The following is a 72,089-nucleotide window of genomic DNA, read 5'->3' as shown; positions in this document are numbered from 1 at the left end:
TTTATAGCTCCTGCATCACTAAGGCTTATTGGCTCGCAGGGTGCGGGAGCTTTGAAACTCCGCCATAGCATGAACCCTGCTAGCCGAACGGAGCAGCTACCTGCACCCCCTACGGAGGCAAGTAATCTCTGGAGGTAGGAGGTCCCCTGAGCTCAAATGAATGTGGTTCAGCTCCACCTGCTTCAATACAATGTAAAATAAATGAAGGAAAACTAACTACTTGTATTGCCGCTTTAAGGATGTAATAAATAAATGATTCAAATAAGGTTAACTGATTGCAGATAATAATATTGCAATGAAAAAAAAATGCATTAGTTCAGGGTTTAATTTTTTCTTTAGACGGAAATCATTCTTGGTAACTACAAATGTAATCAAGTTTTTGAAAATATATTGAATATATTGAATAATTCCTCTAAAAGGGGTTAGCTGTGCAAGAAATCACATCTGTAAACCAGTTATTCACAGAATCACAATGCGCCTCTCCAGTTGCTGGAGGACAAAATGTGACAGGACAAGGTCATATATTATGCCTGTTCTTTTCAATATCCCAGAAGAACAGACAAATACTGTAGAAACAGAAGCGCACAACAGATTAGGTTGCACAATGCAAAAACTTGCCCCGATCACTCACAGATTCTGCTGCATACCCCTGGCAAGAGAAAAATCAATATTTAAAGGTTACTTACCAGAGGTGCACTTATTCCCTAAGATATTTTTTCATTCCCCGGATCAGATGTGTTTAAGCTTAAAAGCAGCAGTTTCAACTTTTATTTTTTTTCCAGTTACCCACATGCATTCATTGGAATGATCTCAACGCTCACCTGCACGTGCATAATTCCTACGTTCACTGTAATGATCCCAGAGCTCACCCACACACGTGTTATTCTTGCGTTCATTGGAATGATCCCAGAGCTCACCCAGCACGCATAATTCCTACATTCATTGAAACTATCCTACAGCTCACCCACACGTTCATTAGAACGATCCCAAAGCTCAGCCGTCCACGAATAATTCCTAGGTTAATTGGAACGATCCAAGAGCGGCTCCACCAACCTGCTCTTTGCTCAATTCCTCCGCCTGTGTGACGTTCGGCGATTGCCCATTCTTTACCAGCTTGCTAAAAAGTTGTGCGACGCCACTAGCACCTTTACACGTGGGTTACCTTACCTGCAATGCCGCCCATACCTGGTGTATGTGAATGAGATGCAGGCACATACATACGGTGAGCGTCCCAATCAGGATCCTGCCATTGTGGGCTGCCCAATCATAGTTCTGGATTCAGACATTTCCACGAGCTTCGCCATTGCTGCCAATATCAGGGTAAGATGCAGGAGCCCAAGGTGTATCAGAAAGAAGAGGGGTAGTAGTTTGACCCAGGCAGGGGAGAAAAGGCTTTTGGGGGGTGGAGGTGGGAGTGATGACAAAAGGAAGAGCAGGGGTGTTAAAGTGTCCCTATGGGTGGTGGTTCCTCCCATGACTCCCAACAGATGCAGCCACCAGTATCAATCACTTGCCTAGGTAAAAACTAAGGCATCTCACAGTAAATGCTTAACATTTCTGTGAGATTTCAAATGGCCCATCGGAATAACACAGCGGGGGGTCCCTGCAGTCCCATTCAAACTGACGGACCATTAGGAATCTCACAGAAATGTTGAGGGATTTACTGTGAGGTTGCCCCAGATTTTCCAAGGCAAATGATCTAATACTGGTGGCTGCATCTGTAAGTGCCCCACACTCCAGTTCCCCCCAAATACTTGCCTGGCAATATGTGGGGTAATGAGACAGCCTGATATCCTGCAGACACGCAGATCCCCTTTACATGCAGCGCGGATGCTCTCCCAGCAGTCACATGTCTGTCTCGCCTCAGCCCGGAGCACCTGTCAGCAGGCGCTCCTGGTCTCAGCCACTCCAGTAGTCTCAACTGGAGCCGGACATGTCGCAACCCAGGTGTCACGCTTGTGCGAGCCCACAGACAAGACCTGACCCCGGCACTGAGGTGGGAAGGACAATGAAACACACCCACAGTAGCAAAGGCGGGCCCAGTAGGTGGTTTGTAGCGTTGCTGGGTCTGGGTATGAAGGAAAAGGGTTAATCCAATACTCGCCAGGTTCCAAGGGTAGGAGAGGTACACGTAGTCGTTATCCGTAAGCCAGGGGTAAAGAGCCAGAGAGAATCCAAATGCAGCCAGGTCGGTACACAAGAGGTTAATCCATAAGCCAGGGGTAAAGAGCCAGAGAGAATCCAAATGCAAAGCCAGGTCGGTACACGAGAGGTAACTGTAGAAAACAAGCAAGACAGGGCTGGACAAGCCAGGCACACACAAGGCTACACAAAGTCTATGTTCAGCAAGGTATGCCAGGAAGAGGCAGTCTTATATAGGAGACAGGAACCAGTAGGGGAGGGAGCAGAGGCAGGGCCTCCACAGATGCCAAGGATAGGCTGCAGGAGACAAGGGCTCATAGAAAAACTTGACACGTAGCTGGGGCTCGTTGCGCGCCGTCATGCGGGTGCACCGCGCACAGCGGAGGTGCGGCACGTCCCGAGGGGGTGGAGCTATGCTCAGTGACCGTGCATAGAAGGAGCAGGTGCGCGCACGCTCTGTAACAGGAACTGTGATGCGCACATCAGCGGGGGGCGAATCTTCGGCAGCTGCCGCTGCAGTACTATAGGTAGGCGAGGAGGGAACGCGCCGCAAGGGACGCACTCCCCGATTCCTCACACCAGGGTCTTATTGCGGGACTTCTCCAGGGCATGTATCTCTTAGGCTGCGCTTATAGTGCTTGGTGACGGCGATGGTGACGTCGCTCCAAAACAAATCCATTGAATCCGTCGCATATGCTTATAGTAAGTGAGACGGTGACGTCATAACACCCTATGGATGAACACATTCTCTCGCATCTTCCAGGTGCTTTGTCCCTGTCTAAGCCCGCCAAAGGCTTGAGGCTCCCTGGCTATTCATCACCCCTTCACACCCTGAAGGGGTGAGGTAGAACCACCTCGTTACTATGGAGCAGGCTACATCCTGGAATCTCTCTATAATTTGGGAAGGAAACATCTTATATACCTGAGGGGAGTGGTTAGTACCTCTGTGCAGTAATGTGCATAGTTTGTGTTACTCTTTGCCTACAAATCATACATCAAAATAAAAACAATGCTCGTCAAAAGCATTCCATTACTGTGTAAATAGGGAAGTCTCTTATCTGCTTCTTCTAATTGACAAGAAGATTATGATGTCAGCATCCAGTCCAACACACTATTTCCCATAATACTAAAAGATTTCACTTAACTGTATCTTGAAGTCACAGAATAAGAGTGGAACACAATGGTAATCGAGAGATTGTGTACCAAAATGGTATTCAGCTACGTGGGTGTGTATGTACGTATGTAATTACGTACACACCCACATACTGTAGCTTTATATATTGATGTATGCACCTATGTAGCTGAATATATTTATATTCATACGTACATACACACCCACGTAGCTGAATATATTGATATTCGTACGTACATACACACCCACGTAGCTGAATATATTGATATTCGTACGTACATACACAACCACGTACGTACATACATACATACATACACATATATACATAGCAAAGGAAAGTCTGCAGCACTTACAAAGGTGATGTATCAAAAGGTATAATGAATGTACTGTACTTTTATTTCATCTAGCAAATACAAAAACTAACATATGGGCTCATATTTTAGTTTTTGTAGTTGCTAGATTAAATAAATGTATACCTTTTGATACATCACCTTTGTGAGTGCTGCAGACTTTCCTTTGCTGTACATTATCTGGGGCTGGATGGTGACCCTAGCCTTACGGCATGCACCCAGCAGGAAGCAAAGTATTTGTTTTTACATTTTCCTACTTTGAGTGCCCTAGACATCTGTGTTCGTGTTCATGTCCCCTCTCTCTGTGTCTCTCTCTGTCTCGTTTAAAAGGGAATACAAATTTCCATTTGCTATTGTAGTTACATTTCCTCTGTTGTGTAATGTATGAAGAATTAATAGCCTGTTCTAAAAGCAATATGTATAGTATTGTTTGATGTGGTTTCGGAGTCGGCTTTTTCAGACCACCGGAAACCTATTACACATTGTCCCTTACCTTGTTTAAAATCATGGCTAATAGAGGCCTTGCGCGCTCCCCCGGCATTTAATTTAAATGTTGTGGGGGAAAGCATGGGCCCCTGTAAGTGCAGCGTAACCCCCCAGTTTCACGCCCCCCAGTTTGAGCACCCCTGCAGTAGATACCTAGGAGATATGCTAAGGAGAAATGCAAAGTATATTTAAATGACTCACACCCCATACCTCCTAATTTGACGTAAACTGGCAAGCTTGGCTCCTTGTGCTGAAGGGGGTACTAGTGTCAGTCCAACAGGATCAGAACACATAACTTTTGGTATTCGGGGCAGCAGCTCTAGCACTGAACTATGTCAGATGCTATATATATCTCCCCTGTTGCTGTATACTCTAGAACAGGGGTGCGGAAACTAGGGGGCGCAAGATTTTCTGGGGGAGGTGCGGCAGTTAGAAGTACCGCGCTCTTCCCCAAGGCATTTAAATTAAATGCTGGGGGACCGCGCGAGACCTCTGTAACTAAATTACCTTGGCTTCCAGCGACACATTGTCCTGGTAACCCAGCATCAAATGACTCTGTGGGGTCACGTGACATCGCGCTGCCATGACACCGGAGCTGAGAAGGAGGGGTGGGGGGCACGAGCAGGGGAGGAGAGCAGGCAGGGGGGCACAGGAGGAGAAGATTGCGCACTCCTTCTCTAAAGCAATGGTACACAAAGTTTTTTCTTTAGGCCCACCTGCCTGCTCTCCCCCCCTGTTCGTGCCCCCCCTCTTACCTTCTCTTTGGCATCGGCGGTGTAATTTGATATCAAGTGATTTCGTGTTGCCATTTGATGCCCTAGAGACAAAGTAAGAGTGAGTTATAGAGGCCACACGCGCTCCCTAAGCATTTAATTAAAATGTTGTGGGGAAGAGTGCAGGGCCTCTGTAAAGAACCATCCCTCCCAGAAAACCTCACGCCCCCCAGTTTGCACACCCCTGCTTTAGCGCTCTCCCGCTCATACCTGGAAGTAGTCTGCTTTTAAAGGAATCCAGGAGAGAGCGTCCACGAGTATGATTAGCTACAGGATACAAATTGTCAATTATCACTGAAGATTGTGACTAATAATCTTCAACCCACAGCTTTTAGTCATCTAAGACATACAGTACAATCACGTAAAAACACAGAAATTCTGCATCATAATTTGTGTATTGGAATCTCATTAAAATCGTAATGAATTACATAATGTTGCCGATACGTGTAGTATCATTCATTATTTCATTAAATTCATATGAGATCTTGTAGTAAACACAAACAATTAATTAAAAACAAAATTATAAACTATAGAAATATTCTCTACTGCAGGTAAAATATTTAGGTGCCTAGTCAATAAGCATTAAGTCGATGGCATTTTTGCACCTACAGCCATTCTTCACTAGGCTCCTTACTGATTAAGGACCTTAGGCTCAGATGTACTAAATGATTCTAAGCCTTAAGGCTCCTTCAGAGTTAAGGCTTAACAATATATTAAATATGGTCATTGGCCTCTCTAACATTTATACTTTCTGTCAACTGAATCATGACCGAAATTTGTTTCCTTTTTCATTTATTGATTTCTATGGGAAAAAGACGTAGACAAATTGGAAGGAGGTTAATAAAGGAGAAATAATCCCCAAATTTGTAGAAATAGTATTACTAAAAACGAGGAAAATTATAATGGGGCAGTGGGTAAAAGAGGAACCCCCTACTGTAGAAATTATGCTTAATTCTCTAATGCATTTAATGACCCTGGATACAATGGAGGCAGAAAGCAATAAAGAACAAAATGCAGAAAAGGTTTTTGCAAAAGTGAGATCCGTTTATTGAAATGCTGCCACAAAGAGACAAAGAGACTGTGGGGAAGGCGTTCGAACACACAACCTGGTGTTCCGAAAGACTGTTAAAAGGGGAATAGGTGAAACGCATACAGTAGCTGAGAACAGAAACAGTTACTAAGTAATGTACGAAAAAGTGACATAGGTCAGGAATATGAGAAAACCCCATCTGTATTATAATGTAATAATTTTGTAATTTATAGTGTAGTCTTTAAATTGATGTATCGTTATGCGAGTGTCTTTCCATAATTTATGTATAAGATATGATTTTGAATTGGTGTTGAAGTTCTGTAATGTGCATATGGTTTTTGTATATGACATAACAATACAACAAGGATAATACAAAAAGAATTCACTCAAAATGGTGTGTTTTATTGCTTTGCCTCTGTTCCGGTGACTTGTTGTCTGTCTGGCCTCTCCTCGTAGGGCAAAGTCGTGGGTGGATCTCGGTGTGGTCGATAGGTACTGTACCATTACTTGGGGTTTACTTGGGAGGTAGCTGAGTCCTCTGCCGGTGTAGCTCTCTGTCTCACATCAGCACCAGCTCGGTGTACTGCGAATGGGTGCGCTTCTGTGTACTACAATTGGATTTTGAGGTTAGTGGTAATGACTAATTCACAAAATAAACAAGTCAGGAAGTGTGGTGCTCTGCCCGGGAGCCGTGTGGGCCATGAGCGCAAACGGTGGTCTGCGTCTGTATATGAGCAATTGTCTCTCAAATACAGACTACTGTATTTGTGTAATGGCCATTCATTAAATAGTCCTCATGCCCCTTAGTTGCTGCCCCCATCGCCCAAAGACGAAATATGTGTATACATAGTCACTCCTGCCCATTTAAAGACTGCCGCTCAGATATTCCGGCGATTATTACTCATTACTACCTTGTACTCTGGAGCGCCGGTTACGCGGGTTAACCCCTTCATGAACCTTAAAACACCAAGTCAACTGAGGATCTTTAAATATATGATGATGTCGCAAATAATGCACATTGCAGTCTTATTCTATTGCAGCTCAGAGTTTTCCCCACAGAGAATAACAAACACAACCCCTCTCAAAACCTTATCAATCCAATTAAAGCCAGATAAATGATGGGCACTGTAGTTATTTGTATGTGTTTTCATTGTGTACAGCTCAAAGTGCATTATTGAACATGTTTTGGTTACAAGTAAATGTCAAGACACCCCATATCTCTTAAAACACCTACTGAGAGAAAATGAAAGCTGAGTTCATTTTTCCAAACATCAGTCGATTTCCCCCCAAAGCATGTCAAGTCTTACAAAGAATGAGAGGCAGCAGGAGGCCTGACATTTTCACCATGCATTTCTTCATGCAGATTTCCACGGACGTGAAAGAATCCGCTTATGTGTCTTGGAAATCAGACTGCAGTGAGGACAGTTACAATGCCAGAAATAGCATATAGCTCCGGGGTAGGGAACGCCAGCCAGTCCTCAAGGACCACCAACAGGTCAAGTTTTTAAGGATTTCCCAGCTTCAGCACAGGTGGCTCAATCAGTGGCTCAGTCTTTGACTAAGCCATTAATTGAGCCGTCTGTGCTAAGCAGGGATATCCTGAAAACCTGACCTGTTGGTGGCCCTTAAGGACTGGAGTTGGCCACCCCAGGTATAGTTGATCAACTTGATTATGCATATAATTAGAAGGAACTTGATATTTCTTCTATTTAAGATTAGTAAATATTACAGGTTGGCAAAAGTGTGTGTGTGTGTGTGTCTGTGTGTCTGTGTGTCTGTGTGTCTGTGTGTGTGTCTGTGTGTGTGTCTGTGTGTCTGTGTGTGTGTCTGTGTGTGTGTGTGTGTGTGTGTGTGTGTGTGTGTGTGTGTGTGTGTGTGTGTGTGTGTGCGTCTGTGTGCCTGTGTGCCTGTGTGTCTGTGTGTGTGTGTCTGTGTGTGTGTCTGTGTGTCTGTGTGTGTGTCTGTGTGTGTGTCTGTGTGTCTGTGCGTGTGTGCGTGGGTGCGTGTGTGTGTGTGCATATGTGTGTGTGCATATGTGTGTGTGTCTGTGTGTGTGTCCCTTAAGTTTTTTTAAAACTAAAACTCAAAAATGATTTACAACCAAGAGCGGAGGACAAGGCCACGTACTGATCTCAAGGTATTATTTGCCATATATCTTTTCAATTACTTGAAGTTTTTCACTTATATTACTTGAGTTTCCTAATCGGTTTCATTATTTTTTTTTAACTGTAACTGTACTCGCGGAGCGAGTGTACGGACACGGGTATGGTGCTATTGAGAATATGTACGTACTCGCGAGTGTCCTTAACGCGAGTGTCCTTAACGCGAGTGTCCTTAACGCGAGTGTCCTTAACGCGAGTGTCCTTAACGCGAGTGTCCTTAAACCGGGATATGCCTGAACTGTAATTCTGATACGATGCCTCCGTCCCTTCTGACTTTAAGAATCGAAACGCCTGCCTCTTCCTTTCCCTTCCCTCCCCGACCTGTTTATTTAGCCACATTAGTTTAGACTTGTTTCTTGTATACTGTATTTATTACCCCAGGCTGTTTAACAGGCTGTTAATGTTACACGTTCACTAAAAAGATTACATACTGAATGTTTTCAGGTAAACGTGAATTATAATTATGTGCTCAAAACACATTGAACTGGATTTGAACTATGCTGCGGTTTTAACCCTTTGATATCATACTGTAGGATAATACAGCACACATCTTTTGGCTCCTATAGCGGCACGGCTAAGTAATCACTGCTACAAGCGCTCCTCTTGTTTCTATATTGCATAAGAAAGTAAAATTGCCCGCATCCCTCCCTGATGTGCAGAGCGATCTGATGGTTAAAAGCATCAATCCAAGGGGACTTTTTTTTTTTTTACATGGCATTGAAGGAGGGGGTCTACAGAGCTGAACCCCATTGGTTTAAGCTGTGGGGACCCCCTGCTCCCCCAGACACATACCTCCGTATGGGGTGTCTGTATCCTGTTTAAAGGTCGTGGTCATGCGAGGCAATAGGAAGGAAACATTATTATATTTAAAACATTTTACAAACATTTATAACATCTGTACCATATACATTTACATAAACTAACATTACAAGTGAGTTTCAATGTGAACAAACTGCACTTTGATGCTTTAAGCAGAAAAACATGAAAAATCCTACTTTTTAAAAAAAAAAATCAGTTACCCTGTATGTAGTATTAGACAATACTGTCTGCATTTTTTTTAAACTCCTATTGCCATTTTAACGATTTTTTAAAAATGTACTTTCATGATCATCCTTTAGAAAGTTATTTCCACTACTTCTTTTGAAACAGAATCTCACACACCTATTTTTTAGCGCTGCCCTTTGGCAACAAAGTATCACAAACAGATCTGTTGCTGTGTTCCAAACAGCAGACTGTCTATAACACTGAAAGCTGTAACAATAATGTGTTACACTTAGTAATATAATGTTACTTATGAGCTGCAGCATTTCACAGACTGCAGTACAAAGTTAGAAGGCGGCCATTTCGTTAGGCACACGATCAGGATTTTTATAGATTTATAACAGGAGCACCAAAGAATTGCCAGTAAGTATGTAGAATGATACATTGTCACATACTTTACATATATAAAAAATAAGAAAACAAAATATAAAAAAGGAAGGGAATGTAGAATTGTTGCTTTCAAGCAACAGGCCACGCTGCCATATTTTGTTGACATTTTTTTCCCCTTTAATCTGTGCATCAATACAATCCACACAATGATAAGTAATTAGCTAAATTACAGATCGATCTGTTCTCCTCCGATCGATCGGCGAAGATTCGGCACGGAGGTTCACTAAATGGCTGCAGAGGAGTATTGACTCAGTATCTGAAAATGGTTGCTATAGAAACAAAAAAGGCGTGGTACATTATACTACATTAAAAATGTCATTCAGAGTGGTTTAAAAAAAAATGCTACAAGTATTTTCTCATAGTACAGAACTGATTTATTTATAATTTTAAAAAAAACACACACACATGTAGGATATTGCTTGGTCTGCAGCTTTAAGGAACTGGTATGAAATTACCAGGGACAGAAAGTTCTTTGTGGTCCGAATTTGGCCCATGGCCCGCCAGTTGGAGAACCATGCATAACATTCCCTGTTGATCCAAGGTGCAAAACAGTTGTGACAGATGAGATTTCATTTGTTACAGAAACACCTCCAGTTGGTACGCTATTTCTAGTTAATATCAATATGCCGTGTTGTCTTTCTTCTAGCACATATGTTGTTTGGGTTTTTCGTGCCATTTTCTCTTAATTCATTAAAACATGCTGAAAGTATGCTGCAGATGTATACAATGTTAATTAGCTGCGTACACTTAATTTCACTGCTGTGGATAAAAGGACGGTGAAAACCTAGCATTTTCATGTATGTGTGTAATTTTATGTGGGGGGTTTTATTTTATTTGATTACTCATCCAAAGAGCCGATTTTTGTACTGTGAAATATTTGTATTTCTCTTCTCTGAAGGTTACGAAGACAACAATTATAATGGCTCTTTTGTGCCAGTAACATTCCTTTGTGTCACAAACCCACACTATTTCTACCTAACCCGACATCTGCTTGTACTGTACTTGCACATTAAATCCTTGGTGATGTTCATTACATTGTCTGATTATTTTATTTCGCTCAGCATGGAGAGAAAGCCACATACTGTCGTTTGTACAGTGCAACAGGGTCACAATAAAAACCCGAATAACACTATATGAGTTATACCATCAAACTCAAACTTTCTTTTTCTTTGGATTCTAAAAAGCAAATAAACTACTTATACATGGTAAATTTCATTCTAAAGTCCTTGATATTAACAATCACACGTAAACTAGTGTCCCATAGACCAGTGGTGCTCAACTCCACTCCTCCAGACCCCCAAACAGGTCAAAGGTTGAGCCACCTGTGCTGAAGCAAGGATATCCTGAAAGCCTGACCGGGGCTGAGGGGGGGGGGAGGGTGAGGGAGGGGTTTTGAGGACTGGAGTTGAGTACCCCTGCCATAGACAATAAAATATTCATTGTTATTTCTATAGATATAGAAATAGATTAAGAATCCCCCTGTGCCCCTCAGGAGCATTACGGTGCGGGGTTGAGGCCCGAGGAGATATAGTGGCTATGGTATATGAGGTGCGTTACCTTCGGCTCACAGGAGGCCTGAAACGCCGCTACTGGGAGCCTGGGGTGTACCTGATCTGGTTGACGACAGCGCCTCCATCTGCGCGGGATCCTAACAATGTGGGATAACCCCGTGCAGGACAATATAATAAAACACACACCAGTAGAATATAACAGGTTTTACTGAACACGATATAATACTACTACCCCACAATATATATATATAGACACTCCCAACCCCCTTACACCAAGTGAGGGTCCCAACAGTACAAACAGCTTGGCACCAATACCCTGATGTCTTTTACCCAATGTCAAGGCCACCCAAAAGTGTGTACGGTAGCGCTACCCATGAACCGGTGGTGCACTTTAGTTGAGGTACCTATAGGGTACTCCAATACCCGGAGCGGCCGATTAACAACAGGGATCCTGGAGATCCAGCGACGTCGCCATCATTGAAGCCGCCATCTCTGCGTGGGGTGGGTTTCAGCAGGATAGTCCCACCAATAAAATAGTCTTTAATGATGTGTGCCTGGATCGGGTCCCAGACTGCAGGCTATGCTTCACAATGTGGCGTCTTCACTGGCACTATAAACTAACTATATAACGCTAATGTGGAAATGTCCCTAGATATGGGTTTCCCTGAAGCAGCCACAATCTAATTAGGTGATTGGGAACTATCTTGGACCTAAGGGGGTTATATGATCTAGTCTGGGTGCCAATGACACCCAGATCTTATCTTCCCTGTCTCAGTCCTGGCTCCAACTGAACTAACTGTCAGCTTGAACTTCAAGCGCTCCCAAAGTTCCAATCTCTCCTCAGGAGATTCTAGCAGACCTACTGGCTATGCTGTGTCACATGACCTCAGCTCCTGGGGCATTCTGGGGGTGTTGTCACCCTATTAATAAAATATTTTTTTTTTAACATTGAGCTGCTTAGCCCCAGATTCTTTGAATGCTATGCTCCACTTTTTGTGGAGAGAGTGAGGGGTGCTCCATGGGACTCAGGGGGGACCGGAGCTGTGATCGGGTGGGGGGGGGGAGGAGCTGTGCACGGGAGTGGGAAACGGAGCTGTGAAGGGGGGGATGGAGATGAGAAAGGGGGGGGGAAATCGGAGCTGTGATGGGGGGGAGATCGGAGCTGTGAAGGGGGGGGTCGGAGCTGTGAAAGGGGGGGGCGCATTCATATGAAGGGGGGACCAGATTGATGTGAACAGGGGAGAAAGAGAGGGGGGGAGAGAGGGGAAGGGGGAGAGAGACAGGGGAATGGGGAGAGAGAGGGGGGGAGCGGAGAGAGAGAGAGGGGAATGGAGAGAGGGGTGTAGCGGAGAGACAGGGGGGAGCGGAGACAGGGGGAGTGGGATAATTAAATCCCAGGCAACGCCAGGTATATCAGCTAGAATGTATATATATATATATATATATATATACAGCTCAACCCCCTTATAATGCAGTGCTTGGGGTCCAAAGAATCACATCGCGTTATAAGCGGAACGCATTAGAAATAATGTACAATTGTGTGTATTGTACAATAAAGTATTTAAGATACCAATAATCATGTTGTAAAATACAGTATTCATAAATACGAAAATTGGAAGCCATGCTTGCATCGCGTTATAAGCTATACATTTTAGGGGTAACCAGATCGGCTTAAAGTTTTATTGGGTAGCCTGTTTACCCCCTCCCATCACACACCTTTCTGCAAACATTAGGATGCACATATCAAGGCGAAAGTGGCGCAATTCTAGGACAAAAGAAGTGCTACATGTGTAGCAAAGGAAAAAGCCCATTGAAATGAATAGGAATTTGTCTGTAATGCATCTAGTGCAGTTTATTGCTCTAAGATTGTACCACTTTGCCTTGATACACAATGGTAAATTTCCTATTAGGCCCGGGCATAGGGATGCAAAATGTTGGGGTGGCCCCACTCTCTTACCCACTGATTGTCAGGGGAGAACATGGGGCCTCTGTAAAGGTCTCTTACCTTCATCACGGCACCCTCCTCCTCCTCCTACAGCAGGGGTGGGGAATGTCAGGCCCGAGGGCCGTATAAGGCCCTCAAAATCATTTGGTCTGGCCCTGCTAAGGCAACTGCTATAACCGGGGTCGCGCTAATTTTTAAAAAAATGGCCGCCGCGAGCCCGATCGGGAGGAGGGAGGAGGTGGTGTGAGGCGCCGGCAGCCCTACACAATCCCCAGCAGCCACCGTACTAGCCCCAGCAATCCCCCAGCAGCCACCATACTTCCCCCGCAGCATTCCCTGCACTTCCCCCATGCTTGTCCAGCAGTTCCCCCCGCACTTACCCCAGCATCCGCCCTACACGATCCCCCCAGCAGCAACTACCAGAGGTAGGGGGGCGGGGTTCTGTGTGCCTTCTGTGTGCCTGCCTGTCTGTGTCTGTATGGCCCGCGAACGATGTTATAAATATCCAAATGGCCCTTGGCAGAAAAAAGGTTCCCCACCCCTGTCCTACAGTATCGTAGCATCAAGTGATGCCATCACATGTTTCCATGACAACGCGACATCATTTAACGTTGCGACTCTGCAGGAGGGGGAGGAGGGCGGTGTGAAAGAGAAGGCGGCAAGGGTTAAGTACCTACGGGCGGCAACATTTTAAATCCTCCACTGGTTACACATATCCAACAACGAAATATCAGTACTATGGGGACAAGGTATTATCTTGCAGTAAAATGCGCCGCCTGATCTTTGTACTTTCATACCCATTATTCATCATCAGAACATGGCTGCACTTGGTTAGTCACTTTAAATGATGAATGCTTGAAAATCAGACATTATACAATTACAATGAAAAGCTTGGTAGCCCTTGCAGTCTAGCACACTAATCAAATCTGCTGGAGCCACATGTTTGTCTGATCCAATTTGATGAAGAGTCCTGGCTTTTTGGCCTAGTGTCCAGAATGATTATATTATTAAAATTCGCTTTAATAAATGCTTGAAATAATTTAATCCCTATCAACTGCTGTCAATGGGTCCTGTAAAAAAAACAAACAATAAAAAAAGGCAAATGCATTTTATCTGAAACTAGGCCCGTCGTCAGCTTTCTCGGGCCCAGGAAGGAAGTTATTACCTGGTCCCCGTGTTGTTGGGATGAGAGAACCGACTACTAGTCACGCCTGGTGAAAGGGGGGCAATGACTAGAGGGTAGAGGTGGCTGCGGCCAATCAGTTGAGCAGGAAGGGGGGATATGTTGAGCGTGGAGGGTATTTAGGTGGGGCGTGCAAGGATAAGGCTGGCAAAGGTAGGGGCCCAGAATGAAAACGAGCTGCACTTCCGGGATTGGTCAGTCATTCTCCCTCTTACACTCGGCCCGAGCGGGTTGTCCCAAGCTCTCTTTTACACCGCACCCCCCCCCCCCCCCCACCCTGTCCAAAACGGAGGTGTGATTTTCTACTATGAAAAGGTGAAGATCCTTTCTTTTAAAAGGAAATGAGAGATTTACCCCAAATAGCACTACTTGATGCATAGTAACTAAAATACCTGTTCTGCATTCCCTAAAAAGGAATAGGCCTTCAGGCATTCTTAAACAGGAGTTATTCACTAAACTGCTGACGTTTTTTAATCAGTTTTAAAGCAGTTTATACCCATCGAGAATAAAGCAATAATTTAATCTACTTAAGGGTACATTTTTATATACTCTGAAGCAGCCGTTCTTCCAAATTCCCATTGAAGCCAATTTGTGTATGAAGTTGTGCAGAAAGATGTAAGGAGCTGAGCAAAGTAACTTGTATACAGAAAGAACAAAATGGAGCAGTTGCATCAAATGCACTATTGTTTGCCTTGATACATCCTCCGGGATTGTTTAGACAGTAACTAACCTCACACTGATGAGACCCAAAAGGTCGACGTAGCAGTCTGTGAGTAGGTTTACTTGCTCTGAACTTCTCTAACCGAGGCTGTGCTAAAAAGGCAATGTACTGTAATACAGCGGGAGTGAGCTTATAGGAGGGTCCATGTTAAAATGGACAGGAAACAAAAGTTGATGCTGTGTGCTAATTTGCATGTCATTACCCAGAATCCCTGGCTGCTGTGGAAGTGTTGTATGCTAAGAGATAATGGGGAAAGGCAGGGTTACAAACCTGTCTGAGACATGTGAATGTGCTCACAAGTGATATTTGTAGTTGCTGTACTCTGTATATTATATTGTATTGTATTGTATGTCTTTATTTATATCGCGCCATAAATGTACATACAGCGCTTCACAGTAGTAATACATGTCATATAAATAACAAATAATATAAATAACAGGTCATGGGAATAAGTGCTTCAGACATACTGTAAAAGTAACATTAAGGAAGGAGTCCCTGCTCCGAGGAGCTTACAATCTAATTGGTAGGTAGGGAGAACGTACAGAGGGAGAGAGGGAGAGAGGGAGAGAGAAAGAGAGAGAGAGATCACTTGTGAGCACATTCACATGTCTTAGACAGGTCTGCAACCCTACTTTTTTGCCATTATCAGCTAGCATACAGTGCTTCCACTGCAGCAAGTGATTCTGGGAAATGACATGCAAATGAGCACACAGTGTGTGTGTGTGTGTGTATGTGTATATATATATATATATATTTATTTTTATAAAGGCTCCGCCCTTTTCTGTTTCTGTATTTGTTAAGGCAATGCGACCACTGCATATTTGCAACTAAAAGGATAGATTTTTTTTCTTTTACTTCAAGCTAATAGGTACAATAAAATAAATCTAAAAATCCGAAGAGAAGAATAACTTTTTGTTTTTTTAACCACCTTTGCAATGCGTTGCCGGCCTCTCAGGGAGTGAAAACTGTCATGTGCAATGAACGCTCTATGAACATGGAACTCACATGTTCATCTTGGGCGCATTAAAAGACGTGGATGCTTACCAGCGATAAACTGGAAAGGCTTTATTACAAGCGGGACTTTTACTTTAATTCACCTAAAATGCGAGTGAAATAACCTAATTGTCTGGCTTTCACCAAGCTCAGACTAAAAATCCCCCTGAACAACAACTTCCCCCTCCCGTTCTCATTCGAATGTTGACACTATGCGTGCTTATTTGCATGTTATTACCCAGAATCCATGGCTGCAGTGAAAGCATTGTATGCTGTGTGATTCTGGGGAAGGTCAGGTTTCTGCACCTTTCTGAGACATGTTGTGAATGTGCTCATACGCAGTATTTTTATTTGCTGACTTAAAAATGTAGATCTAAAGTAATTTAATGTCGCTGAAACAACCGTCTGTGACACGTCTAAGGGCGCGCTTATAATGCATTGTCGCCACCGTATGCGCTTATAGTAAGGGCGACAGGGCGACGCCATTTTCGGAACCCGGGAATATTTGATTTTTCAGGGACTGTCGCCTCATGTGACAGCCCCTGAACCAATCAATGCCCGGGTCGCTGAGACGCCACCGCAAAGCAAAATACAACTTTCGCTAGCGGCGACGGGTGACGTCACGCGTCGCGTCGCCGTTGCGGGCACTATAGGCGCGGCCTAAGGCTGGTAAGCCGAAAGTAATTCTATCACCGAAAGTAATTCTATCACGTTCAAATCCTGACACAAATGTTTCCGTCTGCAATTAAGGGGTTAGGTTAGAAAAGCAAGCTATATCCGTAGCCTATGATTAACGAAAATTGTATTACTCTGATGATATCTGGAAGTGCTCTTGCTGAATAGGGATGAGAGAGAGAGTACAGAAGGTGGAGTCTTTACTGGTAAAAACAAAGACCAAGCAGTCTTGATTGCAGACAATTTTCAGACCGTTACATGGAATAAAGCATAAGTTTATAGGGGTCCATATTAAAATGGATAAGAAACAAAAGGTGACACAGTGTGCTCATTTGCATGTCATTTCCCAGAATCCCTGGCTGCAGTGGAAGCATTGCATGATAAGAGATAATGGTGAAAAGCAGGGTTGTTGAACGGTCTGAGACGTGAATGTGCTCACAAGTGGTATTTTTATTTGATGGGAAAAAAGGGAAATCTGGAATTTAATAAAAAATGGGAGGGTACCCAAAACATTTTGCTGTTCTAGTTCCTGTAAGAGATGTGCAGAGGTACACACAGGGAGACATGTTTGGGGAATAATAAACCATGGCTTTTATTCATCCATAGCTTTAAGCAATACAGTTTAAGGAAGAACATAATAAACAAACATCCTATGCCTTTGTAAGGGCTAACTCACTTTCTCCATCCCTATCTGCATGGCTTGGAGGATAGGCTTCTTTTTGTCACGCCTGTATGCCCACAGACCTGGCAAGACCCCAATACTGAGGTGGGAACGGTATTACCACACACCCACAGCAGTGAGGGCGAGCCCGAAGTGTGGTATGGCGTTGCTGGGCCTGTTGGAAGATAGTTAGTAATACTTGCAACGCCTTGGTGGTATAGCGTAAGAGTAGTGGTGTCCGTGCGCCAGAGTCCCGGGATCCAGAAATCAGAGTAGTCAAGTTCGTAAGCCAAATCCAGGGATTACAGAGGTCAGCAAGGTAGAGTTCAGGCTGCGTCAGGAGGCGCGCAGAGCGCCGCGCCGCGGGGATCCCTGCAGAGGGGAATGGAGGAACGGAGGGAACAGCCACCGGAGGTAAGGACATGGGGGCAGATACCGAGGGGGCCTGAGAGTGGGGGACGCTGCAGCGGGGGCTCGGGTGACCACACGGGTGCGCGAGTCTTGCAGGGCGCGCGCCGCGGTATAGGAACGGCGTCAGAGGCTGCCGGAGAGGGACAGGTGTGGGCAAAAGAAGGGAGGCTGGCAGTGGAAGGGACAGAGAGGGTAGGTGAGCGTGTGACATCAGGGACACATGAAGGGGAAGGAATCCCCTGAACCGTCACACTTTTCAACCTATGACTCCATAGTCCAAAGAGATTCATGTAAGCAAGGGGCTCTTTATGTCAGTCTCTCTGTGTGTCCATTAGGGCCATCCTCTGGCGGATTCCAGGGTCTGCTGTGCTCTGGATGTAAAGGTTCTGGTTTCAGGGTGTCTTACAGGCAGCACAGTCCTGTGCTCAAGACAACTGTTCCTGTGAGTCTCATGCTGGCAACACAGTCCTTCTTTGCTTAAGAGCTCTCCTGCAATTCAAGCAGGAGGCTTAACTACCTTTCTGGTGAGCCATGTGAAGACTGGTTAATTGTCTGTTGTTGCAATTAACCAGCTCCCTGCTGGATTCCTCAGACCAATACAGGCTTTCTATGAAGCCCTTTTAGACAGGGGTTCTGCCCTGTCACAGTTTCCTTTAGTATTCTAAGTAGAGCTGGGTAGTAAATAGAACAACATAGATCAAAGTTGCGCAATATTTTTCCCTGTGCCCCCCTGCCGGCTTTCCCCCCCTCCCCCTTCTTACCTTGGCTCCGGCGTTCTGATGTCACGTTGCCATGACAATGCAGCGTTATTTGACTCTGCGTTGCTATGGTGACGCGTCGCCAGAAGCCGTCTGATCCAAAGTAAGTGAAGTTAGAGTCCTTCGCCCCTCCCCCGGCATTTAATTTACTAATTTACTAATTTAATAACGCTCCTCTTCAGCGTCATCCCTTTCCATTTACATTAGTATTAACAACATGTGTTCTTAGTTTGGAATGGGTGGCTACTCTCTGCAAGCCCCTTTTATTTCTGCCAACAGCATCTAGCTATCTCTCTACAATCTTATCCAACATGGTCGTAGGAAGTTTGTCCTCGTGATCTGATTAGGAAGATGATGGTGTTGACAAAACTTTCCTTTCTGTTAACTGTATTGTCATACTAGGTGGTTAAGTACAACTGCTGCTCTTTCCATAAGAGCAACTGGAAAAAAATAACTATTTTCTTTAGGGTACCGCTCATTAGTCTTTTCAAACCACCATCACCGCAGCCATGGGCACGATGACCCCCTCCATGCCAGTGCCATTGTTTGCCAATTTGACTAGACATAACTGTTTTATTAAAATTCATGGAGTGCGATTCATCACCTGATCACTGTCTACTATGTTTGTGTTACACGCCCTCTCCCACCTGAGTGCCTTTCCAAATACACAAGCACATGATGTGTACAACTTATTTTTAATCTCCGCATTAAGAAAACCTAGCCATTTTAGAGAATTTCCCAAAATATCAGAATTGCAATAAACATTACCTTTGTCTATAGCTTAATACCGGTGATTCGCTTGAGAACTCGGATGCAGCCACATTTTTTGTTGTTGTTGCTGAAAAAGGGCAAATTGTGTTTGTCTTGCCAAGAACTTTTCCTGTGAGTTCAAACAAATACTGATCTGCATCACAGTAATAATTGATTTCTGCATCATTGTTTTTGAGCCATTAACCAGGTGGCAAATAAGAAAACTTCTCCATAACCTGCCCACTAGATACTCACAGAGATACTTTTATGCCAAATAACATCCTGTCAAATAGGAATGTGTCATCTTACAGTATCTCTAATGACAAAGATAAGAGGGACAATTGTAGGTCCTTAGTTATGGTTTGACGAAGCACTGATTCCTACCTCTACATTTCTTACGAATGAAATATAATTTCCTGCTCCATTAGTATACGACAAATCATGTTATAATTGGCCTCTTCTGAAGAAGTAAGATGGGGTAAAATAAACACACGATGATGAGTCATATTGACTAATCAGTCCACTGCCATAATGCACCTTCAGGCACTGAAAGACACCTAACAACCTGTTCAAGTCAATTGTGTCTTCCAGCATAAGAAGATGGCTTATTGCAGAAAATTGCTTAGTAAATATGGGATAATATGTATCATTTCCTCACTTTCTGCCCTACTATTGTAAACTGTTAAATAATTATATTGTAATACTTGTTGTAAATTACATTTGAAATAAAGTGTAACTCAGAAAAGAATTATAGTATTGTTTTGTTCAACCAAATATTTATTTAGTTTTTAACATATGAGAGCATCATCAATGTTTATGACTTGATAAAGGAATTTCAAAGCCCAGCTAAAGTCATTCAGAACCTCTTCAGTCTACATCTGCGTCGCCCCACAGGTCGACATCTGCAAGGGTTCCCCATGAATTGCTCCCCTCTGCACAGAACCAGTGTGCTAAGGGTTAACATCTGTGATTTCTTGCTGCTATGTGTTTCACCAACCCCACCCCCTGCAGTGTTTATGACTGGACAAAGGAATTGCAAAGCCCAGCTGAATTCATTCAGAACCTTTCAATCTGTGCTGCCCAGAAGACAGACACCCGAAGAATGTACGCTGTTTGCTGCCATTTGCTGCTATTTGGTAATGTTACAGCTCACTTCGATTGTAAGCGGTTTGGGGCAGGGACTCCTTTTCCTAATCTTACTTTTATGTCTAAATGGTGCTATATAAATAAAGATGCACATGCAAACAGCTGCTCTATTGCTTCTAAAACTCACCAGTCCTCATCCCCTGTACTGCACCCAATGTCTACTTACTGTACCCCTCCTACAGATTGCAAACTGCTTGAGGCAGGGTCTCTTCCAACACCTTGAAGGTCTATCTACCTCTTGTAACACAATTGTAATACTGTCTGTAAATGTTACGTATGCCAACGTTTCAGAGTTCAGAGTTTCAGAATTAAATAGAGCAGCTGTAATATTGCCAAACGGCTACCAACGGCGACACCCTTTGGCTGACAACTTGGGGGCAACTCAGGTGTTATATCCCAGAGATTCTTTGATAGAAATGAAAAAGGCAGCACACAGTACCTCAATCAGACATGCAGGGGGGACGGGCTGATGGACTCCAGGTGGTCTTTGTAGTGGCTCTTGTCCTTATGCTGTTAACTCCTTCCATACTGGCTTGGTGGACAGGGGCAGTGAATGCATATTGGGGAGCCTCTCTTAAGGAGATGCCTTTGGGGCGACTCCTCAGGTGTTATGTCCGAGAGATTCTTTGGTGTAAATGATTGCTTTCATCACATTTTCAGAGAGAAAGGCCCAAGCCTTATTTTTCTTGGAGCGTCCAAAAGCACCGAAAAGGACGATAGATAGACAGATATTTTGGCAGGTAATTTTTTTTTGCTGATTTTCCGAAAACACGTGAGCTTTAGTAAAATAAAACATTTCTTATGCTTATCATATTTAGCTGGGAATTGACCTTATTAGTTTTAGGCAGACAAGTCTCCCATATTCCTCAGTCCGAACCTGTGAGGAGAAAGCCAATTCCAATTTGCCGGCCAATGCTTTGCAATGTGTGACATGCCCTTCTGGCAGCCAGACGGTTACAAATGACACTTTATGACACTTTATGAACAGAGAAATTCACAGTTCCCCATATGTAAACTGTATAATTTGTTAGTGAGGTTATCAAAAGGGAGGGTATGTGTAAAAGTAACCATTCTAAAAATTGTTTTCTGCATGGGTCACTACATGTGACTTGTGTATAATCAACACACACTAATCTCTGAAACATTGTATACAACTGAAAATGCAATGTGATGCTTTACTGAGCTGTATTTTGATTGAGGGTTAATCGCAGCTTGTTGGAATACGTAGGTGGTGACTGATGCCCCATGGTTAATGCAGAAGGGTGGCTGATTGACTATGTTATGTATTTCAGACATGTTATGTTTACCTATCTTTATTAGTGTAAATCCATTATTTGATCATCAAAAGTGTCTGTATGAGTATGTCAAATTTAAACGGTAACAGTATTATAATGTTATTTTAACCTGCTACGTATCTGGGACGTCTGGGGGTGGGCTGGTGGCTCATGCTACATGGTTTAAACAGCATAGTGGCTAACCAATCCTGTTATATATTCTAGGCTATATTGCTTCTGTGCAATAAAACTGTTTAACTCGGTTACACAAGTGCCACGTGAGAGAAGCCCATTACAGCATCACAGAGTTATTAGCCAAAATCACAAGCCAAATGCTTTGTTTCAATTTAAGAATATATATATATATATATATATATATATATATATATATATATATATATATATATATATATATACAGCTCAACCCACTTATAACGCTGTGCTTGGGGTCCAAAGAATCACATTGCGTTATAAGCGGAGCGCGTTAGAAATAACGTACAATTGTATGCATTGAACAATAAAGTATTTAAGATACCAATAATCGTGTTGTAAAGTATTCCTAAATACGAAAATTGGGAGACATGCTTGCATCGCGATATAAGCGGATTCGCGTTGTAACGGATCGCGTTATAACGGGGTTGAGCTTTGGATGTGGGTTTACTAGCTTTGCATCTCACCCCAGCCTATGCTTAAAAGCTGTGTTTAAAGCAGCATGCTCAAGGGTTGCTCGTGTAATATGAGCTTGAGACAAAAGGTGGCACTCTGTGCTCATTTGCATGTCATTTCCCAGAATCCCTTGCTGCAGTGGAAGTGCTGTGTGATAATGGTGAAAGACAGGGTTGCAGACCTGTCTAAGACATGCAAATGAACATACAGGAATATTTACAGTGTGTGTATATATATATATATATTACAAGAGTGATAGCATTAAAATGTTGCCACCTGGTGTTATATATACTGACGTCTTGCAGCCAAATTGTATGCAGTTAATAATGCACTGCATATTAAATAACAAAAATAAACAGAAAATGAACCATATTTACAAAGTAGTGCAATGCTATAAGACACCTCTCGGCACTGAAAGATACCTTATGGCCCATAAGGCTGTGTGGTGGCTCATGGAATAGCACCAATTAGCAAATATCTGTAAATATCGCCCTGTGAATTTATTCACAGCCTGTTACAATTTTCAGAAATCCCATTTGTGTAACAAAAACAAGTTTTCGCAAGTATTGATTAGCCATGATAGGTGAGGCATGTTGATGCAGTATGATGCTAATAGTCTCTGTGTGGATTTGCATTACAAAATCCTGACAATATAATTACAGAGATGCTGTATCGTGCATCCCCCCCCCCCCGACCCCCTTCCTCCCTTCACTATACCCAGGAGAAAAATGCACAACTGATTTAACACTGAAAACCGAACAGACTGAGACCTTGGCATAACTGCTAAATATTATGCTCCTGTATCCAATATTGTAATCTCTTAACACACGATGCAAGTACATGTAGAAATACATCTGTATATTTTAGGTGTGATTTTATTATATTTACTATGGTATAACCCTTCTTTGAGGACTAATTTTGCTTTAATGAGCTTGGTTGGGCAGGGATATTACCTACATAAGACTTCAAACGCATGGCCGGCCTCACAAACGTACCTGCGGCGAATGTCCCTACAAGAAGTTTTAGTAGAAAATGAGGGCAGGAAATTGGACCAAATCATTTGTTCTGTAATATTCGATAACACCTACTGCAATGGCCCCCCTCCCCCCACCCCCAACTCTTACTGTCATGTTTAGGTAGTTTTAATGTACTGAGCATTATTCTGGATCCAGGGTCATGTCTGGGGTATGAATGAACCCAGCTAGCTTCAACTCAGCCCTCTTTCCAAAGCACAACAAGTCCTGTATATTTTCTTCACTTTCTTTAGGAAGCAGCAATAAAAACAGGTTCTTGTGGATGAGATGTTTGTGTTGGAAAAGTGTATCTCTGTGGGTGCTTTGAAAGTAAGGGCAGGTGAAAAGGATAAGGCCTTGCAAGTAGAGAGGTAACAGAATGTACTCACTCAGCCAATGTTGAAGGTAAAAGGAAGTGTGAGGGAATTCTGGGTAGCAGGAATAGTCTTGGGACAGACTATCTGGAAACAAACAAGAGGGGAGGGCAGGATAGCCCATTCTGAGAAGAATCTCAGAGGTTGCTGTAGCAACTCACTGGATACCTGCTCACAGGCAGAAAGGGCAACATATTGATACATCACACAGGCACGGTGTGTGTATGTGGAACAAATGCCCGCAGCTGAACTTAAGGAGCTGACAAGCAGAAGGGGGGTCAGGCAGAAATGTGGTTCTTGTTCCATGATAAGCATCCTCTGGTTGCTATAGCACGCTGGGGCAAGCATCTTTTTAGCCCTGCCCTCTCCCAAGCAGTACAACAGCTTTGGCTACAAATTATCACAAAAAGATCTCTTGCCGTGTTCCCAGACTGTGACTGAACTGATCGTTGTAACAATAGACAATATAACCCTTGGTAATATAAGGTTATATTGCAGTTGTTGCATTCCACTGAGTCATTTTGCACTGGAGAAAATGTGTTATAAATTCTACAGTCATTGATGGATTTAACCATTTTGCCGCCCACAGGCTCACACTGGCAGCGGAGGCAGCTCTCCTCCTGCAGCGTCATGACGTCATGTGACACTGCTTTGTCATGGCAACGTGTCGTCATGTGATGTCAGGTCGCATTGACAATGCGACGCTAAAGGAGGGGAGCCGCTCCGGATTAAGTAAGACGACCCTCTCACCACACACAAAAATTGCCGGCCTCAAAAAAAAAAATTGCCACTCTTGGTTATAGCCTAGTCAGCCTTGCGCAAAATCTGCCCCTGTGTACAGTGCATCTGTCATGCTCATCACAAACTAGACACTCTCTACAACTTCATATGCCGCTTTATCCCTACAACATCCACCTCTGCAAAAGGCTCCAAGAACTAGATCAGCTATCCCTTGAGTTCAGATTTAAAGTACATTTTTCCTGTCTTGCCATCAAATACTCTCTGGACAAATCGCCTATCTGAGAGAACTCCTCACCCCTACCACATGCAACACTTATCACCTGAGATCCATCTCCAAATCCGGTCTTTCTTCTCTTACCGTGCACCCCACATCTGGAGTAACCTATTAGAGACCCTCAAAACAGCTTCCAGGGTTAAGTAATTTTAAGAATTCAGCTTTCGCATTTTAATCTGCTCTGTAACTGTTACATACGCCCATAATCATATATTATCTCTAACTGTCCATGCAAGCTTTGTACATTGAATATATAACCTCTGGTCATTTAATGCATTTACCTTTTCTCCAGTGTTCTGTGAGGTCGTGTTGCCATGGCGACACATCGCCAGAAGTGACATACAGAGGCCTTGGACGCTCCCTCTGCATTTACTGTAAATGCTTTTGGGAAGAGCGCGGGGCCTCAGTAAGCACGCCCCCCCCCCCCCCCCCATGAAATATTGCACCACCCAGTTTTGGCACCACTGATTTAATGTAACCATGTATTGTCACCATAACTCTATGCCCAGGACATAAGGACATACTTGAAAAAGAGAGGCAACTCTCAATGTATTACTTCCAGATAAAACATTTTATAAATAAATAATAAATGTCTGTTTATGATCAAAATGTGCTATATGCCACACATATATTCCACACAATTGAGGAAGACCAAATGTCATGGTCTCATTTTCCAGAGAAAACAGGTAAACACCCACGACTGAACCCATCACGGTCACATTTTTATACTGTATTATGTCTGGCATTAAACCTATTATTTATAAGTTCAATGCTGATCACATTTCTTTCAGTAGCATTGTATCCTTTCTTCCATACACACAATATGTGCGTTTATTGCAAAACTTTTAGAGTCTCACATTTAAATCATCTTGGAAATATCTTTCTTGAAGTCTAAAGGTAAAATAGCCAACAATAACAAATCTGATGGAAGACTTCAAAAGCTTATAAAAACAAAAAAAAGAGAGGAGCGCTGAGTAAAACCAAATCAATACAACTAATAATCACTTTATAAACAAAAATGAAAAGATGAAAACTTACGTCAGTTTGAAGTAATGCAGCATAAAAGGCACACTTCGCACTGATGTAAGTTTTGATCTTTTAATTTTTGTCTATAAAGTGATTATTAGTTGTATTGATTTGGTTTTTCTCTGTGCTCCTCTTTTTTGTTTTTTTTTATGTTTGATTTTGCCCCGCTGGATCACGGGAGAGCATTGAAGCAGCGGGACAGACTGACCTTGGATCTAGCAGGGGAATCCCAATCATCGCGGTCTCACATTTTGTTTCCTAAGACTTCAGAAGCTGTCTGGCTGTAAAGTTAATGTTAAGTCCCTTTATTCAATAAAGCTAAGGGAAAGCTAAGTCATATTAATTTATTTCTGAATTTTTTTCCAACACGCTACTCGCCAAGACACTCCGTACTAGAGCGTGTGTAGGAACTTAGGGAGTACTCCCATCCCAGACCTACACCTGGGAACTACTGCAAGAAAACATAGGGGAACAACGAGGAAGACCAACAAGGGCCGAGGGAAAAGTGATTGTGTGCAGGAAAGCTGGCTGCCTGGGTATTAGGGTCTGTTTGCAATGTTTTGTTTTAAAATGGAAGGTTTTTAATTCTTTAGAGCAGTGGTGCTCAACTTCAGTCCTCAATACCTCCCAACAGGTCAGGTTTTCAGAATATCTCAGCTTCAGCACATGTGGCTCAAAAGACTGAGCCACTGATTGAGCAACCTGCGCTGAAGCTGGGATATCCTGAAATCCTGATCTGTTGGAGGTATTGAAGTTGGGCACCGCTGTCTTCGAGCACAGTTAATGATGTATTCATATTTTCAAGGGCATTTACTGTTCTATCGAAAGGGCAAGGATTTACTGGTAATAGGATCTGTTCATTATCCCGCCTTCGACATAATGTGGAGGACCAAACGTCAAGGTCTAATCTTCTAAAGAAAACACGACTGAAGATCAAATGTTGATACTCTGTTATGTCTGGCTATAGCTATTATTGCCCAGGACATACTTGAAAACGAGAGGTAACTCTCAATATATTACTTCCTGGTAAAACATTTTATAAATAAATAAATTATTCGTAAGTTCTGTGTTGATCCCATTTTCTTTCAGTAGCTTAGTGTCCTTCTTGGCATAATATGGGAAACACAAAATATATGGCCTTTTTGCCAAACTTTTTAGAATCACGCATTTAAATAATCTTAAATAGATATCAATAAAAGCCAAATATCTACAAGTATAAAAGATGTAAAATAGCCAACAATAATAAACATCATGGAAGACTATTCAATTCAGTGAGAGACAACTAATGCACAGTTAATGATACATTAAAGGAGAAACCCAAGCGGGCGATGTTTTAGCAAAAAAAATCTCCACGTAGGATTGAAGCAGGGGGTCTCCAGAGCTGACCCCCATTTATTTCAGCTCCAGGAACCCCCTGCTTCCAGAGATACGTATCTCCTGCAAAGTTTAAAGCTCCCGTGTTATGCAGGCCAATAGGGAGCCGCACCGGATGACATCACTGCTTCCTATTGACCCGCAGCATGCGGGAGGTTTGAAAAGCGGCCATTACGTGATCCCTGCTAGCCGAGCAGAGCAGATACCGGCACCCCCTACGGCGGCAAGTGTCTCCAGAAGCACGGGGTCCCCGTAGCTGAAAGTAATGCGGTTCAGCTCTGGAGACCCCCTGCTTCAATTCCATATATTTTTTTAAAAATGCAGACATTCACACACAGAAAGTTGCCCCTTGGATTGCTTCTTTAATTGAATTCAGCTAAATAATAGTAATGCACTATTAACTGCACTTTAGTAATAAATAATATTTTTCCGCATAAAGTGCTGACAATGTATGCAGTGCTATAGATACCATTTTGCAGGCACAATAAGTCCCTGCTGCAAAGAGATTACAATCTAAGTTTTGGTTTGAGGAATAGGAAAAGTGATGCCCAATGGGTATCAACAAGCTGACACTGGGAATCGAACAGGGTTCACCCGGCAGTGGCATTACCATTGAGCTACTCCTTCATTAGCTTTGCACCGTATTAAACAAGGGGTATGATGCATTCCTTAAGGTAATACCATATATTGAGGCTTTTAATGTGGACTTTATCCATACTTTTTGTCATATCTGTGTAACTAATTTATGAAAGCACAAAAATCATGTTCACAACAATGTGCTATTTTCCGTTAATAAGTGCGGTGCTTTGATGCATTCGTTTCTTAGCTTTTCTCCGACCTAAATAAATACAGTAACTTTCATAAGCCCCATTAACTTGTCTATCAAGCTGATTTTTCTGACCTCTAGTGAAAAGTCAACAACAGTTCTTCCCTGAAGTCTGTCCTGTTGTTGCCTAGATATGATTTTAGTAGATATTAAATGTGGGCATCGGTGGATGTCAATAGCTGGAAGATTGGAAACCACTAAAGTGGTTTTTTAAAAATTATTATTTCCATTCTCCAAGTCAAACAACATTTAGATAGCATAACGAGAAGCGCTCACGGCTGCATAGTGTGAATGCTTAGTTTGAAGAGAGTAATATTAATCACATACAAAAGGGAAAAACGTCAGTGAATTGAGCATGGCTGCGGATTTAATGGGTTCCTGCAGCAGCCTACACAAATGGCAGCGTCCCTTCTCAGTAGCGTAATAGCAGAGTATTACGCTAAATTGTGTATTATTTTAGATCTGGTCGATCTGAGCAGCTGCAGTAGGTCTTAGTGTTGGGATCTATTCATCACCTCCTTGGAGTAACTCATTCCACTCTAACCAACTACTAACGGACATGTCTGTGAGCAATTACTACCAATTCAATTTATTTGGCCTATCTCATGAGATTTTACCCTTTGGACTTGAGAATTTATCTTAATTTGTTCTTTGACATCATTAATAATTGTTACGTTTTGTCAATACTAATCTATTAACACTCCATTAAGATCAGTTATATGGGACGATGTTTAACACTTTGATTTATTTATTCCACATCTTGTCATTTATTAGGTTAGCAATGAATTAGCTAGACAGAGTATGATAAAATTGAGATAGAACTGTGTAGTCCTACTTAGTAATGTTCCATGTTATGCAAAGTTAATTTTTAGATATCGTGAACACTGATGCTTTAAAAAAACAAACTTAAAGGATGATTTCCGGCAAACTTTCTGTCTTTAGTAGTTGTCAAAACCATGTCTCTTAAAACTCTAATTAAAAACTTAGGGTATTCTCTCGTTCCTATTTCATTTGGGAAAAAGCACAACTTTTTCTTCCTGCTTTATCTAAAAGCTTTACTGTCAATTAAGGCCCACGCCATGTCAATCAAAATTAATTGCCGTTCTTTATAAAGGAATTAACTGAGAAACCTTTTACTCCCCTTTTCTTAGAGAAACAAATATTTAATGTATTATGGACTGTTAGTGTTTCAGTAAAATATTTATTATCTGAAACAATCTTTCTGCTGCATATAATATAAATATCGATTGGCATGGGCAAATTACAAAACAAATTTAGAAGTAAAACTGAACTATCAACGCACTAACCAGAAAAACAAAACGGAAGCAGCGGTTTCCCCCAAATTGATTTAAAAACAATATATATATTAGAAAACAGAGAAAATACTGTGCGCTACTATCTAACCCAGAATTTAGAATAAAAATATAGTGCAGTGACTAAACCACATAAATAAGTGACCAAGAAATACAGTAAATCACAATATCCACAGTGAGGGTGTATATATGAAGAAATTATATCACATAACCGTGTATTTGTAGAGGCGTCTGCTGCTATAAACACAGGGGGTGGCTCAGCACCCCCCACACTCTAGGAATTGGAAACAAAAGAAACAGCGCACAACGCCAAATAGTGAAGCAAGTAATGCTATATATTAGTAATTACAGGGTAATAAATCTGCGTACATCAAAACAGTGGAATAGGTGCATTTAGTGTGTTTCACACAAGTTACCACTCAGCAACTGTTGTCAGAAGAGTCTGCAGCTTGCTTCTCGCAGCGGGGGCACTACGTTGGTTCAGGAGCAGGATTAATGTCCAAAACCCCTCATCCAGCAGTACATCACTCCCAAGGGGATTTCCCTTTACAGCAACCATGCTCCATTGCAGGTATTGGTGCTTGGTGGGACCGCTCGCGCTTCCAAGCCGTCTGGTGCAGCTCGTGTAGCTCAGCGAGCAGATCCACTGTACGGGGGTGAGACCTCAGCTCTGCAAGGGTACACTCGGCGTGCCACGTTGTCGCTCCGTCACGGGATACTGCGTGATGACGTCACAGTCTCCGCAGCAGCGAGGGAACTGGCAGGGAGGCAGTCAAAGTCTCTCAAAGTCTCTCAAAGTCTCTCATATGCCCAAAATTACCACCGGGAGTAATACTAGCAGGGTGAAGCCAATGGAGGCAATGGCAATATTAAGGCACTAGATAAAAATCATCCAACATGTTTCGTAGAATAAACTACTTCTTCCCGACAAATTTTGTTTCAAATTAAAACCATATATATATATCATATTATATAGCATTGAAGCAGGAGGTCAGCAGAGGTTATTATTAGCTTTGGTGACCCCTTGCTTCCAGAGATACTTACCTCCGAAGTAGGTGCTGGTAGCTGCTCCGGCTCAGCAAGCACGGCTTTCACGTTTAAAGCTTCTGCGTCACATGGGCCAATATCAAGCTGCACCGATGATGTCACGGCTTCCTATTGGCCCGCGGGACATGAAAACATTCAACAGCTGACATATTATGAACCCTGGTAGCAGAGGAGAGCTGCTACTGACACCTAATTTGGAGTTAAATATCTCCGGAAGAAGGGGGTCCCCGGAGCTGAAATTAAGGGGGTTCAGCTCTGAAGACCCCCTGCTTCAATGCTACATAACGAATATAAAATAAAATCGCAAAAAAAAATCCGCTAGCTTGGATTTCCTCTTTAAAACATATAACTGATGTACTATAGTTGTTTCCCTTTATCTGTAATATGGAATAAAAAAATATAAATATATATTGGTATAATTGTGTAACATGGTTACCAATTGCATATATACCTAATACTTGATTTCACAAAATGTACTCAATGGGAGTTTGAGCGATAGTGCCCCTTATCACCTCTTTCATTGTTTAATAAATAATCCCTAATGGGAGCTCGAGGTGTCTATTTAGAGTTTTACAATAGGATTCTATTCATTGTGTTATGTGCATAATATTTGTGTGCTAATACACGGTGGATCTTTCTGCTGATCAAAGTGAATGTCTCACAGAATCATTTAAAAGATTGCCAAATCTTGTAGAATTTGTTGTTCCTATGAAATTATTGCATTACAGAGCAGCCGTTTTAAAGCAGCATGTCAACTCATCCATGTACAGTACTATAAATTAAGCAACAGTAATTATCCTATCAAGAAGACTAGTTAAGACAGGGGTGGGAAACTCCAGTCTTCAAGGGCCACCAACACATCAGGTTTTCGGGATATTCCTGCTTCAAGACAGGTGGCTGAGTCGAAGAGGTTAAGGGATCAGACACTACTAAACATAACCAATGCTAAAACTAAATTCTTACCATGCTCCAAATCCTAATTAAAACATTTTCTTAACAGCACATCTACAATATATATGCAAATGGAACCATGACTCATGTTGTACAACTCTTTGGCCAATTTCAACCTTGTTCACACTGAAGGGATACATGTAGTGAGTGAGTCAGTACTGGGAATTATGTGCTAGGACAATGTCAAAAGACTACTCAAGGAACATGTGGCTGGTGTGAAAATGCAGGTCACAGTGACATTAGTGATCTGTGTTCGAGTTCACTATTTCAAAGTCCCTACACTAGAGAGGACACTGGCATCAAGAAGTTACAATATGTGCTGGATGTTTGATTTCACAGTATATCGTTTTTAATTGTATTTTATATTTTTTAATTTTATTTAAAATCTACATAAAGGAGTGCTGTTTTTCTTTATCTGTTACATATTTAAAGGGAATACGTGCATTTGTTACAGGATAGTGTGACAACACAGAACAAATATAGACAAACACTACAGTTAAGCAGCTTGTAATAAACTAAATGGGTTCACACCTGAACAGGACATACTTGAAAATGAGAGGTAACTCTGAATGTATTATTTCCTGGTAAAACATATTTATAACTAAATAAAACACAGCTACTTTTATTTATTGGTGTGTTCTTTTCATGTGGGGCAAGGTGAATATAAATGAAACTGAATAGAGTGATATTGGGGCTGTGAGTTTATCTGCACTACGCTGGTATATCCAATTTGGGGATGTACTTCTGCAAGGTCATTGTTTATAGCCTGAGAGGCAGGTCTCTGGTTATATATCAGTTCCTTCCTTTTTTTCTTTTTCTTCACTGCTTGCATCTGACTCCACCCTCCTGCAGTTCTGAACAGCACAGACTGAATCAAAGAGCATCTCACTGTAGTACAGTTCTCCCACAGCCAGCATGCTTTGAACGTGTCTGCGCCTGTGCCCTCATTGCAACTGAACTCCCAATCAGGACATACAGCATGATGCGGCTTCCAACAGGACAGAATGGAGTTCTTGCTGACACCCTTTTCAATTGATGGATTGTAAACTTCTCAACCAATTTTAACATAACAAATGAAGTCCTTTGTGAAGTGCTGTCTTTATCTTTTTTTGGGGGTGATCTTTTGAATACAGATTTGCAGTTTGGGATGCAGGCTGAATCTGTGGTTGGAGCTTTCCTGGTTTGCTTCCAATAGAAAAAGGAAAGTTTGCCAGCAGTGGATTTGTGACAGAAACGGTGAAGATTTAAAGGATAGCTGACAGCCATGGGTCTCTTATATATAACTTGTCCTATGAATAATTAGGCAGAGATCAACAGATACTTGCTGGGACAATGTCTGTAACACCAACTCATCTTTCCACAAATGGCAGCAGATTCACTGCAGACCATGACATCATGGACATGCCAAAGCCACCATATACTTTCAACATGTTTCTTTTTTGCCTGACACTGATACTGACCCTGATAGTGCTGATGGGCAGCATTTATTCGTTGGTTTCTTTACTTAAGATGAAAAACAGGTCTACTCTTTCTATGCTTGTGATTTCCCTATCTGTGAATGACTTGGTGAGTGTTGTACCGGTGGCTATCTTCATGGTCATGCAATGGACTAATGACGCTCTCCCTCAGCCCCTGTGCACAACTGCAGCTTTTCTCTACCTGTTCCAAGGAATCTCAAGCAATTTGAAGGCATCCACCATTATTTGCTACAACTTCTGCACAGCTAACAAACCAGGAACCTATGAGACTACAAAAATGCCAGTAAAAATATCTTGGGCAATTATAAGTATATGGGCCATCAGTTTGTTAATCAGCGCATTGCCTTTATGTGGTTGGGGCAAATACAGCCCTACATCTTGGGGATGTCTTGCTGATTGCACCAGTTCTTATGTTTTGCTTTTGTTTAGTTTGTATTGCCTCTGCTTCTGTATCCTGACAATCCTCGCTGTACCCCTAACTCACAAGTTGCTATGCTCAGATGGCCAGCAGCAACGCTTCTATGTGAATTACATGGATATTGCCAAAGGTTATCTAACGCCAAGTACACCTCTGGGCAGCACTGCTTCCTCTCTGTCTCCTGACAATCCTGTTGCTAAAACAGTGAAACATTTCAGTGAGAAATGTGTGAGCTCAGAGGCAGTGTTCAAGGGGAGCCTGGCTGAAGCAAGTGGTGGTGGCGGTGATGATCAGCATTGCACAAACAACATGAGGGGTAACAGAAGCATCACAGTACTGTTTGCTCAGAAGCGCTTTTCCCTGATAGTTGCTTTGACTAAAGTCACACTATGGCTTCCCATCATGGTAAAGACACATTCTTTAATATTACAATGTTAGTTAGTTTTATTTTATTAATATAGGATTTGTAGTAGGGGCATGTTTCATGGAACTTTAATTGTCAGTTTAATTTCTCTGTGTGTGTGTGTGTGTGTGTGTGTGTGTGTGTGTGTGTGTGTGTGTGTGTGTGTGTGTGTGTGTGTGTGTGTGTGTGTGTGTGTGTGTGTGTGTGTGTGTGTGTGTGTGTGTGTCATAACTCAATGCTTGTTGGGGGCAAATACACACCCTCCTGTACTGTAGATGTACAGATGTAGCAAGACTTACTGTAATGTGTCCTTAGCCGCGGCTGAAAAAGCTTAAAGCCACGGCTGGGAGATGCTGTTGCCGCGGTCATGCTGTGGGAGGTCCATGCTTCCACACACTGCTCGCAGCAATAATCCTCCCGCACTGGGACAGTCATGATTCCATTCCCGTGGCTTGCCCCAGTGCCGAAAACAGCAAGTCTTGCTGCAGCTATACACCACATGCAAGACAAGCTGTACCTACTGTATTATACAGAAGCTTTTGTGTGTGCATAAATTAAGGGATTTGCTTAGAAGTGCCTCCATCCAGTACAAGTAGAGGAACTACAGTGGTACCTATTTTTATGTGCAAAATGTTGGAGGGTCTGCAAACATTAGGAAGTGTCTTAGTTACTAGTTTATTAGCATCACGCTACCTTCTCAGGGTGCTCTTCTAAAATGAAAGCTACGTAGGAACCTTGACCTGTTACTAAAAGGTTTCTCTCTACCAGTGCCACTATAAGACCTGTGGTAAAGAACAGATGTTTTTATAATGAACGCCTTATCTGTCAAAGAGCCCTGCAGCACGTTATGAAATAGGTTTCTAGCCATGTCAGTAACAGAGTTAAGTTAAACAGCAGGGACAGCCCGGCTGCAACACAGCTGGATTGCAGATTTTCAAATAAGATTGCAGAAATGTATTCAGGAAGACAGCTGCCATCCCAGCAGCCCTATTAAAACGACCATGTTAGAGAGCCCCTTGTGTTGTCATTCACGCTTGTAAAATATATAATCACACTTATTGAATTGAGTACATCTAAAAGTTTGCTTTCCCAATGACAATATTTACTTTTACCACTAAGAGGGATGGATTTCACAGGTCACTGACATGTGCCCATTAATAGGAATTACAGATCTCTAGTGTCTGGTTTTCTGGTGTTAGTCATTTTGTTAGTAAAAAATTACTTAAACATTGCCTCTAGTCTTAAGGAGGGGGATATGTTGTTGTGATTATAGAACCAGTGGACTGGAGATAGTATGTTGAACTTGTAACTTCCTCACTAATAGCCAATTGCCATTACACATGACTTTCTTATTATTAGCCAAGTAACAATCCATAAGACATGATCTACATGGAATGAATGCACAGAGGTTAGCCTTCACCTTTAGCCTAGAACAGGGGTGGACATCTCCAGTCCTCAAGTCATTGACTGAGCCACTGATTGAGCCACCTGTGCTGAAGCAGGGATATCCTTAAAACCTGACCAGGTGATGGCTCTTGAGGACTGGAATTTGTTACTCTTGGCCTAGAAGAAAAACGGTCCAACAGTAAGTCGTGTAACTTTTATTAGTTCTTACCCCACTGTTTGACATAGTTCCTTGATTCATCTTTCTTGATTGGAGGGTTTACTGTATTAATCCTTTGCCTTGCAGGTTCAAATGGTTGTCCAGCACATTGTTGGCTTTCAGAGCCTTTCTTTTGAAACATTAAGTTTCCTTCTGACTTTGCTAGCTGCCACCACCACGCCAGTGTTTGTCCTGTCTGAACGTTGGAGCCACCTTCCATGTGGCTGCATCATTAATTGCAAGCGGAATGCATATGCTGTGTCATCAGAAGAAAACCAAAGTAGGAAAATATTACTATTATATATTTCTTCCGTTCTTTCTATGGAACACTTATGAAACGGAATTATTATTTAAGTTGGCTAAGAATTATGCGTTAATGTTATGTGGTTGATATAAACAAATATACAAAAATGAAAGTATTTGGGCATATATTTGTGGCTTTTTTAGAAACAGTGTAAATGAAGCTTAGGAACCTGTTGCAGTTGTTTCCAACCTAGTTTTTGTTAAGGAACCCTTTGTGAAATTCCAAGGAACCACAACACTCTCTAATAGCGTATCTGAGATCAGATGCATTGTAAGGAACCCCAACCCTCTCTAATAGTGTGTCTGAGATCAGATGCATTGTAAATTCTTCTGTATTTGATACAATTTTAAAATTATCTGAAAATTACAGGGAACCCTCCTAGGAACCCTTGTTGAAAAGCACTGTCCTAGTGGACCTTATGTACTGTATGTGTCTATGCTTACATTGTACCTGACAAAAAAACTCATTGATATTAATAGGATTTTTGTCCCATATTTGCACCTCTTTTGCCTTGATACAAATGCCCATTATCTAGCATCTGTACTCAAATGATTTACAGGACATATAGGAAAATATCTTCAAAACGAATTAGAAAATACTTTGTATGTGTAGTACTCAGGTTAGAATATGTAATGAGACATGAGAGGATAACTCCTCCTATTAAATATATTCTTTCGTCATATGCAAAGTAACAATCATTACTGACTTAGCAATTGAATGGTGTCAATTCTAAAATTTAGAGTGAAAAGACCATTCGTATTTTAATTTGGGTTTAAACTTTCTTTTATATTTAGATTTTATGGTGATAAGTGTTCATTTACATTTTAGCTGTGGAGTAAAGGCTAAGTTTTAGATACATTTCCCTATTATCATCCATTGGTATTGAGTGCAGTTAAAAAACAAAAACGAAGGGTATTTATTCTGTTCTCTTTCATGTGCTTTTGATACATAGCTTTCCCCTTTTTGTAGCTACCTTTAATATTTAGCCTGAGCAGGGGTGTTTCTGTAGTTTTGAATGTGTAAGGTGGCGTCCATGCTGCTGAAGACTGCGCGGAGGCGTACCCTACATTGGATCATCAATTCTCACTTGATGATGCTATCTGTACAAGAGCACTTTTTCATATATGACTCGTCTGCAGCAGACAAATACACTGTCTGAATGTTCCTTATGCAGAAACATATGTTCCAGCATCCCTCATAAACCTTGCCATTTTTCAACACAACAAAAATTACAATCTATTGTACCACTGTGATCATTTAAGACAGGGGTTCTTAATTCCAGTCCTCAAGACCTCCCAACAGGTCAGGGTTTCAGGATATCCCTGCTTCAGCACAGTCGGCCCCATCAGTGGCCCAGTCTTCGACTGTTGGTGGCCCTTGAGAACTAAAGTTGGCCACCCTTGTCCTATATACTGTGGCTTCACTATCCTAACAGCAGATCAGTGGCAAAACCAGCACCGTACAGTACATATACAGAGAGAAATAATTCTGTCAATGCAATGGTCCGCAATAAGAAAATGTTTAATAACCCCTGACTTACTGACCAGCGAATAGTTTATTTGTGGTGGAAAAAAGTATTCTTAAAAAGTACAAAATGTACATATAATGTACTAAAGATTCAAGCCTGCTCCCTATGGCAAATTACGTCACCACAATCCATTGATAAGACAAAGCTTCGTAATTACGAGTTATCTACCAATTATGCTCCAAATTAATTCTTGTCTCAGTGGATATTTACTTAAAATGTGTTTGCATTCTTTTTTCATGTTGACCTTGCAGCAATGAATGTTGTTTCCATTATGCTCTTAAGACAAAGACCTATGGGCACACATTCATTCTAGCATTACATAGAAGAGTTCCTTTAATGCAGGCTATTGTGAGATTTTAATTCAGCTTATTTTGTTCTCCAAGTCTCTCCAGTAAAAAGAAAAACAATTAAAACCAATAACTGAGCCACCTGTGCTGAAGAAGGGATAGCTTTTAACTCTGATCTGTTGGTGACACTTGATGACTGGAGTTGGCCACTCCTAATACGTTCATTATTGGAATAACTCCCTTTACTACTCAAAAAAAAAATAGGATAGGAAATACATTTTCTGCTTTACAGATGAAAATGACACAATTATGTGAATTTCTTCCAATCTATACAATATGATTTTTTTAATTTACTTATTTTAATACTAATTATAGGCCCCGAGCATTGTAAAAGATAATGCATAGGCAGAATATCTTTACAGAATCACAGCCCTTGAAGCAACTGTATTCTTTTCCCATCATAAAATGTGAGAAAAACAATTATTTTCTTTTTTTTGCTCTAGACAGAAAGCTTTTTTCCTGCTGACTAGAAAGGTGGAGCAGTTATAAGCAAACAAAGATTTCTCTCTCAAAAAAAAAAAAAAAAGCTTAGCAACTGTTACCATTAATTATAATTTACAGTAATTCCCACACTATATAGATTATCTCCATTATGCTTTAGGAAACTTCAAGGTAATCATAGCAGTATTACTTCAGTAGCTGTGGGCAACTGAATGGAATAAGGAATAACTTACATTTATAAATTGTCCATTAGTGTAATCAGAAAATCTGCTTTCCAGGAGGAATTAGATAGAGGAAACTCTATTCGGTTATTACAATTACTGACTTCCACTCGCTAGTGAACATGGTAAACTCTTGCTACAAATAGGTACACGAAAACAATTACAGATGTGAATATTATGCACATATTGCTCTAGAATGTATTGGGTATAAGCAAAGTCCTGTGATCTCTAATACATTGGAAAGGCATGAAATGCATTGCAAAACAATCCCTCAAACCCCTCTCCTGGCTTCCCATCAAGTTTTGGATAACCCACAATGTTCTTCTCCTTACCTTAAAGGCTCTCCATTGATCTGATCCCCCCTATATATCAGCTGATATCTCGCTATGCCCCAGCGTGTCTCCTGCGTTCTACCCAAAACTGTTTCCTTACACCTCTACTGCTCTCTCTCACCTTAAACCTTTTTCCCTCACCACTCCTTACCTGTTGAACCCCTCACACTCGGTACCCACCAAGCACCTTCTTTCCCCATCTTTAAGACTAACCTTAAAACTCACCAGTTAAATTAATTAGCCTAAACTCATGGCTACTATCCCACACCCACAGTTGCTCCTACCATACCAACCTGCTGTCTGTGTAAGTTTCCAATCATACCATTTAGATTGTAAGCTCTCCGGAGCAGGGATTTCCTTTCCTATTATCTGATCTCATTTGTTGCTTTTATTTTACTACACTTTCCTGTACTGTATTGTCTGTCTTGTAAAGCACTACGTACAGCTGTGGGTGCTATATAAATAAAAAATATACATACTGTACATACAAAGCACTGTGTCGCTCCAACAATGACAAGACACCGATTTCACTCAAATTAAAGAAAAACATTATTCATCTTTTTAAGATCGATTAAAGAAATTCAATATATACACAACCAAAGTGAAGTGCATGATTTTTTTTATATAAGATGCAGAAAGATAAACAGTTAATATATTATAAATATACCTCTCACATTAATACTTTGCTTCCTTCCTTGTCTAGCCAAAAGAAATGGCCTTGATTTCAATTTGTCATTCCACAAAGGCTATGGGATTTATAAGATATCCCAGGAAAACCACGCTACTGGTGAGAACTCCATCTCATACCATAACTTGATTAACTATGATTGTGAAAACACAAATGAACATCGCAGTGAGAGAGTTCTCAATTCAGCTGTGTTGGATATCAGCACCATGGCCTTCCAGGACAGCTCCGTGCATGGGGATAAGCGCACAACGCTTCATGCAGAGATAAAACAAGACCAAGGGATGGACAAGGTCAGAAACTTTGACAAGTCTACATTGTATGAAGGGCAAGAAAGAAGACTGTCTCATGAAGACAGTCGCAAACCTGAACTGACAGACTGGGAGTGGTGCAGGAGTAAATCTGAAAGAACACCTCGGCAGGTAATATCAATTATACAGTCTCAATGTAATAATAATAATAATTAATAATAATTGCTTAATGTGTACACAATGCAGTACATAGAACTGTTGCAAGCACAAATCCCTGCCCTGTAGAGTGTGCAATTTATTTTATGGTACCTGAGGCACAGAGAGATAAAGTGATTTGCCCAAGGTCACAAGGAGCTGACACAGGGAAATGAACCAGGCTCCCTTGATTCAAACTCAGTGTCATTGTTTTCAGAGTCAGTGTCTTTACTCACTGAGCTGCTCCTCCCGTAAAATGTATTTTATACTACAATAAAATAAGGCAAAAAATAGCGTCAGTTATGTACATTTATGTACAGTATGTATGTATATTTATTATATCTATTATTATTTATATTACTATCAATAATCACCAAAATGATTATATGACTTTGTGGTTAAGTCGTCAGTTTCAAAGATTATGAAAATGGAACATACTTATTATGTGCTTTAAAAGAGACAAATTATCAAATATATGCTGCATGGTATTATACAGCCAGCTTAGGTACACACAATGATAAGTAATTAGCTAAGTTGTCAATCGATTCGTTCTCCTGCAATCAATTGGAGAAGATTCGGCTCGGGAGTTCAGCAAATGGCTGTCTGCAGCAGAAGAGGACCAAAGATGCTAAATTCTGTGGAAAAGATCATGTGACCAGGCACTAGATACAATTGGTGCACTGCTAGGGAGAGGGCAGGGCTCAAAAAGGGGGTTTGCCAGAGCCTGTTTCAGAAGAGGAAGATGTGACTTTGTAAATGGTTGCTATAGAAACAAACAAAATGCTTGTTACATTAGAATACATAAAAATGTCATTCAGAGTCCTGTAAAAAAATACTACAAGTATTTTCTCATAGTACAGAACTGATTTGATTGATAGTTAAGCAATATCCATTAATTATCCCCGCAGTTTTGAATTCTGAATGCATTTTGAAGGGGTAACTCTCAGTCTAGTCAAAACACGTTCTGATCAGTTTTATTTTCCATGTATTTATAAATATTTGCTTCACCTGAAATAAGATAACAGTTGCACCATTACTTTCAGTACATTACAGTGCAGGGTACAAATTCATTCTTACTAAACTACATCCCCTGCAGTTTCCCTGATGCTTTTACTGACACATAGGATACTTATATGCAGTGCTTTTTTTTTTTTTTTTTACAGAAGAAGGTGCGGGTACTCAGTGCCACAGACAGCTTCACATCCTCTCCCTCTGCCCTCTCTCCCACCCTCACCTCTCTCCCCCACACTCACCTCTCTCCCCCACCTCCCTTTCCCCCACACTCCCTCGCCTCTCTCACGCCCACACCCAAACCTCTCACTCTCTCAGCCCCACTTCTTTCTCTTTCACCTTCACCTCTCTCTCACTCTCACCTCCGCTCTTTCAACCCCTCCCCATGTACACTAAGCCCTCCTCCCCAGTACACATTAAGCCCCTCCCCTAATAGACATAATAACCCCCCAATACATATAACCCCCAATACATATGACCACACCCAATACAAATAATAACCCCCCCCGCAATACACATAATAGCCCCCCTACTCAATACTCATAACCCCACCACAAAACACATAACCCCACCATTCACAGAATAACCCCCCTCCCCTAATACACATAATAGAATCCCCTCCCCAATAACATACTCACACACTCACTCACACATTCCCCTCTCCCCCTCTATAGGATTGTTACCTGGGAATGGGGGGGGGGGGAGTTGGGCTTCTCTGGTTTGCTTAGTCATGCAGGGGGCGGGGAAACATACAGGGGAGGGATTGGCTGTGTAAAGTGATGTCCCCACCCTCTCAGCAAGCAGGGAAAAAAACGCCGCTGCAGGAAAAGAGAGGTGGCCGTATAGCATACCTCACCGTACCTTCACAAAAAAGCCCTGCTTATATGTATCTGAAGGAAGGTGAGTGTAACATAGGGACGTTTCTCAAAGTAAAAAAATTTTAATAGCACAGCACGCGGTAATGATAAATAGTACAGTTTTGCCTCTGTGTGCGGAGACATAACACCTGGACAAGACAAATGATCTCTCCTAAGGCAATGGTATAAATGATTGAAGAAAACAGAATCTCTACTTCATTCTTAGGCTGCGCATATAGTGCCCGCGACCGCGAGGCGATGCGTGACGTCGCCACCAGCGAAAGTTGTATTTCACTTTGCGGCGTCGTCGCGGGCGACCAGGGCATTGATTGGTTCAGGGGCTGTCACATGAGGCGACAGCCCCTGAAAAATCAAATATTCCCGGCTTCCAAACATCGCTTTGTTGCCTTCTCGCTACCTATAAGCGCACGCGGCGGTGACGACAATGCATTTGTTTTCGGCGACGTCGCGTCTACATCGCCGGCACTATAAGCGCGGCCTTACTCATGCAATTTCCCCCCGCCCCAGCTATATCTTATTATCAGCACTTTCCCGTTACCTCCTTTCTGTGGATTAGGGGAGGGGGACGGATGGTCTTTGATGTCTTTAGCAGATGTGAGTTAGTAAAGGTAATGTCTTGCAAAAGTTTTTATCTTCAGGAATATCAATTGTACGTAGACCTTGTACAATCCTTCGAAGTTGCCTGCAGCTGTATTTGCCTGCATCTTATAAGATATTTTGCTGACCTTTTTCAAACTATCCTGCATTAAAACTTTAAATCCTCCCTTGCTGGTTCATGCTTCATGATATTACTCAGTCTGTTATGGTGGTCTGTTTTGGGGTCTTGCAGTTCAAAGTCAAACAGTATCTCATGTTCAACGGATTTATATAGGTAGTTATCAAAGTCTACATGTTAAAGTAGAACCCTGCAAATGCTTAATATTTCATTATCAAATATTGTTGGCGAATATAATTTCACAAACTGCCTTAAAATATGGGTAGTTACACATAAAACATGCATGCACGGGGTATATCTTTTTTATACTGTACGTGGCAACAACTTGTATTGTGTAACAAAATATGCTTAAACTTGAAACAAAATATCCCCAATATACCTACTTCCTGCATTGTTTTGCTGCAAACACATGGGCCAAATAGAGTTCATCTTTTTTTTCTTGTAGCGTCATTTAGTGGAACTGTGTCAAAGTCAATTAACATTGTATGGTGATTTCGAAATTGTGCCCCCCAAAAAAATTGGTTGACTAACCCAAGCGTTAAGAAATCATGCCACTTTTATTTATATTTCACTTGCATCACTTGACTTTTAGAGGAAACATTTTACATTTGTTAAATGATATAGCACTGTTATACAATTAAAAAGAGCAATCTCTATTCCCCTGTAGAGGGGATTATGTTAAACCCATATTTCAAAATTGGGAGTCTGATTGTGCATGAGAAATTACAGGTGACTCCCTGATTTTAATCAGTTCAATTTTCTAGTAGCCATACTGGTCCTGGAGAAATGCAAATTTGCTTTAGGATTTGATACCTGTTAGAAGACCTACATTTGAGTTCTTCATAGATAAATGAGTATGCTTTAAGAAGAAACCTACATTATGAGGTTTTCTAAGCTCTGTACACTATAATTTCATCCATGAAGGGCTCTAATGTTGGAGCCCTAAATGCTATCCCAACCTACTGTACAACAAATCTGGTTTTAATTATAAATGGTTTTATTTTTGTTGCTTCTCTCCCCATCATTAATATGAACAAGATCCCTACTGCCAGTGATTTGTAACAATGATGCCACATCTTATGATGTTGCCACTGTTAATTGGCAGGTCAATAAGGCTTCCTTGCCTAATGCTATTTTAGTTAAACTGACTTATCATTCATAGGGGTTTCAACCTTTTTTTTTGGTTAGGGAATTGCACAATTCGATTGTGAAATTCTGGGGAACTCCAACCGGTGCCACCGGTCTGTCAAATCCCCCTCATCTCCCCGTTTCTCGTGTCTCTCCCTACTCACACTCTCCCCCCTTACGCTTCCTCTCCCACTCACACTCTTTCCCCTGCTTGTGCACACACTCTCCCCTCTCACACACACACACTCCCTCTCTCACTCTCTCTCTCACACACACACACCTCTCTCTCACACACTCTCGCCCCTCTCTCTCTCACACACACACACTCTCTCCTCTCTCACTCACGCACTCTCAACTCTTTCACAAACACACACACTCTCTCTCTCCCCTCTCTCTCACACATTCTCCCCTCCCACACACACACGTACTCTCCTCCTCTCACTTACACACACACTCTCCCCCTCTCACTCACTCACACACACACATCTTCGATGATGTTTTTTGTATTACAGTTCCAGGCTCATTGTACAGACATGTCTGGATGTCATTTCCAAGTCCCACACCATATTTGTTTGGGTTATTTTATGATTTTTTTTCCTATCTAGTTTCCTGTTCTATCATTGATGTTTTTGTCCTTTAAGACTAGTTATCTTAGATCAATATCTGATATCAAAGCCTGATTGTATGTACAGATATACTGTATTAAGGGACAACTAGGAATGTGTTATAGATATATTCTTCACACTCCCTCACTTACACACACACCTCTGATAGGGCGCTCTTACCCGATCCTTCCCCTTTATCCTGTCAACCGGAAGTTGACATGACGTCCGGCGCAGACTGGAGCAGATAGAGGAAGGAAAGCAGTGACCGGCCGCTGCTGCTGCTAAGCTAGGGTGCCGCTGTGTCACTGATTTTTGGGGTGCTGCCGGGCCTGGGTCACCATGGGAGAGTCGTCCCAGCTGCCCCACGCCCCCCAAGGGACGCGGAACCCCCGATTGAAAATCACTGCTCTAGGGAGCCAGTTTGTCAGTAAGATAATGCCCGAAATAAAATGTCTAACAGAGGCATTGTTGTTTTGCAACATTTTAGCTTATTACAGTCTGCATTTTGCTATTTCACGTATTAAATTATACGAACTGAATTTTTATGGGCAATACAACCGGGCATAGCAACCATAGAAACATTAACCCAGAGGTAACAAATGTAGTTAAATAAGCAACTACTGTAGCTCTGATATGAGGAACGCACGTTCAGCTAGTGATAGAAGTAAGTGTGGTACACATACATATTTACAGAACACTTTTTCATATAGGTCATCACTAGAAACAACTAACTGTTACAGAGTCCTACGTGTCATGCAAGGGCTCTGATGCGCAAATGTCACATTACCCTTCACAAATATTATCGCACGTTTCAAGAAATTTCTATACTTGCCAAAGTGTTTGTGAAAGGTTTACATGCAAAAATATTTGCAGTTTCATTGTGAAACGTCTTCAATTTTCCAAATGTACCCAACTATGATCATATATAAGTGCTCCACTAAAAATGACAAACCGCTCAATCCACAAATGCCGCATATTTTTATTTATTAAATAATACTATGGTGCACAGGGATACTATTAACTGGGTTCACAGATAGGCGTGAAAGGTAGAGTCCTCACACAAAGGTATCCCTATGATTTGAACTCAAAGTATATAGAATTGATATAGTATATAGTAGATTAAATCAAGAAATGCAAATATTCCTATGAAAGGAGTATATAGTATATCTCTTATGTACCACTAACAATGTGTATATTTGAAAACAGTAAAATGTTATTATTCAATAACAACGACGTATAGTGACATTATATACAGTGTAATTAAAAATTCCCCATGTTGGAGGCGGCGCATAGCAACTAACCAATAGTAAGTATAATATCCAAACTGCTTGGACTGGTACAGCAGTGCAATATAATAACTATCACTGACCAATAATAAGTATAGTGTCCAAAATGATTGGATTGGTTTAGCAGTATGCTATTGCTACCACTATTAGTATTTGAAACCTTCATTGAAGTCTCCTCTAGATATCCTTAGAAGGGCAGATTACGGTAGTTTTAAGTAAATATCAACAATAATTTACCATAACCATTAACATTAATATAAATACATTCCTAACCAGATGTATGGCGTCAACATGATTGTTAACCTCTTGTATGTATAGTAGACATATTCTACACCCAGTCTATAGCAGCAATGGCAAGATGTTAATATTCAGTATTCAATCAGATACATAGCATATAGATGGAACACAGCGTGCAATTGAGGTGTCACCCTTCTCTGAATATAGGCAATGGCATATGTATCAGCTGCCTAAATAATTGCATATACAGTATGGAGGCTCTTATCAGACCCAATAGGCTGAATGTCTAACAACAATCTGTTCTTAAGATAAGACGCTAATCAGCCTATGTAGTAGGTGTAGTAACATATTTCTTGCAACACCATCTGACTATATAATGATCTGAGTATAGACTCTAATTAGCCTGTGTAAACGTCAATGCATTTATTTTGCATCATCCTCTGACTGTGTAAAGTGTCTATTATAGGATACACTGCAGATTGTAACAAAGTAGACTAATATATAAGCTCTCAGGAAGATAGGTGAAGATGTGTTGCACTGCCTCAATTTCCAACTCCCAATGAGACCGGAAAAAATACAAAGTGAGCACTCAGCTAAACAACAGGTCAGGTTTATTGCAGGGTGGTGCAGCAAGGGGACAGCAAAGCCACACGAACGCACCTACGCGTTTCGTGCACGGGGCACTTTATCAAGGTGACAAACAAGTGTAAAACTGCGTGATTTATACTCACCTGTACTGTGCCTCGTGCTGCCGGGTGTGACGTCATCGTCCCGCGTCGCAACGGGTCGCGGTGACGCGGCGTACACAGCCATTGGCTAGGCCAGTCAGGTGGTATGGTAATGCTATCTGACTGTCTTTTTTTCTCTTTTTTTCCTAAAACAAACTTTATTAACAACACATAAATGTACAATAAGATAAAAAAACAGAATTAAAAACGCATTTCAATACTATAATAGCAGTAGATCAACACAGGCATAGACAATGGATATTTATAGTATGTATGGGGCATAATATTACTATAATAAATTTACAGCTAAGTGCTATAAATGGCCCCCACTAAGTTCATAATGAACTATGCCTGTGTAGGTGATACTTGGTAGTTTCCCTGCACCCCTCCGCCGGCGTTCCCCTCACCTCCTCACCCCCGCTCCGGCGTCGGCAACGTGACGTCACATGACCTCGCGGCGTCATTTGACACCGCGTTACCATGGCAACGTATGTGAGAAGCCGCCGGGGCCAAGGTAAGTTAGGTTTACCGAGGCCCTGCAGCTCCCCCTGCACTTAATTTAATTGCCTTCGGGAAGCGCGTGGGCCCTCTGTAAACCCTGCGTCACCCTCCCGCACTCAGTCTCGCGCCCCCCCTAGGGGTCGCGCCCCCCAGTTTGCGCACCGCTGGGGTAGGCTATAGAGGTATAGCAAAATTGTAACAAGATATCGCCATACAACCTGGTTTCTTTGGATAGCTGCCGCTTTGTTTTTTGGCGCCACCATCGTGGCGTCAGTTAAAACCCCTATGCACGTTTGGTGTACATCCGTGCTCTTTGTCAGGGGAGGAGGAGTAAGGTACGTAGTGACGTCATCTGCTTTATTGTGAAAGAGGTGGGAGTGTCAATGGAATTACTCCAATCGCTGCTAAAGCGAGGAAGTGAGTTAGATTCACGCACAGCTGGTAACTAATTGTGATGAATCAGATTAGTGAAAGCGGGAGCATTCAGTGACCATAGTAATGGCAACAGTTGTAACCCGGCATTGCTACATGTTAGGATATATCGTATTCTATCTCAGAGTCCTGATTAAAGTTATACTTAGTAACATGTTTAATGATTACTTTCTTTTGACGTGTGAATTTATTTCAAAATGAGTAGGGAAATAGGTAATGATCGATACCATGCATCTAGGGCTATTGGACACCTGTATACTAGTTGTATACCTCTATATACATTCATGGATGCACACACATGTATATGTAGAGACACAGACTAATGTGTGCATAAATATGTGAATATCCACACAAACTCAACCCATATATTAAGAGTCTAAAGGTTAAGGTGTAAATAGGTTAAAGTGATAAATATTATGTAAATTATTACATAATATTTTATATAAAAATAATAATAGTAACAATAAACAATATAATATTAGTGAATCAGTGATGTAGGAGTGATCAACTCTAGTTCAGACCGCCTAAAATAGTTAATACGATCCTCTAATAATATATGTACTTTATAATAATATACATGGATCCCCTCTAAAACACCCATTGTGTTACTGTATGTGATAATTTGTGAATAAACTATTGTGCAAAAATATTTTAACATTTGACTCAGTATATTGAGAGATATATACATATCAGAGTTTATGATATAATGTTAGATACTGTATTTGTTAAATTGATAGTAATAACATGCATTAAAGGAATGGAGTAAAAATTAACCCTTCATTGAGTCCAGCTGGTGCCAATTTGTGTAGTGTATGGGGAATCTCACCGCACTCAACTTGGTATTCATATTAAGAATGTATTAATGCAGAGTGATGTTACAGTAAAAAAATGGCATACTATTTTGGGAGAACCCTTCATCAGCTGAAATATACCTATAATGGACCTGACAAATGGTTGTCCTGACACGTTGTGCCACTGTTACTATAATATCACTCTGCATTAATACATTCTTATTATTAATTTCAAGTTGATTGCTGTGAAATTCCTCACCTGATGTTGCTTTGATTAATATGATGCGGCTACGGATTCCCATTCTTCCTGTACCAGATCCTCTATCCATTCCCTCATCATTTAGTTATGAAGTGCCTACTACTGTAATTTTTATGCTACATATATAATTGCTTTTAGAGCCAGTTCTACATTAATTTGCTCTTGTGAAGGAATCAGATGGTGCTCTCATAGCTTCTGATGATGTTGGGTTCTGCCAGCCTGCCCTAGTGCCCTTACACACGGAGGGTTTGTGGGCCTGTTGTTCAGGATTTCTTTCCTCCCACTGTATAGTGGAGTGGGTAATTGTGCAGCAGTGACTAAAAATAGCCAAGACCCCACTGGACCCGACTAGTGTAAAGTGCCCTTACACAATCACAGGAGTCACCTTCAATCAGCAATCACTCATCCCGACCTCATCACCGTCATACGGTATACATCATCTCTCATCACTTGTGCTCCATACAGTGCATTTCCTTGTTCTTTATCTTTATTTTATGATTACTGGCAGATCGACAGTCACACTGAGGATAATTGATGCTAACTTGCTCAACAAATATGGCAATTACAAGCACAAGCTGTGTGCAAACAGTTTGCCTTAGGCAGCCCATTAAGACTCAAATTCCTGTCCATTGACACCACACAACTGTTATGTATTGTATGTCTTTATTTATATAGCTCCAAAAGTGTACTCAGCGCCTCACAAAGAATACAGTACAGGGAATTATAATTATACAATAAGTGCAGCAAAATCAGACAATAGGAAAGGAAATCTCTGCCCCGAAGAGCTTACAATTTTAGAGGTTTAATGGGAAACTTACAGAGACAGCATGTGAGGATGTAAGTGCTGTAGATGGCAATGCTTGGTCACAATGGGTGGTAGGAGTGACTGATTGTGGGACATTAGCCATGAGTGCAGGCTATTGGGATGCTTGATTTGTGGGGTAAAATTTAAGGATGATCAGTGTTAAATGAAAAAGTTAACACCATTTACAGGGGAAGAGGTGGCAGGGAGGCATGAGTGAGATCAGGTATGTATGTCTGGCTTCAGTCTTAGGGGAGATCCCCAGCAGCAGGAAGGAGTAGATAGAGGGTGTGAATAGAGGATTTGTGTGGGTGTTTTTTTATTGAAGGGTCAAGAAGCTGTTGGGAGACTGGTGTATAAATAATGGTGCAGTGGGGAGTGGGGAAGTTGGAGAGAACAGAGATGTTCATAAAGGATTAAGGCAACAGTAAACAGAAAAAGAAATAGGGAGGGCATAGTGAGATGCAAGAGGAGAGAGTTTCAAGGTACTGGAGGATAAAAGTTTACAAATTAATCACAGATGTTAAAAGTTAATGTCTCACAGTGGCAAAGTTGTAATGCACAGTCCAGATCTACCTCCAATTTCAAAATGAACTCTTGTAGACACTTTTAATGTACACTTATGATGTGACGCTTTTGTTGTTATACAGCTTTATGGCTAACAGCCATGCTACAGTGACTTAAGTACTCTATTCACATGCATTTGACTAACACTTATGGGAAGGGTTTGTCTAATCAACTCAGACATACAAAATAGTTAATTAGATTATCATTTCTCTCTCAATTGATAGGAGTCAGCTCACAAACATACCCCAAAAGCCAATTAAATCTTAATTTCTCTGGTTGTAGAATGCAGCTCAATGACCCATACCCCAAAAGCCATTTAAATCTTAATTTCTCTGGTTGGTAGAAGGCAGCTCAATGACCCATAACTGTTTGAAGAGATAAATCAGAATGTTAATCCAGATATTCAGAATGCATCCATGATTAAAGATAGAAAGATAGAAATAAAACATCTAGAGATATGAACTCCAAAATTAACTCTTGTAGACACTTTTGATGTACACTTATGATGTGACGCTTTTGATGTTACACAGCCAGTTATACCTGCTACTAGTCACTTCCAACTCAAACTCCAATAGATTTAATTGTAATTCTGTGTCTGTGCTCTATTTATGTACTGTAGTAAAGAATTATCACTGATAATCCTACGAATGTACCAGATTTTGGCACAAACTTCATGCTAAAGTCATTATTAGCATACTAAATCTTGTTGCTGCTGCAAAGCAATGCATTGCTGACACCTAAAGCACAGACTGGAGCATTCGGTCATGGCCGTTTCGCCGTGACCAAATGACCACTGGCATCTGACCACAGAGGGACCCGCTGGAACCTCCACTGCTGGCTGCTTCTAAAGTAACTTTTATTACTGGTTATGGTAGGGGGTCAATTTAAGTGTTTTTAGTGGTTAGGGAAGGGGTTAATTTAAAGAGGTTTAATAATTAGGGTAAGGGCTCAGGGTAGGGGTTTTTAGGCTAAGGGTAAAACATAGCGGCTTACTTTAGCAGCGAAGCAGTCGGCAGCAGGATGAATGGCGACGATGCGCCGGTGGTCATTTATGTCCTCTCCAGCAGCATAGTGGATCATGTCAATTACACTTCTATCAAATTGCATTGGATCATATTTGACTCAAGTTAAGAGTATGTTAAGTAGAGATATGAAGCAACACAAGAAATTAGGGGGGACAATTTATTTATTCGGCTTGTGCAAATTAAGCATGCCAAGCTGTCATTTCTTTCCAGTGTTTGTGCATGAATGTAACCGCTAACTCCGAGTTGGTGTTAATTAGTGTTCCGCAGATACATGTATCAAATGCTTGGAGCTGGAAACAAGTTTATGCTTGGTAGGAAACATGTAATTGAGGTCATTTTGGAGTGGAAATAGCATTAATATGACCTGCTTGTTATAAACACCCAAATCTCTTTACTATGTTTCTATCACTATTAATTTAGTAGTTATTGGAAAAAAAGGGGGAAAATGTAAAAAGGAAAAGAAAATACAGCTGTGGAAAAGAGTGACTCTGTCCACAAAATCATTCGAAACTGAATAGAATTGTACAGCAATTCAGTCTTGTCAAGTACTGTATGGTCAATGAGTAACAAAGGAATTACAATAAATACTTATATTCAACACAAAGGGCAGTTGAGCTTCACCAATATCAGTCATTTCTTTTTTCATTGCCTGCCAGCAAGTTAAATACAATTTAACAAAATATCCCCTTCTGGCATATTTCCCTCTTTTCACTCCGTCCATAAAGCGTGTACTTCTTCAGGCAATATATTGCACTAAAATATATTCCTCTCCATTGTTGGGAGACAGGCCAGCTTTACATTGTTGTGTATTACTAATAAAATCTGTTACTCTAAAACCACAGGGAGTTTTCCACAATTGTGTAAGGAACTAGGTCAAAACATGCCATTTTATGAGATTCCACTCATCACAGCAAGTACCAAATATACAAAAGTATTTTTTTGGTATTAGGATGTAATACAAACATACAATACAAAGTGACACATTTCCAAATCCTGTCTTTGATGCAATTCAAAAATTATACATCTCATTGATGTCACAGTCATGGCAAACTGAACTGATTTTGGTAAATATGGGCCAGAGTCCTTCTATAATTGTAGCCACTGTATGTTAGGCTGCGGCCAGAGTGCGTGTGGCATGAATAAATTCATTACGTGCACCAGTCCAGCCATACTGCACGTGATGTGACACGGCAGGATTTGGAGGAGACAAATCCATTTGATTTTTTGCACGACGGCCACATCACGTGAGGCGTTTGAACAAATGAGGGCAAAGTTCAATTGTTCAGCCTGGTGACGTCACGACCACACCTCTCCATGGCGCGCGTCAACGGAGGACACAGATCGCTCAGCGACAGCCACGCGAACCTATTTCCTATCTGTCGCCTGCACTATGGCCAGAGCCTAAGAAATAGGTTGAAGCTACAGAAACAGTTTCAGTGTCACAACGTCACGATTTATTTAACACACGGTTATTTCTTACGTACTGATTTATGAATACAAAAATATAGACAAATGCTGCACACCACAAGTAAGAAATCACAGCAATACAGTTACCGGGGCTCCTGTGTTTGAAGAATAGCCTGCAGTTAATCCAATGAACATAGTATGGAGAAGCAACACAAGGCACTTTTCGGATTTTACTTAACCTAATTTATTACAGCCAATACACAACGTTTCGACCCATAGGTCCTTCTCAAGTGAAAAAAAGTGGCATTTATGAATGGCCATTTATTATTAATTATGTACGCTGTAGTTTTAAAGGAGCAATTCATACAGGTTTTTATTTCTATTTTATTTTTAACATAGGGTTGAAGCAGTGGGTCTCCGGAGCTCACACCCATTAATTTCAGCTTCGTGGACCCCCTGCTTTCAGTGATACAGACCTCCAAAGCGGGTGTGGGTATCTCAGCAAAGTTTAAATCTCCACGACATGTGGGTCAATATAGGCCGCTGAACCTGATGATGTCACAACTTATTGGGCCGCGATTACGTGAACCTTGCTAGCCGAGCAGAGCAGCTACCTGCAGCCCCTATGGGGGTATCTTAGGAAGCAGGAGGTCCCCAGCGCTGAAATTAATGGGGTTCGGCTCCGGAAAACCCCTGCTTCAACCCTATGTTTAAAAAATCGCTATTCTGGATTGCCTCTTTAAGTACATTACATGCCAAGGTATATTTCAACCACTGCCTTAAGTTACAGTATTTTCTTTTATGTAAAATGAAGGCGAGATAAATACATTTGTAGGTTGTTGCTCTTAACAGTTGCCAACATATTTATTTTAATTATACCCAGGGACGACTTTTGAAATGGTTTCTAAAATTAGTCCTTGAAAAAAGTTTGCCCACGCATTGTATCTGAAAAAGACACGCTGTCTGCTTTGCATATGTTAAAGGAACACACAAAGCAACGGATTCATTTAACATACTCTGGGTTTTGTGTGGTGTGACAGACCTACAGATATGTTGACAAAATCATATTTAAAAAAAATATATATATATAGATATATAGATAGATAGATAAATAGATAGAGTTGGTATTATTATTTATCTTGGTGAAACATAATTTTCTTACAACAACTAGCAAAGAATCTCAGCTGTTTTGGAGGTTAGTGGCTCCTCCCACCCAGGATTTAAAGCTCGCCCCTCCCCACTGTCCAAGTAAGCAGGTATTCCTTTCATGCTGCTGGTTATGACCGGTTCAATGCCAGGACCATCCTTCCCCTAATTATAGAGGTAAATAGGGATTTTAATCAGTTAGTGTTTAGGAACTGCAATATTATGGTCATGCCTTGAAAGTGGCTCGCAGGCTTATACACTTTGGCCAAAGGGTTAACTAAATTACCCTTTTTTTCAAGAGATATACAGGTATTTCACTGTGTATTTTTGTCACATTGGATGTTGCTCTGGACTTCTTTGTTTCTCGATCTATATATAGAGATATATCTATATCTCTATATATAGATCTATCTATATATGGATATATAGATAGATAGAGCTGGTATGATTATTTATCTTTGTGAATGTGAATTCGATAAATGTCTAGTGGTAGCAAGTAAAAAATTGAAACATAATAAGCAGCAAAGAATTGGCTCTATGTTCATTTTTTCATGCTTGCTTATTGAATTATTAAGTACTATACAATGGGTTCAGATAGTTTGCTGAAGTAAAGACATTTTATTCATGCTATTTGAATATTTATAACAGTACACATTCTTTGCAGCTGGTCTTGGACACGTACACACCCGTGTTAGATTCTGTTTTATACTTAGTAGTAACAAAGAAGGGAGAGGAGTAGGTGGTATGATAAAACTACACGTGTATCTGATACCCGATGAAGAAACCTGAGAGCTTCAAAAGCTTGTAACATAACTACTTGTTCATCCAATAACAGGTATCATACCCCTTACTTCCTCATAATAGCATGTATAGCGCTGCTAGTTTTACGTAGCGCTTTACAGACATTTTGCAGGCACAGGTCCCTGCCCCGTGGAGCTTACAATTTATATTTTGGTGTCTGTGGCAAAGTGACTTGCCCAAGGTCACAAGGAGCCAAGGAGCCAACCAGGTTCCCCTGCTTCAAACTCAGTGCCAGTCAGTGTCTTTACTCACTGAGCCACTCCCTCTCCCTCCTTTATTACTACATGGAAGAAAGGACCATAACGGCGACCCACCCTTCTTTGCCTGCTTTATACTTATAAATATTCGTGAAAACTATATTACCAGTCAATAGATCATATTAACAAATATAATAGACGTAGAAATAAGGTATATAACTTATTAAAGCTGCATTTTGTACTTTGAGGAAACATTTCCTGCTTTCTATTCTCCCATTCATGGAAAATACACAACCATTTCCAGTGCGCCGATCATTTACAGTACTTAACCCCCTGTGCAGCCAAAGGGGCCAAAGGATAAGAGGACTCAAGTATGACAGTGTGCATGCAAAAACGCACCGAAAATATACATTTACGTACCTGCCAAGTAATTCCAGGTTAACAGAGTTATAATGCTCCTGTCCTGATTAGGTTTTCTGTTTGCTGTACTGTTGGCAATTCTAGTAAAAGGAAGTGAAGAGAAGTTCTGCAGAAAGGCCGGCGTGGAGCATAATCACATGCTGGAATTAGTTAGCAGGTGTGCACTCAGTCCAAGCATGTGGGTATGATACGGTCTGCGAAACTCGGGTAAAGTTCATCCGCGCAATGAATAAACGGCAATGGTGAAATTAGATGCAACTCTCCTTGCAGCTTCTTCTTAGTTAGGCAGTCGCTTCAATGTGCCCAAACTGTCCTCAGGCAGAGTGATGAGCGTCGCTGTCCATAGATGTTAAGCAGAAAGGGGATCTGGAACTGATCCCAGGGCAGCGTTTTTTGCTTCTCTGGGGGGTCCTGAGTTCCAAATCCGTTTTCTGCATAACATCTACGGACAACAATGCTTATCGGTACTGAAACACCCTGAGAACTGCTTGAATCCATTTTAACATGTAAGTTATGCCAACTTACCTTTATTAAAATATTTAATAGTTTTCTAACCTCTGGTGCACCCTTCTCTTTTTTTTTTCAACTCTTTTTGTCTGTGAAAATAAGCAAGTTATATGTATTACCTTCTCAACCTTTCAATGTCTACCAGTACTCCATTGGAGAGTCTACATCCCACCGCTAAATACTCATGCAAGTGAAAAAGCAGAAATGGTTTTGTTGGAATATTGGTAAATTAGGAGTATATTTACAGTGCAAATCTATTATTACTCGTTCATGGTCATTCAAGTGAATTATGATGAAAAATAAAAATTGTATTTCACACCTTGGTAAATATAGTCCAACATAAAAGAAATAGCAGCTCTTATCGAGACCTTATAAGACTAACCGTATATTTGCATTGATCAGCACTTCAGCAGTCGCCAATAGCTCCATAACACAATTGAAGAAAATGGAACGGAAATCCGGTCTATCTAAGTAAAATCATATTCTGTATTGCAAGTCAGATAAAAGTGACATACACCAAAGCACATGGAGAGGTACTACACAGGAATTTTGCGTTGCAGGTCATTTCATCAGAGGGATGAAGAAACTGTGGGTCACAAAACACGTAAGGGCATTCCTGTGTGGTACCTCGCACAGGCCACACACTGTAGAGGTTAAGCATATAAATAGATATGTGGTAAGTTGGTGCATCACAAAATAAGCTCATCAGAAGTATAAGTCCATTCAAATGAATCCAAATTTCAGAACCACTGTATAAATAACAGAGATGTTCATCCCAGGGGGAAAAAGGAGACCTAGTGGTGCCCACACAGCTGACACATCTAATGGTCCTATAGAGACATTATTCACCCATGGGATAAAAACAATAAGCAATCCCACACTAGAAAGGTAATAATAACAGGGCTAGTGTCCTATACCTGACTGTGTAAGTTCCAAGTGGGATGAATTCTTCAGCGTGCAGTCCTCAGAGATGTAGATCGGAAGATGAAGGATGGAAGGAGCACAGCTATCCACATCCAAAGTGCATGGAATGAAATAGGGCAACTCCAAGTACCATAAAACGAAGTGTTTATTAATTAATCAGCTTTACAATGGGGTAGGAGAACGCACCGTTTCATCCCGCACCATGAGAAAGTCCTGCGGGACGAAACACGTTGGTGCGTTCTCCTACCCCATTCTAAAGCTGATTAATTAATAAACACTTTGTTTTTATGGTACTTGGAGTTGCCCTATTTCATTCCTTGCACTTTGGATGGGGATAGTTGTGCTCCTTCCTTCCTTCATGTTCTAAGCAAATAAATAAAATTCTGAAACAGCCATAAAAATGTGCATGTTATAAATTATACAACAAATATATAAAATTACACAATAAAATTGTGCGTTATATGGCTGATAATTCACACCCATGTTACTAAATAATATTGCACTCAAAGATCCCAATCCCCAAGAGCTTCACAGTAGCGGATCACCTATATTTTTATCTCCAAATGATTTAGGTCAAGTTAATAGGGACTCTGTCCTGTTTAATTCTGCAATAGGTTTTCATTACATCATGGGGGGAAATGGAGTGTAGTAACCCATCTAGTCATCTAATCATCTGTTGAAATGAAACCATTAAGCAACATTCATTTTTGTTTACTCGACACACTTTTACTGTAAGTAAAAGCTTCTATTCGAGGTCACAAAATCTTCAGGCAGAGTTCCACCATGACAACAGCAAACCTAAAAGCTTTTTCATCAAGGACTTCAGCCTCAAATCAAAAGGAAAAGTCAGTTTGCTAAGAAGTCTAATAAAGCCTAAAATGGTTTAATCAAAGTGTGGCGGATGAGAGGCTATTAATAGAAAACGGAGAAGCAAACAAAAGGGTCAAATTTCAAGGATTATCCAAAGCCTTGGTGGAGCAGAAAGATTGATGTCTGGCTGTAGGCATCATAGTCAAATAATAGTCTAGGTTAAAAAAAAAACACGAGTGCATCAAACTTAACATTTTGCTAAATTGAAACTGGGAGAGGTACTTCTACTATGACATTTATATTGATCCAGAGTTTTCACACTCTGGGTTATCTGTAAAAGTAGATAGAGTGGAGATGAGCGCATGTAGAAGGAAACAACAGAGACTTACAGAGTGTATAATAAATATATACAAAGAAGCAATATGCAAGAACAATAGCGTGGGAGATAGTAATATAAGGCTATGGGTACTCACACGGGCATATGTGAGCGAAATCCCTCAGCGTTGTCTTGAAGGTTCTCACTCTGGTCATAGAGTGGACTCATCTGCTGGAACAAGTACTGGCATGTGTGGATTGAATCACTTGGTGTAGTCCTCTTTGCTGCTCCTAGTACTTCTTATGGCCGTGTGCTGATTCTCATAGGAATAGGGAATAGGGTATAGGAGAAGAATAGTGATTGCCTTGCCGAGGTCAGGGAGTGGAGCGATGAGGAAGGTTGAAGTCCAAGCCGTGATCGTGAGATGCCAGAGAATACGTAGTCCAAGGAGAGCCAAAGTCGAGAGCCAAAGGGGGTAGTCGTACGAGCCGTGTCATAACCTGTAGTAACAGAGAGTACACCAAACACTTCCATACAGAGACTGAGGGATTTCGCTCACATATGCCCGTGTGAGTACCCATAGCCTTATATTACTACCTCCCACCCATTGTTCTCGCACATTGCTTCTTTGTATATATTTATTATACACTCTGTTGTTTCCTTCTACATGCGCTCATCTCGACTCTATCTACATATCCACCAAGGATCAGGGGACGATCCTATTGATTGAGCAGCAGTACCATCAGGGCCAGTATTAATTTTTGATATTTGTTCATTTGCATGCTTTGAGCCTTGTCTTCACCTTTTCCTTATTTACGCCCTTCCAGGGGCTTACACCTGATTTAGCTATTCTCTTAGGGAGCGCCACTGTTTCCCCTTTTTATCTGTAAAAGTGCAATAATGACAGACACTGTCACGGAAGACCAGCACTCAACCCCGGGTTGAGGCCAGGTGTCAGTTCAAAGGCTTACCTGGGTGTTGCTGCCACACTCCGTAGGGGTAGGGATTGTCCAGACCTCGGTTGTGCTATTCGCGAGCAAGCACTTTTGAAAATCCAGCTCAAAAGTCCTGCTCTCTGCGTCTCTGGCAGCATACAAGTCCCAAGGCATAAAAGCGGGTTCAAATTTCCTGTTCGGCCTCAAGCCTCATTCTGGGTGTCTCCGTCAAAACCCTTGGACCATCCCGCTTAGTCGGCTTTCAGGCCAGCGTCAGAATAAACACCTGACATCAGCTCCCCTATACATAGTTCCATGCTTCCATTGAAAAGCATGGGAAATGGTGTGGCGACCAATCACAGCATGGATGCTGTAAATGGACCAAGCACAGTGTGAGGGCTCATCTGGGCCAGTGGTGTGTTAATGCAGAAAGATGTAGATGTGTGTTAATGTAGAAATACCACAGGGCGGGCTCAGAGCAGCACCTACCGACGCTTGTCCAGCAACTGTTCCCGTAGCCGGCCAGATACCTAGCGCCAAGATGGCTTTTGTGTCTGAAGGTAGACAAAGGCTGTGCTTTCCGGAACAATGACCCCCAGACATGAGGACCGACCATCCTCCCTTTCCCTCCACTTCCCACACCACACCTGAGATCTGGCTCCAAGGTGCTTTTCATGGTCCTAAGGTTCAACAAAGTCTCCAGCTGCTTCTCCTACTCTTACCGTGCACCTCGCAACTGGAACAATCTACCTGAGACTCTCAAAACCACCACCAGTCTAAATTCTTTCAAAACTAAAACTGACTCACATTTTAATGTGGTCTGTAACTGTTACATATGCCTATAATATATATTATCTTTAAGTGTGCATGCAATGTCTTCATATTTAATGTACAGTATAACCCTGTTCTCGTACTGCATGTAACCATGTATCTGTCATCATAATTCTGTGCCCAGGACATACTTGAAAACGAGAGGCAACTCTCAATGTATTACTTCCTGGTAAAACATTTTATAAATAAATAAACAAACACTGCCCCTTCTCACCGGGCGTTACACCGGTTTCCTGGACATGCAGGCTGCATAAAGGAATATCAGCCCTGCATGTTTGGGGGGAACACAACCAGTACATTTTTACCATTTATAACAGTACATCTCTCAGGAATAAAAAATACACGGTTACAGGGTATGTAAGGGGCTCCAAAGTACATTTAAACAGGTTAGCTCTAGGGTCTTTCGACTGGATGTGCCACAGGGAAAGATGAGCAGGGGCCAGAGATTGGGCTTAACCTTTAATATGCTGGTCCCTGAGCTCCCTTCCATCACTGGCACTCTCACAAAAATTCCAATTTCAGCTTAATGAGAGTTTCTGCTACGTAGTGCCGATTCTAAACTATCACACTTAAATGCAGGGGTGCGCAAACTTTTCCTCCTGCGTACCCCTCTCTGCTCTACTCACCGGCTCGCGCCCCTCTCCTTGTATTCGGTGTCAAATGACGTCGCGGAGTCACGCGACGTGTCGCCATAGACAAGGTAGGAGACATTGCAGAGGCCTCACGCGATCCGCAGGCATTTAATTTAAAATTCCATGGGGAACAGAGTGGGGCCTCCGCAACCGCCGCGCCCACCCCTGAAAAATCTTACGCCCCCCACTTTGCGCACCCCTGCTTTAATGGATAACCTCCACAGTCACAATTATTTAAATTCATATCATCAAACTTTTTCCAGTGAGGGAAATATTGTGCATGTTACCTTCATGGTATCGCATTGGGATTATCATTTATAAAACTACAAACTACTACTGTAAGTACAGGTTCCTCATATATTGACCAAATCAATAAGTGTATAGTTGTACTGTTTTGCTACACAATGTTCTAGCAGTTTGGAAAATAGGTAGTGATTTCTGACTGTGAATATGTATTCATAAGGAAAGTTCAACACAAACAGTGACCTCTATTCAGTCTTAACATTACGTATTAAATATGTTACCAAAAATTGAGCAATTATGCTGTGGCTGTCACCCATGAATATTTATCTGTCTGTTTCAATGCCTGCAATATTAGACATTAAGATGACATTGGTAATTTATAGTGGTATTATTTCATGTTCAGGATACTGCCAGAAAATGAACATGCTGCAATTAAGAAAAGTAATTCATTTGACTTACAACTTCTTAAGCTTCTTCTACATAGAAAAGACGAAGAGAATATTTTAGAGGCCTTCAATAATGTACAACTGTTGGAACCATGCCTGGTTTTAAGGCCAATTAAACCACTCCGAGTAGCAACACAGAAATGGTTCCAGTGGGGAAATACAGTACATGTGATTTATTACAGTGGGTGCACAGGCAGCATATATTCCCACAAACTATAAGAGATGCCTAACAACTAGGCCCAAATTTAGACTGGCTGACTAAGCGTAAATGAAGTGAACCCCTCCCGCCACCCCCAATAATTACAATGCAAGTAATAATCAAATTATGTGTATTAAAACATACAAGTCACCTGTATCTTTTAAGCTATAATTTGATTATTACTAGCAGGGGCGTAGCTATAGCCCCGGCAAAGCCTAGGGGCTCATGCTCTTTGGGGGCCCGCTCTCCCCAGACAGGTGGGGGAGATGGTATGCGGTGGTGGGCCCCCTGCGTTAAACAGAGGATAAGCCGGCAGAGGAATCAGCAGCCGTTACACAGCAGAGCAGGACAACAGTGGAGGAGCATGCTCTAGCAGCAGGCACCAGAAGTAAGAAAGACTTCTGGGTCAGACTAGAGTGCGCTCCTCCCCTGCTGTCCTGCTCTGCTGTGTAACAGCCGCTGATTCCTCTGCCGGCTTGTCCTCCTGTTTAATGCGGCACCACCCACAGGCAGGCATGGGGGAGAGAGGTGATGATGGTGGGGGAGAGAGAGGTGAAGATGGTGGTGGAGGGGAGAGAGGTGATGATGGTGGGGAGAGAGTGGGGATGATGGTGGGGGGGAGAGATGATGATGGGGGAGAGAGAAGTGATGGTGAGGGGGAGAGAGAAGTGATGATGATGGGGGAGAGAGAGGTGATGATGATGATGGGGAGAGAGAAGTGATGGTGAGGGGGAGAGAGAGGTGAGGATGGTGGGGAGGAGAGAGGTGTGATGGTGGGGGAAGAGAGAGGTGGGGAGGAGATAGGTGATGGGGAGAGAGAGGTGATGGTGGTGGGGGGATGGAGAGGTGGTGTGATGGTGGGGGGATGGAGAGGTGATGTGATGGTGGGAGGAGAGAGAAGTGATGGTGGGGAGGAGAGAGGTGATGATGGTTGGGGAGAGAGGTGATGGTGGGGGAAGGAGAAGTGATGATGATGGTGGGGGGGAGAGGTGGTGATGGTGGGGAGAGGTGGTGGTGGGGTGGGGGAGAGAGATGATGATGGTGGGTAGGGGCGAGAGGTGATGATGGTGGGAAGAAGAGAGGGGATACAGTGGGGGGGAGGTGATGGTGAGGGAGAGAGGAGGAGAAGGAAAGATGATGAGGAGAGGGAGAGGGGAGGAGGGGATGAGGGGGAGAGATGAGGAGAGGGAGAGATGATGATTATGAAGGGGAGTGATGATGCAGAGGAGGGATGAGGAGGGATGATGAGAGTGAGGATCAGGGAGAGGATGGGGGAGGGAGAAATAAATCACTCAGTATTAATATTAATGGGGCCCTGGAAAAATTTTTGCCTGGGGGCCCGTGCATCTCTAGCTACGCCACTTCTTACATGGTTGTGTTGTATCCACTCTCTATACCTTTAGTCTGGGTAATGTACAGTATTAATCTTGATTATTATTTATGGTACGTACATGCACTGATATTATGCCAGTACTTGAGTGAGGTGTGCGTATGTATGTATGTATATATGTATATATGTATATATGTATATATGTATATATGTATATATGTATATATATATATATATATATGTATATATGTATATATATATATATATATATATATATATATATATATATATATATATATATATATATATATATATATATATGACACATACATACTCTGAATAGGGAGGGGGTATGTTTGCTCAACTCCAATGATAAAGTAAATTACTTCAAACATGCTCCTCCTTCTAATTCCAATAGTCAATAAAGAAAGGGGACAATATTACGGCAGAGTTGAGGTTAAACCACACATATATAGCTACTTTGGAAACATGACTGCCATTTGTTCAGTTTGAACCCGTCAAAATAATTTTTTCAATGGGAATGTGTTTTCTAGATCTGGCTTGGAACTACTTGGAAAAATCAGGAGCTCAATAGCAATCTTTTATGCTGATCTATATTCATATCAGGCCAATTGTAACTATTGGAACACTGCCTGCTTGCATTTTACACAAAAATGCATTCTGTTAATTTCTGTATTTCACACGGCAGATCAGATGAAAACTTGGTAACATAATGGATCCTATGCCCATAGAGCCAGCAAAACGATAAAGCCAAGTTATGTTACATTGCATTGTTACTTTTGATATTAGAATCTATGCGCTTGTTAAAAATGAATGCACTGGTACATATGGTCCTCTGGTGAAAATAGTGTCATAGTTCATAAAAGACATAATAGCCAAAAGCTATTCTAGACAGGCTGTCATATTGATTGAGAACAAATGAGAAGCCCTGTGGTGACATAATGACAGAATTCCACACAGTTCACAGAAATAGCCCAAACGTACAATCGTCAGCATATGATATGTTTAATTTAAAAAATAGGAAGTTTGAGCAGCATGACTTGTACAAAAACACAGACCAGGAATTCTAAAAAAAAATCAGCCATGTGGTTGACATTTCAGAAGAAAAACAATCTTTCTGGACATGTAATCCATCATTTCCCATCATTTTACTTTTCAACTACTTCTATGAAATAATTTCAATATAAAGGCGTGATCATTTTTATATTAAATTAAAATGTGTCACAGATCTCCCGCTCTGTAGGTTTTCTCAGTTATCCAGTACCTTTTGCCTCCAAAATTACTATACACAGTATCAAATATGGGAGAGTTGAAACATGATAAGTAGCTACAAACACAGAAATAACTAGAAATGGGGGAACCAGTTCAAATCTATTTTGTGACCAGTCAATCAAAATCTGTCTGCGGATTGGGCACTAAACAATCTGTGCAGATCAATCCAAATCCGCCATTGGCTACAATCCGGACTTTTAAGAATCCAATCCTCGGATTCCACAATGTATGTATGCATGTATATCTTTATTTATATAGCACCATTAATGTACATAGCGCTTCACAGCAGTAATACTCGTGACATAATCATATAAATAACAAATACAAATAACACATAATGGGAAGAAGCTCTTCAGACATAAAAGTAACATTTAGAAAAGCGAGTCCCTGACCCGAAGATCTTACAATCTAAGTGGTAAGTAGAAAGAACGTACAGAGACAGTAGGATGGTGTTCTGGTAAGTGTGTTTGCCAGGGGTCAAGGGCAATGTATGAGGTGTATAGTATCAGCCACGGAGCTACTCATATCATTCGTTAAGGAGGTGGGTTTTAAGATGGGTCTTAATTCTGGATAGAGAGGGTGCTAGTCGGATATTGAAGGGAAGGGCATTTGAGAGGTGAGTGGCAAACATTGAGAAAGGTTTAAGGGCTTTAGACACAAAAAGGATAGAGAGAAGATATCCTTTTAATCAATTATTAATTATTAATCAATCCACAGAAACAGAGAGATCCCATAGATTAATCTATGTCTGGATTGTTTAATAATCCGGCCCCAGATTTCGGATTGCTTTCTAAAATAACAATTCTGAACTTGCGGATTTGTCTTTTTTGGGACTGAAATTTTTGAAAAATTGCCCATCTCTACAAATAACCAAACATATTTAATGTACAGTATGACAATTCATTAGAATACAATTATAAAAAAAACCTGCAGGATTTATTGCAGGTTCTTCATTATTTGTCAGGTTTCCCTGCAAATTTAATCATTATTTCACCACTGAAACCAACTGGAATAGCTTTGTGTTGTGATGTATTGTATTCTTTACATCTTTACATCCCTAGAACTGTTCTAAGGCTGGCAATAAGATATTTTGAAGAAGGAACTTACTGAGTAGTTAGATGAAAGAGCTTGGTATTATATATGGGAAAGTGTTAGAAAAACATCTACTTTAGATCAGATGGACATTTGTGAGAATAGTGATCAATTATTATACAGATGGTGCTCACCCATGGCGCCTCAGGGCTCCCTTTGAGATGAGATCAAACAAGTCACACCAAAGGCAGACCTGCAAAAAGTCCCCTTAACATACTTCCCCCTAACTGCTCCTGTCCACTAAGCCTGTGTGGACAGGGTTAATTTAGTCAAGATAATACAGACACAGCTTGAAAAACCTGGCGTTTATCACCTTCTCTCCCCCCTGCATTTTTGCTGTTCAGTTGATATCACTTCAGTTCGAACGAAATTTGATTTTCTTCAAACGAAATAATACCCCCAAAAAATAGTACTGGAGAGAGAGTTTTGGATCATTTGAATATACTTTGCATATCCTAATTACCATATTTCTCAGATGTGTTCACAGGTATCACTCCACTTATTGTATAGAGGGGTGTTTGGGGAGTGTAGGACATGTGCGTAGAGTGTAACTCACTGGAGACGGTTTTAGGTGAAAATAAACGTTAGGGTTTATTAGCAAGCAGCTTTAAACAGAAAACAAATTAGAACAGAAAACAATAACCGGGCCTAACACCATGCAAGGGACTGACTAACTTCAGCAGTCCCTATCTGCGGGCTGGAAGGCTGTGCCTTTTACCAAGCTTGTGTCAGAAGTCCAAAGAGGGGTAGCTGTAGGCAGGGTGCTCTCCATGTCAGTCCAGGGTCTGTGGTGGTGTCTGTGGGGGTTACCTCTGGCAGATTCCAGGGACCGATATTGCCTGGAACAGAGTCTCTCTTCCCCCCGGGATCTCTCTGGCAGCACAGACTCTCCCTGTGCTAGAGATGTCTGTAGTCAGTGTGGGGTTTTTATACACCCAACGACTGAGCTGAGGATATTAATCCAGATAGCCTGCTTTGGGATTAACCTTTTTAGTGCTGTATCAGTCTGTGTGGACAGGATACTCCTGTCGCACTATGCAACAGGGAATCCACCCTACAGGGAGGAATATAAGTTACTTGGTACCTAACAAATATTGTCTGTCAAAGGTTTTTGGGGACAAACTCCTTTCAAGCTTTTAAAAAATTTGACATTTCAAAGTTTGCAAAAAGGGGTCACTTCAACTATATTCGCAAAGTCCAGTACAAATGTCACGTCTCTGCCAAAGAGTGCAGGGAAAGCATATGTGTTTCCCGAGTTCTTTATTTGAGTTCTGCTGACATCCGAAGTAACATTGTTAATTAATAAAGATGTGAGAAACGTTTGCTCAAGTTTACGAACCAGGCAAAGCTTGTGAAGTTTTTCGGGACAAAAACATCAAACTTCGCAAACTATTTTTTGCCACACATTAAAAGTGAAATGTTCATCGCAAATTCCAATACAAAAAAAGTCACATGGCCCTTTATATACTGCCATTTTTACAGAACCCTGTCAAACGTCACAAACATTTCACTGTAAACTGGTAATAATGTGGCATTTCGGAAACTTTCTGAGCAATGTGACATGTATATAAAAATAAAAAAATAAATTAAGGAAAAACTGCAATAACTTTTGCAAAGAAAATTTGAAAACATTTGCACATCTGAATCGAATAGCAAGTCTTTCCACTCTCCTCAGATCAACATAACTGTCACTGTGATTGCACATTGGAACATCATTAATATCAAAGAGGTTATTATGCTTATATATAGTGCCTACTTTGTACTAACACAGGGATACATACATTTTTATAAAAACATAACTGCCAATGTTGGGCTAGACCAAATTATCCATCAATATGTCCCCAGCACTGGCAAGTACTGGAAAGTCCTGATTGGAGATGAGCAATTTTTTTGTGGATTTGGATCCGCCGGTTCTTTTGGTCTGCGGATTACGCTCAAAAAGGCGAATTATTTTCTTCAGAGAGAGAACAATCTTTTTTTAAGAATCCAAACATGGATAGGGGAGGTAGAGGGGAGGGGAGGGCAGGAAGAGGAGGAGGGAAGGAAGGAAGAGGAGGAGAGGAGGAGATTTCAAATAAGTGTCGCCAGTTGTGTATATGTCCCCTCAAATGTCCCTCCAAATAGATTAAGGAGACATGCCTCTGCTAAAAATGTACCATACCTGAGGTACCCGGCTGGGAGATATGCTAAGTATATGCAAACTATATTTAAATGAGTACTGTCCCACAATTCCTAAAAAGATTTCCATACTAACTATATAAAGTTACTAAGCCTAAAATACCAACCTAATGACTGGAACTGTGTCAAACCCAAAAGGACTAGAACCCACAACCACATTTTTTCTAGGCCACAGCTCTATTAGTGTGAGCTAAACCAGCTGATGGGTAGTATCACTGTCACATCCTACTTTTGAGCTGCTCACTGCTCACACATGCAGCTAATCTAGCTGTTAGCTTATCTCACAGGTATCTCAGGGGTGCTCCACAAGGAACATTAAACTGTCAACCAGGAAGTGGAAGTGGTCTGCTTTTAAAGGAAGCCAGGGGGCTTCATACCTGCACAGACACATGCATCACGATGGGATTTGGTGACATTGAGGGAACATCATTAAAACAATAAGGTAGTGAAGGCAAGTAAATTGAAGAAACATGTCTACAAAGTACAAATCCCTAAGTGATCACTTAAATGGCTCAATGCAATCCAAACATGCAGTATACTTAGTTAAATTGACATGCTAATATGAAATGTTCTCACCAGTAAACAAACAGGCATAATTAACGTTTGAGGGAACATACTGTTAAGGTGATGTACAGCAAAGAAATGTGATGTACGGAAACATTTTAACTTGACAGTCCTTAGCACATAACATCATAAATTAAGAGGAGTAATAAGACTAACCTCTAAATGCCTGTTTTTTAAACAAAGCCATCACAGGCTAGTCTCAAAATTATACCTTAATTGGACTGCTAGTGTAATCCATTATGTGTAAAATGATAGAATAATTTCCACTCCTACAGTATGTTGTACCTCATTTCAAATGGCAGAATTTAACCTGAACAGCAACGGGTAAAAAAAGAAGTATAAAATGCAGAGAAACTACACCTCAATAAAGGGTAAGCTAGAGGTGGAGCTCAATTACACATGAGATGATCCCACTATCGCTTAAGCACTGACAAACAAGCAAAGGCCATATTTGGCACTATTATATAAATCCACTTATTCAGTGCCAGAGTTGCCACCAGGAAATTGAATTGTGGCATTATAACCCCCCTGGAACTGAATATATAACCCCCTCTGGACCTGAAGTACATACCTTATTTTTTCCCATAATGCATCTAGACAATGTGAAAATAGCACACGTCTAGGAACAATCTTCTTGTAAATATCATAGGTGAAAGCAACAGAGGAAGCCAATTCAGATTCACTCACATGGCACCTAAAAACATCACTGGTCGTTAGGTAGAAGGATGTGCCAAATAGAACATTTCTACGTTCCTATAAGTAAAAAGCCGTTTTAACACCAACTATCAGTCATTTAGCTACAATGTTAATAGACTAAATAACACCCATAGTACATACAGTGTATAAGGTGCACAGTGATCAGAATACAATGTACAGTACTTTCATTGTTACCATTTTTCTCCAAAGTACCTTTAAAATGAATTGATTGACTTTGTTACTGACGCTCTTGTCCTTTTCAGCGTTCTGGAGGAGCATTAGCTATACCACTATGTGCTTTCCAAGGGACAGTGTCACTCCATGCACCCACTGGGAAAACCCTCTCCTTATCTACCTATGAGGTAAGCAGTGAAGGACAAAAGATAACTCCTATGTCCAAGAAGATTGAGGTGTACCGGTCAAAAAGTGTGGGCCACGAGCCAAACATGGAAGATTCTCCTACTCAGTTTCCTGACACAAATGTAAAAATCCATTTAGAAGTCCTTGAAATTTGTGAAAATGAAGAAGCCATGGACACTGTATCAATCATCAGCAATATAAGCCAGTCTTCAACTCAAGCTAGATCTCCCTCTCTCCGCTACTCTCGGAAAGAGAATCGGTTTGTCTCTTGTGATCTGGGAGAAACTGCTTCCTATTCACTCTTCATCCCCACAAACAACACGGACAGTGACATTAACATTTCAATTCCAGATACCGTTGAGGCTCACAGGCAAAACAGTAAAAAGCAGCATATGGAGAGAGACAGCTATCAAGAAGAAATACAGTTGCTAAACAAAGCATACAGGAAAAGGGAGGGAGAAGGGAACAATTAAAATATGTGAAAATCACCATCATTTTGGATTCCCCAGGGATCTCAAACTCAGTCCTCAAGGGCCACCAACAGACTAGGTTTTATGGATATCCTGCTCCAGCACAGGTGGTTCAATCCTGTGCTGGAGCAGGGATATCCATAAAAGCTGGCCTGTTTGCAGACCCCGATGACTCAGTTTGAGAGCCCTGCTCTAAGCTTTACACACAACCCTGAATGTTTTGTCTTGCACAGTGTACATGTCTTCATGTCTTTTTTTTTTTTTGGTTGCTTTGCAGCAGAATAATTTTATTGCAGTACAAATAAAAGCAAAGGTGCTTCTAAACGTGGTCTTCAGATTTGCAACACTCTCCTGGTAACACAATTTAGTTGATGAATATCATCAATACAAGTTTAGAAGCTACTGTATCTTGTAAGAAATGCAACATTGTTTTAAATTAGAAATGTCATTCTCTATAACTGCAAAGAATAAATGTCATTTTAATAATTTTCTGAATACGTTAAGTGGTAAGAAACACACTAGGAGGCATTTCAGCTTAGTCCTCCGATAATGATAGCTTTTGTTGACATTTTTATTGTTTCTCTGGAATGATTTGCCGATTTAACAATTCTCAACAGCTTAAACCTACAGCTAGGTTGGTGAGGCTTTGCGTAAGAATTCTGTGTACTTCCGCGTGGAATGTGTTATGAGAATTGATGCCATGGACCATTTCTAGCGTATAGTATGCACAGTTTCTATTAAATTTAACAGAGATTTGTATCAAGGCCAACATAAGCTCAAGCAGCCTTTGCATGTTGCATTGCTCACACATATATCAAATACATTTGCATTATTAAAATACCATTAACATGTTGCAAATCTCTTAAAACGACCAAACCGGATTGGCACATGTAACGAGTAATAAATTACAGAAAGAATACCAATTTAGATTTTGATGAATGCTTTTCCCTCAGAAGTATGTACAGGGAGACCTAATGAAATGACATTTTTAGCCTCTTTAAAATTAGTCGGCAATTGCTCCAATTCTACTCTGTGTGTGTATTTTACTTCTAATTCTCAAGTAGTTATTGTCTTGTAAATTGGACTTTAGGAATAAAACCAGAAGGGATTGTGGGAAGTTTGTATGACAATCAATACATTATTACAGCTGATCATTTATGATAATACTCACTTCAGTCTAACACAGAGGTGCACAAACTGGGGGGCGCAAAAAAATCAGGGGAAGGGGAGGCACTTACAGAAGCCCTGCGCTCTTCCCCACAACATTGAAGTAAAATGCCGGGGAGTGCGCAAGAGTTCTGTAACTCCATCTTAAATGCTCTCCGGTGGCTTCTGGCTCTGGGTTGCCATGGCACCGTGACGTCATATGACACAGCCAATGCCGGAGAGAAGGTAAGGGGGGGGGGTGCTGTGAGAAGGCAGGGGGGGCACAAACAAAAAAGTTTGCAAACTCTTGGTCTAACAAACTTGAATAATACCACCTTCTAAAAGCAGAAAGTCGCACAACGCATGTTTCTTTAGCCATCTCTATCTTGGAAAGCCTGGCAATTTTCACCAGAGGTTCAAATACAACTTTTTGGAAAAAAGACGAAGAGAAAGAGTAGTGACACTTGTATCTTTAAGAGGTTAGGATGCTTGAAAATAATGTGTAAAAAAATATATATACAAAACTCCACAGTTAGTATAGTCATATATCATGTGCAAAACGTCTAGGAGCTTGGGTGTAAGTTAAAGAAGAGACCAAATCTTTTGAGCCAGTAGAGAAATTGCCCTGTAAGGGATGAGTGAATCCATAATTTACCCCATCAACATGTAAATATGATAAATTATATCTACCCCAGTGGCTGAAAAAGTAGTGGCGGTAATCCTTGCAGTAACCAAATTTCCAGCCTTTTTAAAGCACTAATATGCTTCAAGGTATTCTTTCTGTATCATAATTTCATATTTTACTTGAATCTATCATAGGGGGTGAAATGCCATTTCAAATCTAGTTTGACCATGATTTACCTCCATGTTTTCAAAAGGAAATACAGTGTAAAAGGTACGGATGGATACCATAAACACATTACCCTTAGAAGTGAGTAATCAATACATAGAACAGAGGTCTTGGATGACTATGGAATACTCTTGGTGTTAACCACAGCGCACATTTTTAGAGGCATCTGTTTTGTATACAGTGCCACGTGGAAAACATATTAAATGGCAATGTTATCAATTCACCATGGACATGCATGTATCTACAATGTTCAAGGCATGTAGCAAATGCAATGGCAGTGCTGCTCTTAGCTTGTCCTATGACCGATACTGTGTTGTTAATGTAGAAAACAATAATAAAACGGTATGCCTTCAATTGTTTTGTGCTTTAAACTGGTTATCCATTTTATGACTTGGGTTTTTTTTTTAAACATAGGTTAGGGGCAGGGAGTCTCTTGAGCTGAACCCCATTCATTTCAGCTCTGTGGATTCCCTGCTTCCAGAGATACTTGCCTCGAAAGGGGGTGGCGGGTATCTCTGCAAAGTTTAAAGCTTCAGCGCCACGTGGGCCAATAGGAAGCTGAACCTGATGACGTCACGGCTTCCGATTGGCCTGCAGTGCGCGGGAGCTTTGAAACTCCATCATTACGTGAACTCTGCTAGCCGAGCGTATACCGGCACCTCCTACTGAGTCTGTATATCTGGAAGCCGAGGACTCCAGAGCTGAAATGAATGGGGTTGAGCTCCTGAGACCCCGAGCTTCAATCTTATGTTAAAAAATAAGAAATTGCAACAAAAATTGCCACTTTAAGGTGCTTTTATAAAACAATCTGTGAATGTCACTAATACTGGGACTGTATTTACATTTATGATGTACACTGAATGTCATGCATACTTTTTACTTGTGCCTAGAGGTGATCTCAATGAGCCACGGATTCATTCGGAATGGAAAGTGGGAACTTCCTCTTCTATTCTTCACATCGAGTCATCCCTCTGTGATCAATACTCACATGGTCCCAATACAAGAATGTCTGGGGCGCTCTGGTTCTGTGAGGTTTTCATGGTCTTTTTTTTTTAACACGGAGCATGGTAATGCAGTAATGCTAATGGGAACTCATAATCATGACTTTGCCATAGAAATGCGGGAGTATTAAGAGCAAAACGTATGAGCACCAGCACAGAATACCTGTGTTTCTGTAAGAATGGTGCTGTAAGAGCCTGCAGTTTGCTGCATTCCACTTTCCAGCACTCAGAGGGATTGATTTGATTTAGCCGGGATATAATGAATGAACAGAGCACAAAGAAATTATACAATCAGCAATACAGTCATGAATGTTGCTAATGCTCAATATGTCCGAAGGACCATGCTCCTACTGGAGAGTGTGACATGATGTGACCTGTTTCAAGTCCAATGTTTCAGTTGATTGAGTCGCTTGGAGAAACCATGCACATTTCACTCCAAGAAATGGGGTAAATTAGAGTCAAATGGGATATAGTAAATGAAGGGAACACAGATAAATGATATAGCAAGGATTGCTGCTGTTCAGGATGCTAATGCATGCATTTTGGAGGGAAGGGGAGATTTTTTTATTAGAGTTAGAATTGTTATATACAATATACTGTGTATATATATATATATACACAATATACTGTGTATATATATATATATATATATATATATATATATATATATATATATATATATATATATCCATATCCATGTAGAGGTATCAGTACCGTGTTAGCCGAGCTTCAAAAATCAAAAAATAAATAGATGATACCGTTCTGTGGCTAACGAAATGCTTTTATTTGTGCGAGCTTTCGAGATACACTGATCTCTTCTTCCGGCGATGTTACAATGAATATATATATATAATATATTCAGTGCTCGACAAACCCGGTCGCCAACTCGCCAGCTGCGATCGGATATTGGCTCGTGGCCAGTAACCTTTCCCCTGCTCTGCAAAAAAAAAATCCCCTGTTCGTAAAAAAAAAAAATTCGTAGTTG

At 41.2% G+C, this 72,089-nt stretch overlaps 1 protein-coding gene and 1 long non-coding RNA gene across 3 annotated transcripts in view; one reads left to right on the top strand and one right to left on the bottom strand.

Annotated features, from left to right (window-relative positions):
• Positions 1–11,793, bottom strand: part of LOC142465977 (uncharacterized) — a 16,215-nt gene extending 4,422 nt beyond the window's left edge. For both annotated transcript variants that reach the window (XR_012788022.1, XR_012788023.1), the window contains exons 1-2: positions 11,422–11,793; positions 9,677–9,775 (exon numbers count right to left, since the gene is read on the bottom strand). This is a non-coding gene — a long non-coding RNA (uncharacterized LOC142465977). The remainder of the gene's footprint in view (positions 1–9,676; positions 9,776–11,421) is intronic.
• Positions 11,794–32,023: 20,230 nt separating this feature from the next.
• GPR149 (G protein-coupled receptor 149) lies at positions 32,024–69,494 on the top strand. The gene is made up of 4 exons (XM_075570509.1): positions 32,024–33,440; positions 35,129–35,321; positions 38,918–39,321; positions 67,541–69,494. Exons 1-4 carry the CDS (start codon positions 32,472–32,474, stop codon positions 68,108–68,110), a joined length of 2,136 nt encoding a protein of 711 aa, XP_075426624.1. The 5' UTR covers positions 32,024–32,471; the 3' UTR covers positions 68,111–69,494.
• The last annotated feature ends 2,595 nt before the right edge of the window (positions 69,495–72,089 follow it).

This window comes from Ascaphus truei, chromosome 14 (genome assembly GCF_040206685.1).
Source record: "Ascaphus truei isolate aAscTru1 chromosome 14, aAscTru1.hap1, whole genome shotgun sequence".
Taxonomy (NCBI): Eukaryota; Metazoa; Chordata; class Amphibia; order Anura; family Ascaphidae; genus Ascaphus; species Ascaphus truei.
This window is presented reverse-complemented; position numbering and strand designations above follow the sequence as displayed.

Bases quoted from the DNA above. Each gene is read 5' to 3' on its own strand.
- GPR149 (XM_075570509.1), top strand. From the start codon at position 32,472: ATGTCTGTAACACCAACTCATCTTTCCACAAATGGCAGCAGATTCACT. The intron at 33,441-35,128 runs GTAAAGACACAT...TTTGCCTTGCAG, and splicing joins CACTATGGCTTCCCATCATG to GTTCAAATGGTTGTCCAGCA. The intron at 39,322-67,540 runs GTAATATCAATT...TGTCCTTTTCAG, and splicing joins CTGAAAGAACACCTCGGCAG to CGTTCTGGAGGAGCATTAGC.